The sequence below is a fragment of the Sapajus apella genome, unplaced genomic scaffold (assembly GCF_009761245.1).
Source record: "Sapajus apella isolate SASKATOON/1434 unplaced genomic scaffold, GSC_monkey_1.0 scaffold114, whole genome shotgun sequence".
NCBI classification, from domain to species: Eukaryota; Metazoa; Chordata; class Mammalia; order Primates; family Cebidae; genus Sapajus; species Sapajus apella.
In genome coordinates, this window is record NW_022437054.1 from 5415077 (window position 1) to 5471263 (window position 56187).

The 56187-nt window shown below is 45.2% G+C and overlaps 2 protein-coding genes and 1 long non-coding RNA gene across 7 annotated transcripts in view; 2 read left to right on the plus strand and 1 right to left on the minus strand.

Moving 5' to 3' along the window:
* Window positions 1-2730, plus strand: part of GJB6 (gap junction protein beta 6) — a 9997-nt gene extending 7267 nt beyond the window's left edge. For all 4 annotated transcript variants that reach the window (XM_032260137.1, XM_032260136.1, XM_032260138.1 and 1 more), the window contains one exon: window positions 1202-2730. In XM_032260137.1, coding sequence (XP_032116028.1) covers window positions 1217-2002 — 786 coding nt within the window. In that variant the 5' untranslated portion in view covers window positions 1202-1216 and the 3' untranslated portion in view covers window positions 2003-2730. The remainder of the gene's footprint in view (window positions 1-1201) is intronic.
* A 1546-nt stretch (window positions 2731-4276) lies between these two features.
* LOC116537913 lies at window positions 4277-18021 on the minus strand. The gene is made up of 3 exons (XR_004263415.1): window positions 17350-18021; window positions 14033-14042; window positions 4277-4287 (listed from the first exon to the last, which is right to left on the minus strand). It is a non-coding gene; the product is annotated as an uncharacterized LOC116537913 (long non-coding RNA).
* Window positions 18022-24775: 6754 nt separating this feature from the next.
* On the plus strand, window positions 24776-32369 carry GJB2 (gap junction protein beta 2). Of its 2 annotated transcripts, none has more exons than XM_032260140.1 (2): window positions 24776-24866; window positions 30238-32369. In XM_032260140.1, exon 2 carries the CDS (start codon window positions 30260-30262, stop codon window positions 30938-30940), a length of 681 nt encoding a protein of 226 aa, XP_032116031.1. In that variant the 5' UTR covers window positions 24776-24866; window positions 30238-30259; the 3' UTR covers window positions 30941-32369. The 2 variants fall into 2 exon arrangements, with proteins under 2 accessions (XP_032116031.1, XP_032116032.1); XM_032260141.1 differs by lacking the exon at window positions 24776-24866 and adding an exon at window positions 26816-27016.
* Window positions 32370-56187: the final 23818 nt, after the last annotated feature.

Consider the following 56187-nt stretch of genomic DNA (forward strand, 5'->3'; position numbering starts at 1 on the left):
TCTGTAGTCTTCTGTGGTGGTGCAGGCTGAGAAGCCAGCTGTTTGGGTTATAGCAAAAGTGTCCGTAGCTCTAAAGAAGTCCTTTTTCTCTCGGGCAGTAGAATCTGTGCATTAACAGGGAGGGAGGCCCTGGGTGGCAGGGGCAGCGGATCGCCTCCTCGGCCTCCCCCAGCGCAAACAGGACCCGCTGGGGAGGCAGAGCCAACATGGGCCTGCTCATACCGGAGATACACTGGAGAACAATGGAGCAATTTTTATAAAAGCTTGTGATTCTCTTTTGGAAGACGCTTTCTCAGTAGCTGACAATATTAGATGTCCTAAGAACACATGATTATGGCAGATGATGCTATTCAAGCTAGAATTAGGTATAAATATATTGTATAAAGTAAGATAATAAGTATTTTGCTTGTTTTTCCCCTTCTTAGTCTGTTGAGTAGACCAGATTATGTCATTCCAATGAATGCTTTTTTCCCCTCTGAATAAACTATTTCATGGATAAAATCTACTGTGGAAGCTCGGTGAGACCTTGGATAAAGTCAATTTGGTGGAATAGATCAGACAGTGATTAAATGGAAGCTTGGAAACAAATTCGTTTACCTGTATTTCTGGATTAATGCAAATAGCAATATAATAGATGATCTGAATTCAGTTGAATCAAGATGATCTTAATTCCTCCTCCAAAAAGTTATTTCTGACCAAAAACAGAATATGTTTGGGGGGCTGGGCGCGATGGTTCAGCCTGTAATCCCAGCACTTTGGGAGGCTGAGGCGGGTGGATCACGAGGTCAAGAGATCGAGGCCATCCTGGCCAACATGGTAAAACCCCATCTCTACTAAAAATACAAAAATTAGCTGGGCGTGGTGGCGTGTGCCTGTAGTCCCAGCTACTCAGGAGGCTGAGGCAGGAGAATTGCCTTGAACCTGGGAGGCAGAGGTTGCAGTGAGCCGAGATCGCACCACTGCACTCCAGCCTGGTGCCTGGCAACAGATGGAGACTCCGTCCCAAAAAAAAAAAAAAAAAGAATATGTTTGGAGTGGGCATTTCTTTTCAGAAATCCTTGGACTAGCATAGCAGGGAGTTGAAGTTGTAAAATATCACAGCCTACTTTAATAGAAAGTTACTTCAGTCTGTAATATCACGTGCCACTTTTTCCCAAGCCCTCTTCCACTAATAAACCTTTGCCCATGTTTGTCTGTTTAGGGATAAACCAGCACAATGGATTGGGGGGCCCTGCATGCTGTCATCGGGGGTGTCAACAAACACTCCACCAGCATCGGGAAGGTGTGGATCACCGTCATCTTTATCTTCCGAGTCATGATCCTCGTGGTGGCTGCCCACGAAGTGTGGGGTGACGAGCAGGAGGACTTCGTCTGCAACACACTGCAACCGGGTTGCAAAAACGTGTGCTATGACCACTTCTTCCCGGTGTCCCACATCCGGCTGTGGGCCCTCCAGCTGATCTTCGTCTCCACCCCGGCGCTGCTGGTGGCCATGCACGTGGCCTACTACAGGCACGAAACTGCCCGCAAGTTCAGGCGAGGAGAGAAGAGGAATGAATTCAAAGACATAGAGGACATTAAAAAGCAGAAGGTTCGGATAGAGGGGTCGCTGTGGTGGACGTACACCAGCAGCATCTTTTTCCGAATCATCTTCGAAGCGGCCTTTATGTATGTGTTTTACTTCCTTTACAGCGGGTACCACCTGCCCTGGGTGTTGAAATGTGGGATTGACCCCTGCCCCAACCTTGTCGACTGCTTTATTTCTAGGCCAACGGAGAAGACCGTGTTTACCATTTTTATGATTTCTGCCTCTGTGATTTGCATGCTGCTCAATGTGGCGGAGTTGTGCTACCTGCTACTCAAAGTGTGTTTTAGGAGGTCAAAGAGGGCACAGGCGCAAAGCAGTCACCCCAACCACACCCTAAAGGAGAATAAGCAGAATGAAATGAACGAGCTGATTTCAGACAGTGGTCAAAATGCAATCACAGGTTTCCCAAGTTAAACATTTCAAGGTAAAATGTAGCTGGGTCATAAGGAGACTTGTCTTCTCCAGAAGGCAATGCCAACCTGAAAGTTCCTTCTCTAGCCTGAAGTTTGTCTTTATAAATGACTGTCATAGTAAATAGACACCCGGGTTACCTTTTTGTAGGATACTTGTGCCATTCTTACGCAACGTAATCAAGTATGTGGTCCGTCTCTGAAAACAAGGGACTGCTTGAGAGAGGAGTGTTGCTGTCACTTTGACAGCTTCCTTTTAAGTGGACCTCTGACAAAGTGGGTACTTTCTCAAAATTTATGTAACCGTTGTTGATAAATGACATTTATCTAGAAATTGATACTTTCATTAGGAAAAGATATTTTTATAGGCTTGGATGTTTTTAGTTCTGACTTGGAATGTATATAAAGTATTTTTATAATGACGGGTCCTCCTTACCTGGAAAAACATGCCACGTTAGTTTTAGAATTACACCACAAGTATCTAAATTTGGAACTTACAAAGGGTCTATCTTATAAATATTGTTTTGCATTGTCCGTTGGCAAATTTGTGAACTATCATGAGATGCTTAAGGTGGAAAGTGTTCATTGCACAATATATTTTTACTGCTTTCTGAATGCAGACGGAACACTATGGAAGCAAAAGGCTTTTTAACTCACCTATTTGCCAATCATTGTGAACTGCAGCATAAATGTGATTGCCTCAATAAAGCTTGGCCCCATTGCTTAAGTCTTCACGTGTCTTATGGTTTCTGTTGCATCTGGGCACCTGCTGCCATCCCTCATGGTATGATGAGTGAGTTGGGTGCTTTTGCTGGGAAGGCCACCAGTTACTGTGGGTGAGGGGCCCAGGACTTCAACAGGTATTCTTGCATCCTAATTGCAAATGAGCAGAGGCTACGTTTAGCAGCCTACGGGGCACTCAGCATGGAAGCGGCCGTTTACAGGACACTGGGATAATGTCCTCCAGGTCAGTTCATCCTGGATAGAGAGGAGGTCAGGGAGGTCTTAAGCCTTCATCCCACATGCAAGCAAGACCAGTGCTTGAGGGCTCTCATGCGCTGCTGGTAGGAACATAGAAGGGTGCAGCATTATAGAAAGCAGGATGGAGACTCCTTAAAATATTAAAAGTAAAATGGCCACATGATCCAGGAATTGCACTGTTGGATATATGGCCAAAAGAATTAAAACCAGGATCTCAGAGAAATATTTGCACACCTGTGTTCATTGCAGCATGACTCACAATGGACAAGATACAGAAACAACCCTCCTCTCTCTTTCACTTCCAACCTCTTCCTCTTTAGTTTCTTTCTGCTCTTTAATCTCTCTAAACGTCCCTTCCCTCTCGAGCTCCAGCCTGGTCTCTCCACACGCTGCCATCAAGATTCTCAGAATGGCAGACATTTACATTCTTTTTCCCCACCGGTTTCTTGGCACTGAATCTGGGACCACCTTCACTACAGAAGTGAAGCCATTGTCAGCACCAATGACTTTCTGAATGCCACATCTGATGGCTTCTTCTCAGGTGTCTTCTTCCAACAATTCTTTTACAAATCTTTTACAGGTATTGATCAACTTACCACCTATGCAACTTACTACCATTCGACTTTACAACCACGATTGCTAGCCACGACTGCTCCGCGTCTGGCAGCGCAAACGTTGCCCAGCTGGGCGTACGACAGTGCAGACCAGCTTCCGGCAGCACTACCATCTCCGCGTGCATATAGCCTACTCAACTTACGACCAAATCGTGTTACGACTGGTCCGCGGTCCCGACCGTGGTGTAAGTTGAGCGCTAGCTGTACTGACTAGGTAGGGCGGTTTGTGCCTGTAATCCCAACACTTCATGAGGCCAAGGCAGGAGGATCATTTAAGGCCAGGAGTTTGAGAACAGCCTGGGCTCTTTTGTACAGCAAGACCCAATGTCTACAAAAAACAAAAACAAAAACAAAAACCTTGTAATCCCAGCGTGGGAGGATCACTTGAGACAAGGAGGCTGAGGCTGCAGTGATCTATGATCACGCCACTGCACTCCAGCCTGGATGATAGAAGGAGACCTTGTCTCAAAAAAAAAATTAAAGATTAAATAAAAATAATAATTTACTGGATTTTCATATACTGCCCAACCCAACCATGATTCTCCTGCCCCACCTCCACCTGCCCATCTATCTCCTGCACTGGCTTCTGTTTCTCTCTTCATCCTCAGGTAAACTGACCCCAAGAACCTTTTATTACTCACCCTACACTCTTCCTCAGCAATCTCATTCATCTGTACAATTACCCTATGAGATACTGGCCCCATTTTACAGATAAGGACACTGAGGCTCAGAAAGGTTAAACAGATGCCAGGCGCAGTGGTTCATGCCGGTAATCCCAGCACTTTGAAAGGCCCAAGCAGACAGATCATTTGAGGCCAGGAGTTCAAGACCAGCCTGGCCAACATAGTGAAGCCCCATCTCTACTAAGAATACAAAAATTAGCTGAATGTGGTGGCAGGTGCCTGTAATCCCAGCTACTCGGGAGGCTGAGGCAGGAGAATTGCTTGAACCTGAGAGGCAGAGGTTGCAGTGAGCTGAGATTGTTCCACTGGACTCCAACCTGGATGACAGAGAGAGACTCAGTCTCAAAAAAAAAAAACCCAAAGAAATAAAGGCTGAGTAGCTTGAGCAAGGTCACATAACTAATAAGCAGCAGAACCAAGACTCACAGCAGGTCTGACGGTCTCTAAAGCCAATGGCCTCCCCGCCGCATTGCCCTGCCTCCCCCTTCCCAAGGCACTAGAACCACGTGTAGTATCTAATGTAAATACACCACATCGCACCAGCCAGCTCCACAATGCCCTACGCACAGCCACTCACTCTTCTGGTGGACGCTGCCTGCTTCTCCCTCTCTCTGGATCATTCTGAAGTAAATACCAGACATAGAATTTCATCTGAAATGTTTCGGTATGGATCTTTTAAGAATACAGACTAATCTTTCAAAACAGCTCAATGCCATCATCACACTAAAAACTATAGCCAGTGTTCACTGACTGTCCTATAAGTGTTTCTTTTTTTTTTTTAATTAAGCTTATTACTTGGAGATAACTATAGATTCACATGCAGGTATAAGAAATAATACAGAGATTGCCATGTGGTCCTTGCAGTTTCCCTGGTGGTAATTCTTGCAAAACTGTAGTGCAAGATCCCAACCAGAAAACTGACATTGACACTGTCAAGATATGGAACATTTCCATCGCCATAAGGACCCCTCAGGCTGCTGCCTTTTATACCCACACCTAACTCCTTCCTGCCCCACCTACCAGCTCCTTCGGAACTCCTGCTCATTATAAAGAATTTTATACATAAGGAATCATGCCGTATGTAACCTTTAGGGATTGGTTACATGTTGACTGTTTCTGGTTTTTTACTTATATAAATAATATGAACGTTCGTGTATAGATTTTTCTGTGAATGAAAGTTTTCATTCTGTGATAAATGCCCAAGCATCCAATTGTTAGGCCATATGGCAGCTGCATTGTTCGTTTTTAAGGAAACTTCCAAACCGTTCTCCAGAGTAGCTGCCCCATTTTACAATCCCACCAGTAATGGAAGAGCAATCTAGTTTTTCCTCATTCTCGCCAGCATTTGGTACTGTCGCTATTTTTTATTTTATTTATGCTGACTGGTATGCTTAGCTCACATTTCTCTGGTTGCATTAGCTGACGATGAACATCTTTTCACGTGCTTATTTGCCATCTCTGTATCATCTTCCTGTCTTTTGTCCATGTTCTATATTGATTGTCTTTCTACTGTTGAGTTTTGATAGTTCTTTATGTATTCTAGGCACTGGTTTGGACAGATATGTGGTTTGCAAATATTTCTTCACTTCATGGCTTTAATACAAATTAAACACATCTCTGTAGCTTTTATTTCCATCTTATTAACAAGGTCTTTGAAGAACAAGTTTTTCACTTTAACGAAGCACAATTTATCACTTTCTCTTTTATGGATTGCATTTTGGGTGTCAAGTCTCGGAACTCTGCCTAGCCCCTGATCCTGAAGACTTTCTCTCATGTGTTTCTCAAAGTTTTATAGTTTTACATTTTATTTTTAAGTCTGTGGCCCATTTCGAGTTAAATTTTAGATAAAGTCTGAGACTTAAGTTGGGGTTCGTTTTTTTGCATGTAGATGTTCAGTAGCTCCAGCACCATTTGATAAGAAGGCAATCTCTTGCCGTTTGAATTTCTTTTGCATCTTCATCAAAAGCCAGTTGGGCATGTTTGCATGGGTCTAGTTCTGGATTCTCTGTTCTGATCCTTTGACCATTGGATCTATCCCTCTGCAAATATCAAGCAGTCTTAATTATTGTAGCTACATAATAAATCTTGAAATCTGCTAGAGTAACTCCTCCCACTTTATTCTTCTTTGTCAAATTGTTATAGCTATTCTAGTTCCTTTGCCTTTCTATTATATGAATGGATCCATTATAAGAATTATTTTAGAATAATCTCATCTATGTATCCAAAAACTTTTGCTGGGATTTTGATAGAAATGGTGTTAAACCTGTATATCAATTTGGGGAGGATTTACATCTTTACATCATCCTATGAGCAAACACAGTTTATCTGTTTATTTGTATCTTCTTCAATATCTCTCATTGGTGTTACGTGGTTTTCAGCACACAAGTCATGTAAACGTACTGTTGGAGTTATATTTTATATATTCCACTTTCTTTGATTGATTGATTATAGTATTTTAATTTCAATGTTCCCATGCTCATTGCTATTATATAGAAATACATTTGGGTTCTGTTTCCTTATTTGTTTGAGTTCTCCAATCTAATTGAATTCACTTATTAGTTCTAGATTTTTGTAGATTTTTAAGAATTCTACATAGACAATCATATGTAGACAATCATATCACTTGCAAATATGAGGAAATTTTATTTCTTCTTTTCCTGTTCATATGTCTTTTAGTTTCTTTTCTTTGTCAAATTGTGCTGGCTAGACATTCCAGCACTAAACTGAATATGAATGGTAAAGGCAGAAATCCTTTCCTTGTTCCTGATTTTAAGGGGAGCTCAAGTCTTATAGCATTAAGGACTCAGTCTTTCACCATTAAGTATAATCCTAACTATAGATTTTTTTGTAGATGCTCTTTACCAAGTTCAGGAAGTTAATCTCTATTCTCATTCTTCTGAGAGTTGTTAAAATCATGAATCGGTTTTGAAATTTGGCCAAAAAATTTTTTTGCATTAATTGATTAATTATTTTTTTTCTTTTTTAGTCTGTTAATATGGTAGAATATATTGACTGTTACAGTTTTAATATTAAACCAGCCTTGTATCCCTGGAACAAACCTCACTTCATCATGGTGTGTAATCTTCTTTATATAGTACCGTACTCCATCTGTTACTGTTTTATTAAGAAGTTTTGCATCTATATTAATTGTGGATATTGGTCTGTCATTTTCTTTTTTGTATACTGTACTTGTCTGATTTTAGGATCAATATGACACTAGAGTCACAAAATGTCCTGGGAAGTGCTCCCTCTTTTTCTATTTTCTGGAAAAAAATCAAGTAGAATTGGTGGTGATCCTTTTTCAAACATTTGGTAGAATTCTCCAATGAAATTATCTGAGCCTTGGCTAATTCTTTTCTGAGAGATTTCTAATTATAAAAACAAATTCCTTAATAGTTACAGAGCTCATATCATCTACATTATATTGGTTGAATTATGGTAGTTTGTGGATTTTGAGGAAATGGTCCATTTTGTCTAAGTTGTAAAGTGTATGTGTAGAGTTGCTCACAAGATTCCCTTATTATTGCTTTGATGTCCACAGTGTCTGTATCGATATATCCTGTTTCATTCCTGACATTGGTAATTTATGTCTTTTCTCTTTTTCTTTGTCAGCCTTCCTAGAGGTTCGTCAATTTTGAATTTTGTTGATCTTTCCAAAGAACCATCTCTTTATTAATGTCCTCTTTCCTTTTTTTGTTTTCAGGTTAAACGATTTCTGCTCTTACCTTTATTGTTTTCTTCCTTCTTGCTTTCGGTTTATTTTGCTCTTCTTTTTCTAGGTTCTTGGAGTAGGAACTTAAAGCTCAGTCTTTTCCTCTTTCCTACGGCATGCATTCAGCGCTATACATTTCCCTATTAGCACTCCTTTAGCTATGCTAACAAATTTTGATATGCTGTATTTTTAAATTTCATTTAGTGCAATGTATTTGGAAGTGTGTTTTAGTTTCCAAGTGTTTGCAGATTTTCCTATTATCTTTCTGCTATTTATTTCTAGTTTGATTTTATTATGGCCAGAGAACACAACTATTATTTTATTCTTTGAAATGTACTGAGGCTTGTTTTATGGCTTATGTATTAAGATGTCATTTTACTCTTATGTTTTGACATCAGAATAATGTCTGTGGACTTACTAACCCTGGGGAGACTGTCCCTCCCATGGCCAGCTAATTCCTAGAGATGGCAAACAACTCCCTGTGAATGCATCAATCATGTGCAAACCAATCAATCCAACCTAGACCCTAACCACCCCCTTCACCAGTCGCTCACAGAGATTTCACATTCTAGGTCACTGTCTTCCTGCCCTGATCGTCCCAGGACCAAGTACCAAACCAATGGGGATAGCCCCTATGCCTCAGAGGCCCCTGAAATTTTCACACTAGCCAATCCCAAGTCTGTTAAGCCTGCGTATTCTGCCTGGCTTTTCCAGAGAAACCACACTAAAGGCTCTTGCCCACATTTTCCCCGACCCCGTCTGCCTCCTGGCTGACTCTGGTGCTTTTCCACGTGGCCCTGCATGGTGTGTTTGCTCCCTACTTCGAGAGCACTGTGAGTAAAAACCTTTTTCTTCATGGCAGTCATTCCCATGTCTGCATTTCTTATCACAGCTGATTAAAACAAATCCTTGGTACACATTCATTGCACTAGCAAAGAATATATGTTTCAGTGTTGTTGGGTGAAGTGCGCAGTAAATGCCAGTTAGAGCCTGTTGGTTGATGGGGTTGCTAAGTTCTTATATGTCCTCGCTGGTTTTCTGCCTAGTTTTTCTATCAGTTATTGAGAGGGGATATTCAAATGTTCATCTATATTTGTGGGTATGTCTATTTCTTCTTTCAGTTCCATCAGTTTTTGCATCACTTATTTTTCAGGTTTGTTATTTGGTGCATACACATTTAAGACTGCTATGTATTTTTAGTGAATTGGCACTTTTAGCATTATATGACGTCTGTCTCTGTCTTGTGATTTTCTTTGCTCTGAAGTCTACATGCTATGACTTTTTCTATTCTTTTACTTTTAACTTGCCTATGTCATTAAATTTGAAGTGACTTTCTTATAGACAGCACATAGTTTGGTAACGTGATTTAGTACACTTTGTTAATCTTTCAATGGATATATTTAGACCAATTATATTTAATGTAATTTTTGACGTTTTAAGGCTTAGATCTGCCATTTTATTTTTTCTTTTCTGTTTGTTATGTCTGCTTTTATTTCTGTTTTCCTCATGCTTTTCTGTGGTTTGCTTAAATGTTTTTTAGAATTCTATTTTTATGTATCTATTATTTTTGTATGTATCTTTCTGGAGCATTTTTAGTGGTTGTCCTAGGTATTGCATTGTATTTACATAACTTATCACTTTACCAGGTTGAGTGACATATAGAAACCTTACTTCCCATTATGTCCCTTAACCCTTCTCTATTTGTAATTGTCTTAGATGTTTCCTCTACATATATTTAGGACCACATCCGTCAGTGTTATAATTTTTCTCTCAACTGTTAAATATAATTTAGAAAACACAAGAGAAGAAGGAAAACTTATTGTATTTACCCATATTGTTGTTTACCATGTTCTTTCTTCCTTTCTGATGTTCTAAGACGCCTTCTTTTATCATTTTCTTTCTGAATATAGAACTTCTGCTGGTCCCCAGAACTCTGCTCATTTGTTTTCAGTCTCTATTCTGTTGTTTAGATTGAGTGGTTTCTATTGTTTTGGTCCACTAATTCCTTCTATTGTTAGTTTTTGTATTTTTATTTTAGTTATTGTATTTTTTGGTTCCAAAATTGCCATTTGTTTCTTCTCTATATCATCTATTTCTTTGCTGACATTTTCTATTTCTTTGCTGAGTCTTTCTATTTCTGTTGAAAACATGGGGACCTATATTACTATAACAAAAGCCTTGACATTTGTGCATCAGAATCCCAGAAATTGAGGAGAAAAAGGGCAGGACTGAAAAAAGCACTTGAAAAAATAAAGATGGAAAACCTTCCAAATTTTGCAAGAGATCCATATCCACAGATTCAAGAAGTGAACCCTAAATAAAATAAACCCAAATTCACTGGAAGTCTTTTAATCATGACTGCCTTAAGATCTTTGTCAGATTATTCTAACATCTCTGTCATCTTGGTATTAGCGTCCACTGATTGTTTTGTTTATTCAGGTTGAGGTCTTGGTTCTCAGTATGACAAGAGATTTTCAGTTAAAACCTGGACATTCTGACCAGGCACAGTGGCTCATACCTGTAATCCCACACTTTGGGAGGCAGAGGTGGGTGGATCTCCTGAGGTCAAGAGTGTGATACCAGCCTGGCCAACATGGTGAAACCCCATCTCTACTAAAAAAAAAAAAAAAAAGTTGGGCATGGTGGTGGGTGCCTGTAATCCCAGCTACTCAATAGGCTGAGGCAGGAGAATCACTTGAACCCAGGAGGAGAAGTTTGCAGTGAGATGAGATCATGCTACTGTGCTCCAGCCTGGGCAACAACTATCTAAAAAAAAAAATCTATCTAAAAAAAAAAAAAACTAGACACTCTGGGTGTTATGTCATAAGACTCTGGATCGCCCTTAAACTCTCTGTTTTTACTGGCTTTCTGTATCACCACTCCAGAGGGGAAGGGATGGGTGCCACCTCATGCTGTCAGATGGAGGTAGAAGTCCAGGTTTTCCTCTTGGCCTCCATTGACACCCAAGGTGAGGAGAGGCTCCTTGTCAGGCAGGGTTGACAGTTCCAGCTCTCAGTGTAATCTCCACCAACACCATGGTGGGGATGGCCCCTTTTCTAGTGGGCAGTGATGAAAGTCCTGACTCTCCACTAGACCTTCTTTGACACCACCTGGGGGAGAGACAGGGGTGCCTCCTTACTGCTAGATGGGATGGGGTCCAGACTCCCAACATGGCCACCACTAACATCATGTAGCAGGAGGGTCTTGTTGCCTGCTGGGACAAGAGTCCAAGCTCCCTACCAGGCTTTTGCTGACACTGTCCTCATGGGGATGTTGGGGCATCCTATTACAGCCTTGCTAGGGCAGAAATCTGGGCAACCTGTTTGGCCTTTGCTGGCATGGGTGGTAGCAGGGACAAAGTTTTTTCTGGGATATTTGGCTAAAGTAGAGTGGTTATTGTCTAAAATTTTTATGTCTTGCTAGGCTTCCCCTTTACTGGCTCTTTGATGGGAGACAGAAGGCTTTTCCTGGCTTGTCTGTGAGTTTGTTCTCTTTTTGTTGACACCATCTGTGTTTTCGGTCACTGGCCTCCCAACCCCTCCAACCCCACTCCAGCCTCAGTTTCCCAATTCATCTCTCAGTCTGTGAGAGAGTGATGGGGAGTCTCCATGCTCCCCATTTTCAACCTTCCCGAGGGCACTTGCTGTTTCTCAAAGATGATTTTCTTATCCCCACCTCTCAGCATTGCACAAGCTTTCTTCTACCTGGAACGGCCTGCCTGCCTGTCCCCTCCTCCAGCCTGCCCTTCTAGATGAGTTCAAAGTCTTCTTGAGGATTCTCCCGCCTTCCCCACTAGGCAGTGTCATCCCTCCTGACCCTCCTCCCCAGGGTGCTCTGAGGGTGTTTCCGCTTTCCTAAGTTCTCTCTGCTTCTCCACTCGGGCAGGGGCTCCTGTACAGAGAAGAGCTGACCTCATTCCCTTTGCTCCTGCCTCAACATGAGCCTTCACATACTGAGCACCAAATGGATGTTGAAATCATCGGCATCTGAAATACCAATCATTTTTCTCCTGACTTTGTGGTGTGGCTGTTGGGAAGGGAAGAAGGCTCATTGGCTTCCTTACTGTGGAGGACCTGCGGGTAGCTTTCTGAAGCCCTGTGAATAACCTCCCTAAGCGCCAGAACTGCTGTTGCCATGGTTTCTCCCACCCATGAGGAGTACTTAGGTGAATGCTGATGGAAGAACAGAGCAGGCTGGCCAAGGCCTTTTCAGGTCATTTTAACAGGGAAAAAGTTGGTGAAGTAACAGAAGGCCTTGAAATCATTCAGACGACAGAGTGCAGTGGGAAAAATCTCACCAAGATGAGAAATGAAATTAACTGTGAAACTACAGCCAAGAATCTCTTTAAAGATAACACTACAGACAGCAGAGACTCTATCATTAATCAGCCTCAGAAATGTGAAGTGCTTGTCAACCTAAATTATGTCTAGGTATGATTTATTAGACAGACACAAATTTATTTCTAGCTTTTTCCTAACCTAACTTTTAAGTTTATAGATTCAGGACTAATATGGTGTTTTAAATTGTGGTTAGCCGTAAGCTGTAAATAATTATTTCTTTGTATGCCATTTACTCTCATTCAACTTTTATTAACTTAGACATTCGTTTTCTATTTGAAATATATTAATACAACATGAGACAGTCTCTTCCGACTGGTAGCCAGTAGCTATTCAACTCTTCAATGTTCGCTAAAGAGAAGGCATAAATCCAGAGGGGGATTGACTGCTTCTGGCCCTAAGGGAGACCCATGAGTGGTCTTGTACACTGCTCATGAAGGGGTATGCCTGGTACTTGTCAAAAACTAATATTTAACTTCAGAATTAATATCAGAGAGAGGCTCTTGGCTGAAAGTGCTCCAGAGGCGCTAACCTCCTTAACAGAGGTATGGGATTTGAAATTTATCATGTTGTGTTTCCTCCCCATACACCACATTTCTACATGCTGAAGACAGACACCTTTCAGTTGGAGCTAATGTTAATGGGATCAAGATCTTAAGTTTCCCCAGCAGCACATTTGTCAAAATAGTGCTGTCCTAATTGGTTCAGGCCACTATAAGAGAATACCATAGACTGGGTGGCCTATAAACCACAGAAATTTATTTTTCACAGTTCTGGATGCTGGAAGTCCAAGTTCAGACATCAGGAGATTTGGTGTCTGCCTCCTGGTTCACAGACTGGGCCTTCTTACCGTACTGTCCAGTGGCTGAAGGGCAAGGGAGTGCTCCGGGATCTGTTTCTTAAGGACACTAATTCTGTTCCCCTTTAGCACCCCCACAAGACCCCACCTCCTAATTGGGGGTTAGGATTTCAACATAGGAATTTCAGGGGAGGATGCAAACATTCAATCCATAGCAAGTGCTAAGTCCGGCTATAAGATCACAAGAATCAAATCAATATAGACTACAGCCCATGGTTTCCCAAACCTACTGGATCGAACTTCTGGTCCCACAACCCAGAAATCTGTATTTTTAACAAACTTAGGAGCTGATTTTTTTTTTTGAGACCGAGTTTTGCTCTTGTTAACCAGGGTGGAGTGCAATGACTCAATCTCAGTTCACCACAACCTCCACCTCCTGGGTTCAAGCGATTCTCCTGCCTCAGCCTCCAGCGTAGCTAGGCTTACAGGAACCTGCCACCACATCCAGCTAATTTTTTGTGTTTTTAGTAGAGACAGGGTTTCACCATATTGGCCAGGCTGGTCTCGAACCCCTGACCTCTAGTGATCCACCCACTTTGGCCTCCCAAAGGGCTGGGATGACAGGCGTGAGCCACTGTGCGTGGCCAGGAGTTGATTTTTAATCAGCCAGCCTCATTCCAGGTTGCATGGAGCAGCAAAATGCTCCCATTTCAGCGCGCCTAAGAATCACCCAGTGGTGTTGTTTAAAATGTCCATCCCAGCGCCCACCTTCGGAAGGTTGAATTCAGTCAGCCTGGGGTGGGCTTGGGAATCTGCACTTTGATAAGTTCCTCAGGTCATCTTTATCTCATGCTGGTTTTCAGAAACGCTCCCAGACACATGCCATTTCAAGCGGCCAGTGGAAATACATGTGCTTCTCTGAAACAGTTCCACTCTGGACACGCAGCTGTGAAGTGTGTGCTGCATTCCGCCATTGGTGCGTAATCACTCTAGATAGACTCTTTCAGCCCTATGGACTCAAAACATGAGTTTGTCCTTTCAGCAAGCTGTTCCATGCTGGGATGGGGGTGGTGGGGTCAGGCAGTCCCCGCCCTGGGTGTGCCACCATGTCACCAGCTGCTGCCCACCCCCCGCCTGCCCTGCGTACCTCCCCACCAAGGACTTCCCCAGGCTCGATCTCTAGGCATTGGGTGGGCGGTTAGAGATGGAAAGAACGATAAGTCGTTCTTTCCAACACCCTGCAGTCAGCGAGGAACCACATGAAAGCCCTCGGGGAAATGCCTTTCGGGATCTACTTTTCGTCTGTATCCTACTTAGCCTATCAGTTTCTGCTTCCTGTGGGGCTACAGCCCTCGCTTCTTTTTCTGCCAACTCCTTTGCTCTGTTCTCCAGTGGCTATCTTCTTTCTCCTTTCTTTCAAGTGTTCTCCCTTATCTTCTCTGATACAGACAACAGGTCAGGAGCCACGCCCATCACACTGCTAGAACCCAGTGTCCTGATGCGCTCTGTGCCTCCCAGATTCGGATGGGGCTGCGAGGCGGGCTGGCCAGAGAGCAGTCATGTCAGCCAGGGTCATTATTCCCATCTTCTCTCTGAGGACAGAAGTAGGGAGACTTCCAGCCCCAGATGTTCCTTCTTCCAGCTATGGCTGCCTCCATCCTGCAGAGTGCGCCTTTAACTTGGAGATCCTAATGCCCTGGTCCTGTGCCAGGCACCGCACACGTTCCCCGTGGAGGACGGTTCACCCTCCCCTTGCAGAAGAGGAAGGACACGCAGAAGGCTGAGCGGTTCTGCCTAAGGCCACCGAGTTGCTAAGGAAAGAAGCGGGCTCCAATTCCTGCCTCACTGACTCTGGGATGTGAAATGGGAAAGGATGAGGCAGCAAGTCCAGCTGGCCTGGAGGGCTTTTCCCAGGTGCTCTCTTAGGTTCTCCCTCAAACACCCCTCCTGGTGCACTCAGGAGAGCGCACAGGGCAAGGCGGGAAGCCGCCTGTGACCTGGGTGAGACAGGGAGGACCCCAAAGGCCTCCTGCCTGGTATAGGTGCGTTTTCTCTCTCCCAGGTGGCTAGAATAAGAATCTGATCAGATTTCATCAAAAGTCAGGTTGGCCTGAGACTCAGCTGCAGTGTTCACTAAATTGAACACTGGTATCTAATGGAAACAAGGACATTTTACTTTGCTCCTCAGCCTAACCTCAATCTCCTATGTCACCACTGTATAATGGCTAATTTGTTTGGTTTTATTGGTGTTTGAGCTGGAAGCAGGTTGAGACAGATTTCATATCATTTGGCTTCTAGTAAAGCTCACAACTCAATAAATGAAAATTTATACCCATTCATGAATTAAAACTTAAAAATCTATCCTAAATAAGTTTCACATAATAGGTCATCTGAAATAATAAAAATATTATTTATAAGGGAAATTAAAAAGCATTAGTAAGTAAAATAAGATTTTTCAACATTATCTGCTATATAATTTTAAGTCATCGAGCAGGTTGCTTCTGGTTGAAGTAATGGTGAGCTACTTCATTGAAGACAAACGCTACTGCTGAGAACAGGAGAAGCTGAACAAGGCAGAGAAAACATCTGTTTGGAATCATCAGAGAGCTGCTGAAGTAGCAAGGGCTTGAAGGGCCGAGAGCCCAGAGAGAAAGACAAAACAAAGAGGTAAGACAGTTGCCAATCTGCAAAACAAAGAATAAATGAGCAAACAAAAACCGTAAGTAGATACCCCAGACTTTCAATTCAGACCTTGAAAGGGATTGCCGAGAGGACTCACCTGAAATCAGCTGATGCTCACCAAGACCAAAGCCAAGCTTTGAATTCGCTTAAACTTTGGCTGGATTATTGATACTTTTCCTACCCCAACTGCCTTCCAGAAGCAAAAATAAATCCTGCTGGGAGAAGTTAGCATTGGCCTGGGGCTCCACGTGCTGCATTCACATTCATCCTTCTACTGGTCACCCATAGAGACACCCGATACTCACAGTGCCAACCTCGAATTCTCTCTATTTCTGGCACTTCAGGACCTACTTTTCTTTATTTCTTTCGCTTAGTTATTTGTCAAGGTTTTCATGTGATATTCCTTGAGAATTATTATATTTAATGTGAGAAGAGAAACTTCTTGGACAGGTCCTACTGACCTGTTGCTGGAAGTCAAAGTCACCTGAATGAATCTTCTAACTTGGTTTCCAAATATCTTTAAATTAAAGACATACATATAGTCTTTAAAAGTATTTCCCAGCCAGGTGCGGTGGCTCACACCTGTAATCCCAGCACTTTGGGAGGCCATAGTGGGCAGATCACCTGGAGTCAGGAGTTCAAGACCAGCCTGACCAACATGGTGAAACCAAAAATACCAAAAATAATAATAATAATAAGCTGGGCATGGTGGCGCACACCTGTAATCCCAGCTACTCAGGAGGCTGAGGCATGAGAATCTCTTGAACCTGGGAGGCGGAGGTTGCAGTGAGCTGAGATTGCACCACTGGGCTCCCGCCGGGGCGACAGTGTGAGACTCTGTCTCAAAACAAAAAGTTTGTCCTGAGTATTGAAAAGATGGTTAGCAGGTACATCTTTGTCTCTCTTCTTTCCTTCTTCTCTATTACTATTTCTTAATATTCCTATAGGTGAAATACAACTCAAAACTACCAGCTTTTCTACTTGTTAGAAGGTTTCATAAAACATCTTCTGGAGAAAGAGCTTGGTACTGATCTCTAACACAGGGCTCAAGAAACTTCCCCCACATGCTTCTTTCCAAGGACCTCACACACCCACCCCAATATTCCACTTTAATTTAAATTTTTGCACCAGTAATTAACAAGAAAAAAACAAAACATATGAAGAAATAATAATAAGACACACATTTTCTGAAAATGAAAGCTCTATAATTGATCAGTGAGAAGAATCCTTCGTCACTCATTTCCCATCAACATGTTTAATAACTATCCGTGAACATTTTAAACGAGTTTAAATTTTTTAAACTAGTATAAATCTGCTGGCAAAGTTGTAGAAAAACAGGTGTTCTCATTGCTGACAGGGAATGTGAATTGGTTCAATACCCATGGAAGGCAATTTGGCTATATCTATCAAAATAATAAATGCACGTACATTTTGACCCATCAAATCTAGTTTGAGGACATTATTCTCCAGAAGTACTTGCATAAATATAGACTAACATATGTACATGACAAATAATTAGAGTACAGTTTGTATTATTTATTACTTAAGTGCTGGTACAATTCACCAGTGAAGCTATCTGGGCCTGGAGTTTTATTTGTCGGAAAGGTTTTTGTTACAAATTCAATTTTCTTAACGGATACATTTTTTAAAATTTCTTTTTGTGTCCATTTTGATAAGTTGTATTTTTCAAGGAATTTACATTTGTCCACTTCAATAAAGTTATTGAATGTACTGGAAGAAGATTGTTCCTACCATTTTATTATTAGCTTTTTTACTGTCTGTAGGATCTGTTGTGATTTGCCCTTTCATGCCTGATGACAATGATTTATGTTTTCTCTCTTTTTTTTTTTTTCTTAATTACTGTTACTTGGAATGCTATGGACAGAATCGTATCCCACCAACAATCATACATCAAAGCCCTACTCGGCAGTGTGGTGGTATTTGGAGAGCCTTTAGGAGATAACTAGGTTGAGATGAGGTTGTGAGGGTGTGGCCATCATGATGGGGTGAGTGCCCTTATAAAAAGAGATACCAGAGAGCTTGTGTCCCTCTCTCTCTTTGCCATGTGAGCACACAGCAAGAAGGCTACCATCTGCAAGCCAGGGAGAAAGTCCTCACCAGAATCCAACCATACTGGGATCCTGATCTTGGACTTCCAGTGTCTAGAACCAGGACAAAATAAGCTTCTGTTGTTTAATGCACCCAGTCTATAGTGTTTTGTTATGGCAGCCCAAGCTAAGACAAAGAGTTTATCAATTTTATTAATATTTTCAAACTATTAAACCTTGGCTTTGTTTGATTTTCTCTATTACTTGCCTTCTCCTTCATTGATTTTTTATATTTGTTATTTCCTTTCTGTACATACGAGTTTCATTTGTTCTTTTTTCAAACTTCTTTAAAAAGTTTGAAAAAAAGTTGGAAATATAATCAATTCTAAACTTTTCTTCTTTTTCTACTATTTATTTTTAATATTTAAAGCAAAAATTTCTCTGTTACCACTGTTTCAGGTACGTACCCCAAATTTCAATATTTGTGTTTTCATTTTCATTGATTTTAAACATTTTAAATGTATCATACTGTCTCCTTTTACTTGTGAATTATTTGCTGTTTTATTTCCAAACATTTGGTATTTTCTACATATTCAAATATCTAGTTTAATTCTGCAACAGTCAGAGAATATATTCTCTGAGATTTCCATTCTTTGGAAATTGGGACATTTCATAGCTCAGCATGTCTTTTCTCAACAAACATTTTACATGCACTTGAAAACAATGTGTATTATGCAGTTAGTAAACTTGGTGTTCTATAAATGCGAGTGAGCTCAAATTAGCTGATAGTATTCCTTAGATCTTCTTTATCCTTAGTGATTTTTATATACATGTTCTGTCAATTACTCAGTTATTCTAACTATAAATATGGATTTAGCACTTTTCCCTTTGGTGTTCTTAATTTTGCTTCATCTAGCTCTGTTATTTAGGGAATACACATTTAAGATTGAGGTCTTCTTGACAAAAAGACCCTTTTACCATTTGAAACGTCTTTTTAACTGATAATTTCCTTGTTTTGAAGTACATTTTATGCAGTAAAGCCACCCCAGCTTCCCTGTAATTTAAGTTTGCATTGTATATGTTCACTTTTCCATACTTTTACTGTCAATATGTAGAGGATCTACTTCTATTGACTGTTTTTTTTCCTCCTGATTATGGATCTCATTTTCCTGTTTCCTCACGTCTTGTGATTTTTTTACTGAATGTTACACATTGCATATAAGAGACACTCCAGGAGTGTTTTGTTTGTTTTTGTTTTTCTGGCGAGTGCAAGTCCTTTTCTCTCTCCCAGGTGGCTGGAATGAGAATCTGATCAGATTTCATCAAGAGTCAGGTTGACCTGAGACTGAGCTGCAGTGTTCAGTAAATTGAGTGCACCCCTGGTATCTAATGGAAACAAGGACATTTTACTTTGCTCCTCAGCCTAACCTCAATCTCCTATGTCACCACTGTATAATGGCTAGTTTGTTTGGTTTTATTGGTGTTTGAGCTGGAAGCAGGTTGAGACAGATTTCATATCATTTTCACTTACCTTACATCTAACGTGGCTCCAAAACTCAAGCACTATGAAATTGTTTAACTCTCTGTTTTCCAGCCCCGCCTCCACTGCCGCTTTTGAAGTAAAATCAGGGACAGGGGGTGACTGGTGAGCCCAACTATTTTTGCATTTGGTGGACTTCTAAATTCCAATCCATCTCCAAATCCTTTGGCAAATTTCTCCTCAAAGCTACAAAGTCTCTCATTGACAGAGGGCTGCTTCTCCACCTTCCCACACAGAAATCAGGTACTTTCCCTCAAGGATGAAAGAAGCTGTGGATTCTCTGCTCACCATCACTCCCGGTAATTCAGTTCATCAAAGCTTACCCTGTCCACTGTTATTTGATAATTGCTACCAAAAAAAGTATGATTTTCATTTTATCAGGGTTTTTGTTATTATTATCATATGAATAATGGTATTTTACGTTCTATATTTTAATTGGAAGCAGAAGCCATAGTGTTGTTTGTAATAGCAAATTATTGGAAAGAATCCAAATACCAATCAAAAAACGACTTTTAAATAAATGATTACACAATTATATAAAGGAATACTATGAAACTGTGTGAAAGAATAAAGAAACTCTTTGTTCACTTATATAGAAAGATCGCCACGATATTTTAAGAAAAGCAAAATGTAGAATAGTATGTAAACTATTCTACCTTATGTGCAAAAGGGAGAAGAAAAGTCATCAATATTCATGTAGATTCAATTCACCTATAGATTCCTATCACATTCATGTGTGTGTGTGTGTGTGTGTGTGTGTGTGTATATATGTATATATATAAAGTCTGAAAAGACACAAAAGAAATTAATAAAAGTTGCTACACCATTGTAGTTTGTAAAGTTTCTTGAGTCTTAAGACTCAGTTTCCACTTCTGTAGAATGGGATTAAAAATCCTTTCTTTATAGAGCTAAGTGATAAAATAAACCTAAGGCATGTGGCACACTTCAGGATAGCAATTTGTGGATTAATGATTGACACAGTCTCCTTTGCACCAGATTATACCCAGAGAGAGTCCTTCGTGGTTTTGTTTGTCAGTTACGAAATCTAAATCAGTCATTCAATTATGTTACAGCTGCAACACTCTATTTTTTTCTCTGGTACAGGCGTCTCCCTCTTATCTTCTTAACCACTTTTTGTGGCTCCAGTTACCCGTAGTCAACCACAGCTGGAAGATATGATAGTATTTTGAGAGACAGACCACATCCACAAAAGCTGTATTATAATACATTGTCACACATTACATTGTTACAGGTGTTCCACTGTATAATTATTTATTGTTAATCTCTTACTATTAAGCATTATGGTAGGTTTGTATGTACAGGAAACTACAGAGTATACAGAGTATACAGTGCTATCTGAGCTTTCAGGCATCAGCTGGGGGCCTTGGAATGTATCCCTCATGGATAACGGGGAATTACCATAAATTGTAAGCGGAGGCTGTGTCTTTCCAAAGCCCAGCAACCAAATTACCTACATGCAATGTCACGAAGCCTGTAAGAAAAAGTGAGTGTTTCCCATCAGATGGTGACTGAGGTAAGCAGTACCGTCTTCACCCGTGAAAGCTATGTGTACAAGAGCCCTATATCACTAAAGCAATGGCCTAAGACGCTAAATGCCCCGCCATCACTGATTCCGTTCAAAGCCAATAAAGAGACGCCATAAACCATTATGTTTATTGCCTCCTCTTTTCCAAGGCGTAATTCTTCAATGCATACACTTGGCATTAAAAGTCTCTATCAGGTTCTTTAAATACATAACCCATTAAAATGACTGATCCATGATTTCTGAGCATACTACATATAAATTATTATTCATATCCTTTTTTAGACAAATAATTATAAAGTTAGTAAAAGACCTAACTAGATGTTGCTATTGCTTCTCAGATCACAAAAAGGAGGCCTGGGGACGCCCTTTTCCAGACTGAAATGATGCTGCTAAGCAGTCCACCCACAAATAAATCTCACCAACCTAGGGTTTCTGGAATCAACAGACGGTGAACTTAAGGAACAGCAGAGCTGGGGCTGCTTTTTTTTTTTTTTTTTTTTTTTTTTTTTTTTTTTTTTTTTTTTTTTTGAGACGGAGTTTCGCTCTCGTTACCCAGGCTGGAGTGCAATGGCTCAATCTCGGCTCACCGCAACCTCCGCCTCCTGGGTTCAGGCAATTCTCCTGCCTCAGCCTCCTGAGTAGCTGGGATTACAGGCACGCACCACCATGCCCAGCTAATTTTTTGTATTTTTAGTAGAGACGGGGTTTCACCATGTTGACCAGGATGGTCTCGATCTCTTGACCTTGTGATCCACCCGCCTCGGCCTCCAAAAGTGCTGGGATTACAGGCTTGAGCCACCGCGCCCGGCCTGGGGCTGCTCTTAAGGCCCTGCTGTCCCTCCTCTTAGTAACAACGCCATTTCACATGAGGAAGACAGTGGTATCTTTTGTTCCCCTGGAAATGCAATGCAACAGTAGCTTTCCAACTTTTCTGCGGCAGAGACCTACAGCCAGCAGGACATTTTACACTGGACCCAGGACACACATCGGTCTGAAAGCACACACGTGAACCAAACATTTCCTAAAGCATCACTTACCCTTGCTCATAGCAGCACACTCTAATATTCTTTTATACTTCATTCCACTTCATTTAAAAAAGAAAAGGAAAGGAAAGAAATCTATTTCTCAGCCCATTAATAAGGTCAGCAACGCTAGACTAGAAAGAAGAAAAGCTTACCTGCCCGTTTTTTCCCACCGCCTGCGTGGGCACAGCTTTTCGCCAAGTCTTAGCGCCACCTACTGTGCGCTCTGGATGTTGCAATTGCTTTTTTTTTCTTTGGCGGGCACAGATTTTTTTTTTTTTTTTTTTTTTGCAATGAGATTAAATCAGAGGACACAAAGAATGTCTTCCCCTGCAGTGGAAATGGTTCTGAAAGGGTTTAAGGAATAGCTTAGATGAGTGGCTAACACATTATCCCAGTTCCCAATTCTGAATTCTAAGACCACAGGCTCCGTGTCCAGTCCCCAAAGAGAGGCTTTGCAAGCTACAGAATACGCCTCTGACTGGGACCTCAGGAGCGAAACCGACCACAAAATTGGCTTCTAGAAAGCGAAACATTTTAATTTGAGACATGAGAGGTGAGCATTTTGTGAAAAGCTACTGTCGTCCAACAAATACGACACGGCCAGGGATTCATCACTCTATTGCCCTGTCAATCCTGCTCTACAGTATTTTGACACAGCAGTTCGTAAGTGTTCACTCTATTCTAACTTGTTCCAGAAGCCCTTCAAGATGATAGATAGCACAATATTGCTGTAGCCAGAGGTCGAATGTAGAGCCCTCTTTTGCTTCTTTGTGAATGATCCAGAATTTCCATGTTGACAAGCCATCACAATTTACAGAATTTACTTTTTATATTCAATAGAAATTTAAAAAAAAAATTACCTAACTAGGGAGTTATAGCTCTGGGTTCATTTCTGACCAAAATGTGCTTTTGACACAAATACAGTTGTAAATACCTTTGTAATTTCTCCATAGTCTGCCTAGATAATCATAAAAGAGCTGCATGGATATATTTGTGAGTAAGAGCATGTGTCCATTCAGCAAAACCAAAGAGATCAACTTCATCTACCACTGCCTTAAAACGGAGACACAGCCAACAATTTGAATTTTCCCCAAAAGATTGTATGTGTGAAAATAAGAATAAAATGAGGAAAATTTAAAAGCTTATAACAATTTCAGCCACAACTTGGCAATTAGAATTTTTATGAGGTGTCTTTAATTTGAAAGCAAAGAAGAATTAAATTATTGAAGGCTGGAATCTTTTCTTTTTTTCTATTTGAATGAAACAATTGATTTTCCCCAAAAGATTTGACTTTAAGAATTTTCAGACAACATAAGTCAGGGTATGGTTCAGTGACACAGAGAGAAATTGTAGTGAAATTTCAATTAGTGTTCCCTGTAATAATTACCCACAAAGGATCACAGTGGGGCCACTCCTGCATTACAATTATAGTATGGAATGTAAATTATTATTAATTAATCAGAGGTGCCAGGGGCTTGTCAGTTTTCAACTGTTATTTTGAGGAAAGCTGAATTTTCTCTCTTTTTGCCAGCTATTAATATTATTAAATTTCAACAGTAAGGCAAAAAAAGGAAATATGGACCATTAACTAATGGCTCTTGAAGAGGCATTCAATGACTCCAACTTGCCCTAAAACTGCCAAGTGATAGGACAGTCTCTTCACATCTTGCATCATTTTCTGCCATCACCTACGTGTGATTCGTGAGTCGGAAATTCAACCGGGATGTGTTTAACGTATAGTAAGAGCACCCTTCCCAGGGGAATTCAATGGGCTGTTCCATCAGGCAGTTGGCAAGCAGTCACTTAAAACATTAAGAAATATTATTTGTAAGCCGGGCGCGGTGGCTCACGCCTGTAATCCTAGCACTTTGGGAGGCTGAGGTGGGTGGATCACCTGAGGTCAGGAGTTCAAGACCAGCTTGGCCATCATGGTGAAACCCCATCTTAAAAAAAAAAAAAAGAAAAGAAGTATTATTTGTCTCACACTGATTTATTGCACAATAGCAACTTTTTTCTTTTTGGTTCATTTTTAAAACAACTGTCAAATTAAAATGCCACATAGCTTTAAACATTAGCATTTTCACCTTATAACCTTACAAGTGCATCACTAAACATCTGCATAAAAGTTCAGCTCGATGATAATCACCTGGGAATTACCTGCATAGTACTAAGCATATATGTAAAAATGTTACTGATAGGTACCTCTGGCACTTTGAAGTGACAAAGTGTAGTCTTCACAGATACTTATCAGTTAATCATCAATAGTTACCTGATAAGTGCCCACCTGCTATCATTCAAGATCAACCAGCCAGACACCACAGTACATTTGCCATCAAAAAAACCTTCTCTATCTGGTCAGTCCCTGCAGGTCAATGAGACAAAGCTGTGTAATTCACGAAGCAGGACTGTCCTGAGCTCCCTGTGTTCTCACCACCAGGCTGAGTGGCGGGGGTGGAGGAACACGGGATCGGGTGTGAGCTTCTCTAGGGACTGAAACATTAAGGGAGAGATGAGGATATGAAAGGTGAGAAAATTATGGTTTATTTCCAATGTTTCCATTTATGTTAAAAGCAATGCTTTCAAAAGAAAAAAAAATGCAGCAATATAATTGTGTAATGTACAAAATAATTTCAGGATTTGTTTAATCATTAATTTGTGGTGTGATCTGTTCATTGGATCTATGTCTAAGCTCCTTTGTAAATAACTTCAAATATCCAAGCCTTCTCTCACCCTCTCCCCACCTCACCTCTCCTCCTTCTCCTCCCCTACTCTGGAGGACACTATGTACATACATATAATGTCCTGCCCTAGAGGAGAACTGAGCCTCCTTGGGAAGAAAACACCAACTCCCAGAAAAACAACAGAAATCATACAAAACAGAATAAAAGCAAGCACTGATTTGTAAGTGAAGACTTAAGTGCTGTAGGACTTCTAGTTACAAATCCTGAAAATGTGGGGTGGCTGTGATAACACGATTAGCCAACATCACACAGTGATTTTGCACATAAGGAGAACTAAGTCAAAGAGAACTAGGAAAAGAAAGTTGAGCCTATAATCGTGATATCATCGGCACTAAAATCTCAGGTGACATTTTTCACTGGGGAAAGTCAGTCAACGTCCAATTTCGAAACCATCTTTACTAGCGAGCTTCCCACAATGGTTCTAGGACTTTCCTTCATTCCAACCCAACCAAGACTCCAGCAGACTCATAAACAGCACAGCCCTTGAGAAATTAAAGGGAGAACCCACCAGCCGGCACCCTACTCCACCCCATCCCAAGTCACCTCTGGCTCAACCAAGATGAGCTCAGGCCAAGGAAGCTGCCCCACCCCGAGGGCTTTGCCTGTCATTTGTAACAAGCCGACTCAGCACATCTCTCAGATGGACCATGCAAGGATTTTGGCAGCTCTTGGGGCTTTGCCTCTTCATGAACAGACATTCCTCTTAGATTAAGACCTGGAGCTTGAGTATAGGTGGTAACCATGGTACAAAACTCACGTTCGTCCCTGCAGAAACTGCCTGGGTTGGCCCATGGCCACGGGGTGCCAGTTTTTCAAGGAAAAGTCAACACTAATGGTGGCAATCACGGGAAATCCATTCTGAGGCCAGATCTGACTTGTCAGGATCAATCACCATTTCCACTTAACTTCGAAATGACCTGGGTAAAAACGTGAGCACGGGGGGGCAGGCTGCACCTCTGACCTGGCTCCCTTCTGCAGGAATCCCCAAGCTGGTGCGGGGGGGGGGGGGGGGGGGGGGGGGGGAGGCGGGGGGCAACCGGCCTGCTCTGCACGTCTTAGTCCCTCATCGACTCGCGCTGTGCAAATCCGTCTTCTGTCATTTGTATCTCAAGACATCAAAATCCCCAACCAAATAGCTCATAATCCGAGATAAAGCTTCGAGGTCTCCAGAAAGCCCCTAGCCGTGCACGGGAGAGCCAGCCGCCCAGAGGTCTTCCGCAGAATCCCATCAGTTTCCCCTTTCATGGTGTACACCTGGCCAGAGAGGGGTTGGCAGATTTCACCCGCACTCTTTTCTTTCTGAAAAATCTGGGTCTCCCCACCCCAAAACAAGTTCCCCAAATGTGAAAAGAGGAAGCAGCTGGCTGGGCCGGAGGCCGCGGGGGTCGCCCTCCGCAGACTGCCGGACGCCATAGCAAAAGCGAGGCTTATCTCCCTCACCACCCCCAAACCTTAGTCCTTGGCACAGCGTTGAAAGTGATTGAATCAAACAGGAAATTCGAGGAGACGTTCGTTCGGGTTAGCTAGTGAGGTTTTGAGGGGAGAAAGAAGAGTACCAGCGGCACCCCCTCCTCACCCACCCTTAACCCCCATTCCAGAGGGCACTGCCCCGCGACCCAGCCTAGGTCACCCCGCGCAACCTCCACGACTTGACCAGATCTTCAGTCCTTGGATAAACGCCTGTTTCTCTAACAATAAAAAATTAAAGCAGCGCTCTAAATGCAAGTCCTCTCGCACTAGGCGGAATAGAGAGGACAACGGCCACAGCCATCCCTGAACGCGGCCCTCCGCCCAGCGCCAGAGCCAGGGCCTGGGGCGCCGCGTCCCGGAGGGTCCCGACGCTCAGCCCCCCCGGCTCCACCCGGCCGCCGAGGGACTGGGGGAGGAGGCGCTCGGGGTACCCGAGGAGGAGACTTGGGGCTCTGGGGGCACTTGGGGGACTCATGGGGGCTCAAAGGAACTCAGAGACTCGAGGCCTCAAAGTGAACTCAGGGGATTCGGGGCTCTCGGGGGTCTCGGAGGGCGCTCGGGGGTTCGCGGGCCAGGGACGCTCTGGGGACTGAGAGGCCGGGCGCGCCCCGCCCGCGGCGCCGCCCCCTCCGTAACTTTCCCAGTCTCCGGGCGAAGAGGCGGGGTGTGGGGTGCAGTTAAAAGGCGCCGCGGCGGGAGACAGGTGTCGCGGCCCCGCAGCGCCCGCGCGCTTGTCTCTCGGACTCCGAGCCTCTCGGCTGCGCCGGGCCCAGGACCCGCCCAGGAGCGCGGGAGCCCCAGCGCCGAGACCCCAGCCCCGGCCGCTGCCTCCCGACGCAGGTGAGCCCGCCGGCCCCGGACGGCAGGGCCTGGAGCCCGACGGGGACCGACCGCGAGACCTGGAGGGGGTTCCCGGCCGCGGGGGTCCCGAGGAACCGGGAGGCTGGACCATCGCACGTCCTTGGGGCTGGGGGCGAGGGCCGCCTTCCGGAGCGGGCGTTTCTGCTGAGCTCGGGAGCTGGAATCGGGCGGCCGGGCCGGACCCGCCGTGGCGCGCCGGGGAAGGGGACGCGGTGGCACCGCCCGGGGTGCGAGTGGGGCTGGGCGCGCGCGGGAGGGGAAGGGAGCGGGGACGAGCGGGCCGCGAGAGGTCCGTGGTGTCGCCGACGTCCCTGCGGGGTACTCTAGCGCAGCCGCCTGGCTACTTGACCCACTGACACCAAATGTTTTCAATTGACCGAAAGCTTAGCTTCGAAGCAAAGCTCCGTTTCTCCGGCGAAGCAGGAAGCCTCCGCTGCAGGAACTGACCTTTACCTCCTGGAGTGGCTCCTGCAGAGAAAGCGCTCGGGAAGAGGTCTGGGCGGAGTTTGCCTGGAACTCACGCGGAGCCGGCAGACCCTGGCCCGTCCTGGGGCCAAGATTTCGGGGGCTTCCCTTTTTCCTAAACAAACACTTCGAGAGGGTTTGTTTCGGGGTGGGGGGGTGTTCTCCGACTGGAAGGAAAATGTTTAAGATCCATGTTCGCAAAGAAGTGGTGTGCGGCTGGGAACCGCGTCCTCAGGACCGTTGCCTGAGCGCCTCGATCCTGCCCCGCTGGAGAACGAAGGCAGCCCGAACGGCGCTCACCTAACAGTTGCTGAGAGCTGGGCTCTGTGGCCATGCATCTGGGACTGCCCTGAGAAGCGTGAGACGGCCGTGTCCCCATGTGACCTTTGAGTTCCTTTCAAAACTGCTGTACAAAGTCGGTCACAGTTCAGACACTGGCGAGAAGGGTGGAGGAGCCCTCTGGGGCAGCCAGGCAAGGTGGACCACCCATCACCTAAGGGTGGAGAAGTTAAGGGGTGAAGAGTCCCTTTTGCCTTTTCTGGAACCTGTTGATCCACCCAATGTCTTCCCCAAGGAACTGAACCAGCTCCTCCGCAGGCTCTGGCGACACTCCAGGCAGTGCAGGGTGTCGTCAGCCCAGTAGGAAGCTGCCTGTGACCGCCCAGGGTCAGTAGGCCAGGAGGGCAGAGCCTCCCTGACTTGAATGTTGAAAACAACTTCATCCTTGCTACTGAGGCCCTCTTAACCCAGGACCCCTAGCCCACTGGGGAGTCAAATTTTAATGTACTCGTCTTCTTGAAAAAGGATCTTTAAAACAGGTAGCTTCAGCTCAGGCTTTGCAAAAACAATATGGGGTTTCTTGGAACTGTAGTCTTCTCAGCCGATAGTAACTGGACGGGTCTGTAGAAGGCTATATAGGACCTGTGTCTGGCAGGTGGAAGAGGGCAAAGGAGAAACCCCTCCTACTGCAGCCCGGTGTTCTCAGCCAGGTAGATTGCTGTAATAAACCAGGAGAGAGTTACTCCAGGGAGTGTCCTCTTTTCCACTCAGTGAGGGCCAGTGAAGAATGTACAGTTCCATAAGATGCTTTTGTTAAAATCCGAATGTTGCTGCCCTCCGTGGTTCTGCTGTTGGGACGGGACTGGCCTGAGCTGTGGGCACTTTAACAGGATAATCAGCTCACCTGAGGGCCTCCCAGACAGTCTGGATTTCAATGGGTCAGTGCTGAGCCTGGGCTAAAATATTTTTTCCAATGATGTTTCTTTCCCAAGCTCAGTGGGGCTACATGTTTCACGGGCCTATGTCAATCTGATGTAGCTTTAGTGCCCACCTCTCTCCTGTCACCTCTGACCAAGGTGGCACTGGATGGTTTGCACCTGACCTTGGTGCCCCATGGCAGTGACTGTGGGTCATTGGCGACATTCACTCTGAGCCTGCCTCCGGAGTCCATCAGAAAACAGGATGCAACTTGCTAAAATGAGGAGAGGAGGATGCTTTTAAGTAAAAGAAGGAGGATTCAGTACCAACTCTAAAAGGGTGGAAAGGAGATGATTCATCTGGATTGTGGAGAGGATGGAATCTTGTTTAGGAGAGTGTTGGTTGTGACAGGCAGGGTGTAACTATGAATCAGTGAAGACAGTTCACATCTGGGATGAAAAGAAGGCCACTGGCTTACAGCAGATTATCCACGGGCTTTTTCCCACATCCACTCGCAGTAAGGAGTGTGGGACCCCCGCAAGCTTCAGCACTGAACTGCAATGCAGTGATGTCGCTTAGCTGGGCCAGTAACTGGGGGAGCAGAATCTTCTGTCACTTTTAAATAATACGTCTTTTAAGAAACACCTTGAAATTAAAATTACAGCCCACAATTATAAGGCACTGTTGCAGTACTTATCAAAACAGATATCTCTGAGTGCTAACCGATCCCTCAGCGCCAGCCTGACAGTGAGGCCACCAAGCTATCCACAAAACCTACACGGAAGTCTATGCTCACAGTGGCTTTTCTCCCTGAAGAGGCCGTTCCTAACCTCTTCCTTACATGTAGAAGGAAGCAAGGGCCTTTGTAAAATTTTAACTTGGGGCACTTCAAATGTAAACTTAACCACTGGTAACAGTTTCACTGCTACATGCAAAGTCTGTGATAATTAATTCAAAGACAAAGTGGCTCAGCAGAGAGTCTAGATTGGGGAGTTGTAAGTTACATCTTAACCCCGTGGTTCTCCTGTACTTGGCCACTCAGCCTTTGGGCGAGGTTGGGCCAAGCTAGTATCAGCCCCAATGGTACACAGCCACAACTTGAGACTGCAAATGGATCCAGCTGTTGAACGCTGAGTAACTTGTGCAGAGTCAGGAAGACCCACAGAGGATCTGCAGAGGGTGCAGCGGTCCGGTCAGAACTCATGAGTGCCTTTCCCCTAACAAGCACTTTGTTTGTGAGACTGCCCGACACAGCAAATTTTTATGATGTGATTAAAGACTGGGTGAATTACTCAGGTGAACAAGCTACTCTTTATTAGAGCACTCCCAAAAACATGTTCAAGATTGTTTGGGAACTATACATTTAATCCGATGACAAACTAAGTTGGTTCTGTCTTCATCTGCTTTGGTGACGTTACGTAAGAGTTGGTGTTTGCCCAGGAGGAAATTTAAGCATGCTTGCTTACCCACACCCAGAGAAGTCTCCCTGTTCTGTCCTAACTAGCGATTCCTGTGTTGTATGCATTTGTCTTTTCCAGAGCAAACCGCCCAGAGGAGAAGATGGATTGGAACACGCTGCAGACGATCCTGGGGGGTGTGAACAAACACTCTACCAGCATTGGAAAGATCTGGCTGACCGTCCTCTTCATTTTTCGTATTATGATCCTCGTTGTGGCTGCGAAGGAGGTGTGGGGAGATGAGCAGGCCGACTTTACCTGCAACACCCTGCAGCCCGGCTGCAAGAATGTGTGCTACGACCACTACTTCCCCATCTCCCACATCCGGCTGTGGGCCCTGCAGCTGATCTTCGTGTCCACGCCGGCCCTCCTGGTGGCCATGCACGTGGCCTACCGGAGACACGAGAAGAAGAGGAAGTTCATCAAGGGGGAAATAAAGAGTGAATTTAAGGACATCGAGGAGATCAAAAGCCAGAAGGTCCGCATCGAAGGCTCGCTGTGGTGGACGTACACCAGCAGCATCTTCTTCCGGGTCGTCTTCGAAGCCGTCTTCATGTATGTCTTCTACATCATGTACGACGGCTTCGCCATGCAGCGGCTGGTGAAGTGCAACGCCTGGCCTTGTCCCAACACTGTGGACTGCTTTGTGTCCCGGCCGACGGAGAAGACTGTCTTCACAGTGTTCATGATTGCAGTGTCTGGAATTTGTATCCTGCTGAATGTCACTGAATTGTGTTATTTGCTAATTAGATATTGTTCTGGGAAGTCAAAAAAGCCAGTTTAATGCATGGCCCAGTTGTTAGATTAAAAAATAGACAGCATGAGAGGGATGAGGCAACCTGTGCTCAGCTGTCAAGGCTCAGTCGCCAGCATTTCCCAACACAAAGATTCTGATCTTAAATGAAACCCCTGTAGGCCTCACGTGAAACTCCAGATACCACAATGGAGCTCTACTCTCCTAAAGCCTCAAAACAAAGGCCTAATTCTATGCCTGTCTTAATTTTCACTTAAGTTAGTTCCAATGAGACCCCCAGCTGGTAGGGGTTATTGGTGTAAGGTACTTTCATATTCTAAACAAAGGATATTGGCATTTGTTTCTCTTTCTCTGAGGACAAGAGAAAGGCCAGGTTCCATAGAGGACTCGGAGAAGGTCTGGGTGTCCTCCTGGGGTTCTTTTTGCCAATTCCCCCCACATTAAAGATGAACATAGAGAATCTTGGTACTTTTATTCACTTTGGACGTTTTAATCTCTAACGGTGGACAAAGTTACCAGTGCCTTAAACTCTGTTACATTTTTTGTAAGTGAAAACTTTATAGTACGATAGGTTATTTTAAGGTAAAGATGTTCTGGATATCATTATATGCACCCCTGTTTCAGAGGCTCAGACTGTGATATGTAAATGGGATGTCATTAGCTACTATGGTTTCATTTGAAATACGGCCTTTTGGTTGTGACTACTTTGCAGTGCAGCTGAAAGGCTGTCCGTTGCATTCATTGTGGTCACAGCACCTGACAACACTGCAGCCTCAATCGAGTGAGACAGACTAGAAGTTCCTAGTGACGGCTTAAGATAGCAAATGGCCTCATGTCGAATATTTAGATGTAATCTTGTGTAAGAAACCCAGACTGGATGTACTGCCAGCTACGACCTGTAACGACGGGCCTGCTCAACATGGCTCCCTCTCCCATGACTGTGGGACATGGCAACCAGCATCAGAAGGAGCGCTGATTTAAAGAGGTCGCTTGGGAATTTTACTGACACAGTACCATTTAATGGGGAGGACAAAATGCGGCAGGGGAGGGAGGCGTTTCTGTTGTTAACAAACAGATTTGGAAAGACTGGATTCTACATTCTCTTGATTAAAGATGAGCTTTGTCTACTTCAAACGTTTGTGTGCTTCCGCCTTCAACCTCCAACTTTTTAAGTGAAAATAGAGCTAATAACACTTGAGAAGAATAGAAGCTAAGGTTTAGATAAATATTGAGCAGATCTATAGGAAGATTGAACCTGAATATTGCCATTATGCTTGACACGGTTTCCCCAAAAATGGTACTCCACATACTTCAGTGAGGGCCAGGATTTTCCTGCCGTCAAGAATGGCATGGAAAAGCATTTTGTGGTAATAAATAATAGCTTTAATGATATGCTTGAAACTAAAATAATTTTGTAATGTGTCAAATACATTTAAAATATTAAAATATCTATAATAATTCAAAATCGAATATAGTTTCAATAGAACAGCAAATATTAATTTCATCTGTCACTGTTTTTATATAAGTGCATTCATATTTTATATTTCATAACACCAATGGGTAAGTTACCAGGGTGCCTGCCCCCATTCTGCCCCAGTTATAGAAAAGCCTGTCACCAGGAAGATTGGTGGGGAAGGAAGGGAGGAGGATGATTTCTGCCCAACCCCGTGCCCCCCTCTACCGAGTTTTTGAGGCACATCGATCTATGGACAATGTGGCGTGTGGACTAGAAACATAGCTTGGGAAATGCTAGGCCGGGTGGACATGACCAGTTTAGCTCCTGGATGAATCACAGAAGTGGGCCTTCAAAATGTCACTCATGGCATGACCTCGGCTCACTGCAAACTCTGCGTCCCAGGCTCAAGTGATCCTCCCACCTCAGCCTCCCAAGTAGCTGGGACAACAAGAGTGTGCCACCATGCTCCACTAATTTTTTCATTTTTTGTAGAACAACGTCTCATTATATTGCCCAGTCTAGTCTCGAACTCCTGGGCTCAAGGGATCCACCTGCCTCAGTCTCCCAAAGTGCAAGGATTACAGGTGTGAGCCACTGTGCCCAGCCTGAAACTGCTTTTTATTCCTGAATGCCCACTTCCATGGGAAATAAGCCCACCCGATCAGCCTGTCCCCATGGGAGTGACTGCCTGCTGCCCCACAGTCTTGCCCGGCCCTCAGGAGGCTCTCCCCGAGGTGCCACCAACAGTTCTGTTCCTTCACGATACAAGCTTTCCATCCAAGAATTGCAAAGCATTTCATATATCAATAATTAGAAGCATTTTTATAGAGGACCATACACTTCTTAAATGGATTTCAAAGAACAAAAAACAATCACCTTTCACCCAGGTAACAGAAAATGGGAAATAGTTTCCACCTGACTTCCAAGGTGCTCCACACACAGACTGTGAATATAACAGGATTTTTAAAGCTGGGTGCAGAGGCTTACACCTACAATCCCAACACTTTGGGAGGCTGAGATGAGAGGATCACTTGAGTTCAGGAGTCCAAAATCAGACTGGGCAACATAGAGAGACACCATTTCTACAAAAAATAAAAATGTTAGCCAGGCAGCTGTGGTGACATGCACCTGTAGTCTCAATTACTCAGGAGGCTGAGGTAGGAGGATTGCTTGAGTCTGGGAGGTCGAGGCTGCAGTGAGCCATGATTGTGCCACTGCACTCCAGCCTGGACAACAGCAAGATCCTGTCTCAAGCAACATCAAAAAACACAGAACTTTTAAAATAAGTACATTCACTCCTACAAGCTTTGTAGAGTATTACTCTCAAGCTATTAAAAGACCAAGCCAAAATAATTACAGGCTCCTCTCCACCACTTGTAGGAATGCACAGAGAGGTCTGGTCTCATGCCTGGAAATTAGAGCTTGAGCTCTGAGAATGATAATCCTAATTGTATATGTCAAAGTATCAGTTTGCACTTTGTTCAGAGCAAGAGAAAGCCTTATGGAGGTAGCCTGCCACCCAGCCAAGCCCTCGGCGTGGACAAGCTCTTTTTATGAGCAGTGGGTGCAGCTCAGCTGCTTCCTTGGCCTGTGTGAGGCTCATGAACAAACTGGGAAACGTGGTCTCAAACAACCCTCCGGAAGGGGAGCCCATCAAAAGACAGGCACAGCTGGGTGAGCGGGCGGGCCCACTGGGAGGCCCACTGACAACTAGGGAACAGCTGAGAGGTGGGTAAGAGCTCACTCGATTACCCCTACCTCAGTGTCTTCATCTTAAGATGGGTATCCTGAATCTTCCCTAGGCTTAATGGCAATGAACAAAGATAAGGTATGTAAATGCTGTCCACATAGCAAAACACTAAGTAATGACTGTCATCTGTTTTCCACTAGGCGGATCCCAAGTTGGGAGGGTGACAGATGGTATTTCAGATACAAGTGACTCAAGCAAAGCTTGATAAACCGAGGGCTGGAAAAAATGCACATTTACACAAAGCCTGGAGTAACTGTAGCATGGGCAGGCGGGACTAGCCACATAATCGAGGGGAGGGATGGCTGGGGGCAAATAGAGCAGCAAAAAAGTGGTGACAGCTATGCGACTTTGCAATTAAAGAAAGGTCAACAGAGTAACAGAGGCCATCGGCTCATCCGGCCAGGGTCTCTACACCTTCCACACATCTCACCAAATGCTTTTCCCATATTACCTCATTTGCACCTTGCAGCAGCGCTCTGAAGTACTAGGCTGTCAGAGAGTGTTATTCCCGCTGAAGGCAACAGGAAGGCGCCGCGCAGAGAGGTCACAAATCAGAGGCCAGGGCAGCCGGTCCTACCACACAGAGGATGCGGACTGCACTTCTGCAATTCTCTGGTGCATTTAATTCCTGAATCCAGTCACCAGCACAGCAGGAACACCCCAACTGCCCCAGTGTTGACAGGGTCCTGGGGAAACCCCAACTTGGTAAGGCACTGTTCCATTTCATCTCATGGCTAACGGTTCATTTTCCCAGCCAATATTTACTGAGTGCCACAAACTGTTAGGGGCTGGGGCCGTAGCTATCAACAAAACAAAACCTCAGGCGTCGCATTGAAGGAGGCTGGCTCTCAACAGATCCCTGTAGGTGGTACCTGCTGCAGGTAATTTAAATGGAGGAAAATAAGACGTCATGAGGGAAACGGGAAATTGCAATGTAACTAACAGGAGTGGTCAGGGAGGGCCACCACTAAGAGATCTGGAGGGCCACCACTAAGAGATCTGGAGGATACAGGGCCGCAAGTCACACGGGTCTCTTAGGGAAGCATCCCGGTGAGATGGAAAGGCCAGGATGCCAGAGAGTCAGGGTGAGAAGCTGGGAGATGAGGCCAAGGAGGGCGAGGCTGGGACAGATGGCGCTGGCCACGCAGGCCACTGGGAGGACTCACTGTTTTAAGACTGAATTCTAGTATCTGCTCTCCAGCACTTGTTGTGCCCTCTGCTGGACCCAAAGTCAGTCTATTCTCCACTTGAGAACAGCACATCGAAGTTCAACCCAGACTTTATTGTCCTGCTCCACAGCCCCACATTCCCCAGCTGATCATTCCTTCACACATTCAACATTAAGCAACTACCACATACCACCGTACTAGGTACAGGCTGCCTTCAGCTTCCCTAAGAAAACGCACGCTCTGACAGTCAAGCAGTGGTAACTGTGCCAGGAGCCTCCTCCTCAAGGCAGGAGCAATACTCCGGTCCACAGTGTCCTCCGAGAAGGCAGATGGCCTCCTGTCCTCAGCGCAGCCCCGACATGGCCAAGCCACAGGACCACTGTTCTGGACACCACATTATGTATTGCTCACGTGACTCAGCCTTTTAACAGCCCTATCACTTTTGCTGGTTTCAAAATGAAAAGGTAGCCAATGTGATTTTTGTAATTATAGGATCTTTAAAAACATTTTTACTTAAATAATATAGAAGTATACGAAGTCAAAAGTGAAAGTCTCATTTCACTCTCATGCTTGGAAGTTTCAGTATTAACATCTGGATTACATTTGTCCAGTTCTTCCCCCATGCAATTGAATATACTAATGCTTATACACATAGACACACAACACACATGACCAGGTTGACTTGCATTTCTTAAATCACTTTTTCTACGATAGTTTCCCAATTAGTAATATGCCTTGGAAGTCCTTCCAGGTCTGGCCAGGCGTGGTGGCTCATGCCTGCAATCCTAGCATTTTGGGAGACCGAGGCAGGTGGATCACCTGAGGTCAGGAGTTCGAGACCAGCCTGGCTAACGTGGTAAAACCTCATCTCTACTAAAAAAACATACAAAAATTAGCTGGACGTGGTGGCACATGCCTGTGGTCCCAGCTGCTTGGGAGGCTGAGGCAGGAGAATCACTTGAACCCGGGAGGTGGAGGTTGCAGTGAGCCAAGACTGCACCACTGCACTCCAGCCTGGGCAACAGAAGGATACGCTGTCTGAAAAAAACAAAACAAACAAACAAACAAAACCCCACAAACAACAACAAAAAAGAAAGGCTTTAATGTCTGCATGTATAGAAATGTGTTCTTTTAACAATGTACAACACCTCATTGAAAGTTACTGGACCATCTCCTTGTTAAGAGAGAGCATCATTGTCTCCCATTCTTCACAAAGTCTACCCCCCCGCCAGACCCCTATTTTTCTAACCTAAATTCAGGGCTTTACATTTTCCCTGTTACATTTCATGTTTCTGGTTTAGGCTCATCCTTCTGGTCCATCCAGATCTTTTTGAATCCTGTCTTCAGTTTACTAGAATTCATTCCAACTTTATGTCATCTGTCAGTTTAATGAGCGTGCTTTCTCTATGGTCACTTAAGCCAATAAAAATGTTGAATAAGGAATGCCACCAACAACTTCCTTCTAGCTTAACATCAGTTCATTTACCAACATGATTCAAGTTTGGAGTTTTAAGGATACATGTACTTAGCCAAATCTCATCTACAAGTTTCCATTTCATAGTAGGGATATTATGGAAGGCTAAGCGTTTTTGCAAAAAAGCTAAGTGTATCCACCATTTGATTAGCTATTTCAAAAACACATTTATGGAGATCCTCATTTGTGTAGAGCATTATTCAAGGCCTCTGAAGAACACAAAGATGATTTCGAAAGAAGGTCACAGTGCAGACAGCGGGTGTGTATATAAGATGGTTACTTCACAAAACAGGATGTGGGAAGCTGGACGTGACAGGCACATCAAAGCCTCCAGAGTTCAGGGCACGAAATTGTTTCTTTTGGGGGTCTTCAGGAACAATTTCATGAAGGCTAAATCATGAAAGGTGGCAGACTTTTGCCAGGAAATAAAAACGGAGACTAGTAGTTAGTTTGGCCTTTTCGGTTTCTTTAAGAAGCGAAATAACTTATCAAGGACTTGATGTTGGCTGATGGGTCTCTCGGGAACCCGGTGTGCGGACTAGCGCCTGCGGGGATGTGCAAAGCCTCTCTCTGCTGCCATCTGCCGTCTTACGAGCAGTAACTGCAAGAGACTGAATCCCACAAAGCCCTGGGGATTCCCACTGCAGCGCAGAGGGACCAGCCTGCGTCATAAGAAACCTGAACAGCCTGGCCGGGCGCGGTGGCTCACGCCTGTAATCCCAGCACTTTGAGAGGCCGAGGCGGGTGGATCACGAGGTCAAGAGATCAAGACCATCCTGGTCAACATGGTGAAACCCCATCTCTACTAAAAATACAAAAAATTAGCTGGGTATGGTGGCGCGTGCCTGTAATCCCAGCTACTCAGGAGGCTGAGGCAGGAGAATTGCCTGAACCCAGGAGGCGGAGGTTGCCGTGAGCCGAGATCGCGCCATTGCACTCCAGCCTGGGTAACAAGAGCGAAACTCCGTCTCATAAAAAAAAAAAAAAAAAGAAACCTGAGCAGCCATTTGTACCCAAGTCCACAAAAGTGTCACTGTTTCCACTGCGCTGGAGTTTGTACTCCCAATTTGTAGGCTTTGTTAAGGCACTCTTAAAAATGAAAAATAAAAATTCACACAAATATACACTACTTTCATAAACAACACAATAAGCAAGCTGAGGACATCAGCAAACGTCTGTAATCTTGTGGTTGTAGTTAGCAGCCTTTTACAGGTCCTTATTTAGGTTTTTCTCGGGTTTCCCTAACTATTCTGTCCCTTGGATTTTGAAATTTTACTATCTAGGACTGTAAATGCTATGAGGTCGGATTATTTCTTACTTGACACTCATCCACGAGAGGAAAATCTCTTATTTAGAAAAATGTTTAAATCAACATCTAATATAAACATAGAAGCTCTCTAACAATTCAGCCTCATTTGAATATAAAATTCTTTTATATTCTTACGAAGGGAAATCACCTAACACATTTCACTCAATTAATTGTGACATCTATTTTTCAAAAATTAGAAGTAGGTTTGGGAAATTCTGAAGCACACTAAATCAGGGAAGCATGATCGTTCTTTATACTTGCCCTTTCTTTTCCAAAGGAGAGAGATCTCATTTTGAACAGATATTTGTACATCCATGTTCATTGAAGCCCTATTCACAACAGCCAAGAGGTAGCAGCACCCCAAGTGCCCATGAGCCAATGGACAGAGAAGCAACATGTGGTCTATCTGTGCAATGGAATGTTATTCAGCCTTAAAAAGGAAGGAAATTCTGACACATGCTACAACATGGATGAACCTTGAGGACATCATGCTAAGTTAAATAAGCCAGACACAAAAGAACAAATATGTACAATTGCACTTATGTGAGATACTCACAGCAGTCAAATTCCTAGAGACGGAGAATGGAGTGGTGGCCAGGGGCTGGGGGGAGAGGGGATTGGGAGTTGTTTAATGAGTACAGCATCTCTGTTTGGGAAGATGGACAACTTCTGGAGATGCGTGGTGGTGATGGCTGCACAGCAGTGTGAATGTACTTGATGCCACTGAACAGTACACCTGAAAATAGTTAAGATGGTAAATTTTATGTTATGTGTATATATGTGCATGTGTGTATTTACTATCATTTTTAATGAAAAAAGTGAAAAACGATATTTTTTCTAACACAAGAGACCATGGGTGGGCTGCACGGAAAGACATTGATTGTGATCATAAGCATGTTGTGTTCTGAACTCAGAAACACATCAAACCCTGTTAACGTCTCCATCCTATTTTATTAATGCCATAATGCACTGAAATAAACTCCTAAGCCCATGCACATTAACCACAAACATTAAAGCAAGAGGACAGGTCTGAGCACACAGCTGGGCCTTGCCCTCCCCTGTGAAAACAATCACATTCAAGTCCCGTCAAGTTATTTAGGGAAGAAGGACCAGAAATTTATTCTGCCTCAAATTCAAGTGGCATGCTGGAACTGACCTTTCCTAATCTCAGAAAAATGTATAGTACTCTCTATAACCCATACTAGGTAGAATATTATGCATAAAAATTATTCTCCAGCAAAACTAGCTGGGTATGGTGGCACACACTTGTAGTCCTAACTACTCAGGAGACTGAGTTGGGAGGATCACCGGAGCCGGGGAAGGTTGAGGCTGCAGTGAACGGTGATCGTGCCGCTGCACTCCAGCCTTTTGAGGTAGAGTAAGGCTCTGTCTCAAAAAACAAAGTATCCTCAGGAACGGTGATACAAAGAGGAGGCTCCCATGTCAAGCTTTGAAAAGCTCATATTTCTCTAAATCTAAATCTCTGTGTGGCTAAGCCCCTGGGCAACTTATTCCCCAAAGCTGGTATGAATCAGAATTCATTTAATCATCTTGTCTAGGAGTTTTTGTTCGTATCCCAAACAGAAGCAGAAGTTTTAATAATACTCATCATCTATGTCCAGAAGCACATAAGAACTTGGAAGAATTTGCTCTCACCAGCCAGCAAACCTTTAGTTGTATAAACGGTAGGCAAAATTCAAAGTCACAAAGAGAATATTTTCATAGGATTTTCATCCTCCAGAGCCTTTGGCAATTTTGGGTTCCCAAAAACACGCTCCCATGTAGTAGGAAGCGGCAAACAAAATCAGTTCTTACGGGAAACACGCTGTTGCTGTTGTTGTTTCCATGATTTCTTATCAGCTTACTCTGCTCATTCTGACTGGGAAAATAACTATGTTTATGGGCCTGGGAGAGTGAAGATGTGGTCACAAAGGAGAAGGACAGGATAGAAGGGACAAATTTGACTTCATGTGTTACTTACATGTGTTCAGAGTTTTGTAAAATGACTTAATTTTGTTCATTTAGAGAACAGCACAGGAAAGGCCAGAAGGTTTATGAGAAAACTCAGGTGGATTCAAGGATGACCTAACTGAAGAACAGCAAATAATTCCACACTCACAAACTCAGTGCAGCGAGGCTCCAGGGGACTTATAAAGTCCTCTAGAGCTCGGTTCCGGGCTCTCAGACCTTGCAGAAGAGAACATCAAAGGAAGGTAAGACAGCTCACATTCACGAGAGTCGGCCAAGGGCACACTCTTGAAGGGGAGAGAAGTCTATCTTGCTGGGGGTGGAGCAGGGAAGGCCCCTAAACAGAAAGAGAGAGGATGGAGTTTGCTTGCTGGACAGTGGGAAGCCCTGGAATGTTTCACAGCTGGAAACTCACACAGTGAGCGCGGGGCTCCAGAAACATAACCCTGAGGCAGACAGTAGTATGTGGCCAAATAAATTTGGTGGCAGAAATGGAAAAGTACATATTAAATATCTTAATAATCATCACGGACTTTGTAGCTGCCAGTGCTCCAGGATCCCCTGCCACCAGGTCAACATTGCCATGTTTTATGACATTGCTGAGCCTTCAAGCCACATCTCTTTCAAGCTAGCTGCAGATAAAGTTCCAAAGACAGCAGGAAATATTCATGCTGTGGGCACTAGAGAAAAAGGATTTGCCTATAAGGGTTCCTGTTTTCACAATTATTCCAGGGTTTCTGTGCCAGGATGGTGACATCACATGCCATCATGACACTGGTGGGAAGTCCATCTATGGGCAGAAATTTGATGAGGAGAACATCATCCTGAAGCACTCAGGTCCTGGCATCTTGTTCATGGCAAATGCTGGACCCGATACAAACGATTCCCCAGTTTTCATCTGCACTGCCAAGGCTGAGTGGTGGGCCGGCAGGAAGGTGCTCTTTGCAAGGTGCAAAGAGGCATGAATATCATAGAAGCCATGGAGTGCTTTGGGTCCAGGAAGAGCATGACCAGCAAGATCACCATCGCTGACTGTGGACAACTTTAATAAATTTGGCTTGTGTTTCTCTTAATCACCAGACCATTCCTTCTGTGGCTCAGGAGAGCACCCCTCCACCCATTTGTTCATAATATCCTGTAATTTTTATGTTCTTGCTACAGTTTTTGGTGCTTCATATTTTTCTTTTTCTTTTCTTTTTTTTTTTTTCACTCTTCTTGCCCAGGCTGGAGTGCAGTGGTGCGATCTTGGTTCACTGCAACCTCCACCTCCTGGGTTCAAGCAATTCTCCTGCCTCGGCCTCCTGAGTAGCTGGGATTACAGGAATATGCCACCACGCCTGGCTAATTTTTGTATTTTTAGTATAGGTGGGGTTTCTTTATGTTGGTCAGGCTGGTTTCAAACTCCTGACCTCAGGTGACCCGCCCACCTCGGCCTCCCAAGGTGCTGGGATTACAGGGGTGAACCACCACACCAGGCCCGTAATGTTTTAATTCTCCTCCACTTCTAGTCATATTGCAGAGTTAAGTTTATGGTTATGAAATAAAAACTAAATTAAAAAATTCATGAATTGTCAATAGATCATTTATAAAGGGTGAGAGAGAGAGGAAAGACTCCAAGATGACTACATTTCATAACTGCACAGTGGGAAATGAAAAGAAGTAAGTTCCCAGGCCCAGCACCATGGCTCATGCCTGTAATCCCAGCACTTTGGGAGGCTGAGGTAGGAGATCACTTGAGTCTAGGAGTTTGAGACCAGCCTGGGCAACATAGTGAAACCTTAGCTCTACGAAACTGGGCCTAGAAATAGCCAGGCATGCTGTGTTATGCCTGTAGTCCCAGATACTCAGGAGACTGAAATGGGAGGATCACCTGAGCTCAGGGAGGTTGAGGATGCAGTGAGCCATGATTGCACACCACTGCACTCCAGCCTGGGTGGCAGACTGAACCCTTCTTTAAAAAATAAAAAATATTGGGAGGCCGAGGCGGGAGGATCACAAGGTCAGGAGATCGAGACCATCCTGGCCAACATGGTGAAACCCCGTCTCTACTAAAAATACAAAAAAAATTAGCTGGGCATGGTGGTGCGCACCTGTAATCCCAGCTACTCAGGAGGCTGAGGAAGGAGAATTGTTTGAACCCAGGAGGCGGAGGTTGCAGTGAGCCGAGATCACGCCATTGCACTCCAGTCTGGTGCCTGGCGATGGAGCGAGACTCTGTCTCAAAAAATAAATAAATAAAAATAAAAATAAATAAATAAATAAAAGCCCAGGGCAATGCATCTGTGTCATGAGGGGTGACTAGTCTGATTTAAAACATGATGAGTAGGAGGCACTTGCAAGGTGGGAAAATGAAGCAGGCTAGAAAGGCTTGACTAAAACTCATGCCAAACGCAGGCTAGAAATATTCGTGTGGGCTGTGTCCTTGCATCCGATAGCTGAGGTCACCAGAGGAGACAAAGTCCTCCAGAGAAGGAGCAAGGAGAGAGCCTGCATGGAAGACGGTCCAGGGTGCCAGGGCCGAGGAGCAGGCAGGGCCTCAAAGGAGCAGAGACGGGGGTTAGCCCATGAGGAGTCAGTGAAAGGCGGCCGGGTTTGCGGGGATGCAGACCTGGGCAGAACGCATGCCTGTGTGCTAGTAACTTGCTGGAAGATGCGGTGAGCACTGGCAGGGAGCAGGGACGATCCAGGCGAGGGAGGTCTCGGATAAGGGGGCCTCATTAAGCCAGCTACAGCGGACGACGGCGGCTCCATCCTGCGGGAAGCTCGAGGGGGCTTATGTGCCCGGGTAATGACTCATGTGCCCATCCTAGCTGGGGCGCAGGGCGCTGCCGGGTCGTCAGACCTGGGCTGGCATGGCCGACCCGGCTCAATGGCGCAGCCCCACAGAGGGGCAGGCGCTGCTGGGCAGCGTGGCCTGGGCACGGTCACGGGGCCCTCGGGTGTTTCACGCAGAGCTCAGCAGCTTCTCCGGGCAAGGGATGAAGTCAAAGGTGCAGCTGAGGAGGCACAGCCGCCCCGTTAGGACGGGGGACCACGGGTAGAGTCGGGGCGCGGGTGAGGGAGGCGGCACAGGGGCCGCAGGGCGAAAAGAAAGCGGGCGCACCAGGACAGAGGGAGGCCGGGGCGGGGCGGCGCGCGGGCAGCAGGCGGCGGTCCCTCCGCACCGCCCGGCAGCGCTGGGCGCTTGGGTCCCGTGTGCGCCCCCGCGGAAGGCAGCGCGGCGCCGGCTGTTCTCCCCGCCCGGCCCCGGCTCTTCCCGCCGCTGCCCGCGCCCGAGCCAGGGACATCGCCGCTGGCACCTCCCTCCACCGCTCCACGATGGGTCCCTGCTTCCGGCACGTGCCTAAGCGACGGGGCCACATTGCTGCGTGTCTCCAGAGAGGGGGGTCTCCGAGGGGAGGGCGGGGACCAGGTGGAACGTAAGACGGAGGCTCCCCAGGCCCAGATTTCAGCCAGGTTTCCCAGTGGGGCGCGTGCCCGCCCGCCCAGCGTCTTTCCTGAGCCGTGAGCAGCAGTTTCTCAAAGGACTCGAAACATGGCAAGACCCCAGACCCCTGACAGGTGCCTGAACCAGACAAAAGTCGTGTAACTGAACAATGGTCCCGCCTTGTGGCCTGAAAACAGCTGCTCTGAGAGCAGCCGCTGTCTACCCCAGAGCGCATCAGCCATGGAGTGATTGCTTTGGGCCAGGGTCTCTCGCTCAGTCTCCATCAGAGTTCAGATCGCTTGACGGCATCTTCAGCTTTGACTGTGCCAGCAAAAGCATAGTAGTTATTGTGCCTACACACATCTCTGTGTGGCCAAACACCATAGTATTCTCTGTCACATTTAGCCTGGACCAACTTGGTGCAACCTCAGCTTATCCAACAGACAGGGCCAGAGGAAGGGGACCTAGGGGCCAGGATGAAGCCAGGCCTTTGCAACAACACACGGTGCTCCTCGGGGTCCTTCCCGAAGACAGTGATGACCCCAGCAGCTGGAAAAGAGGAAGCTTCTCTTCTCAGTTCAGTTGTTCCGTGAGTGAGGCCCTCGAACTGGGGCGGATGGGGCTGGCTTTTCCTGCACATCCAAGGAGTGGACGAGGTGAAGCAGTATCACTCCAGGACTTCCTGTCCAGAATGTCACTTGCATGAGTTCTTTCTCCTCCTCCTCCTCCTCCTCCAAATGCACTTCTCTTCCTGGCTAGGAAACCTCTCTGTGTGCCAGGTCTCAGGTAGGCTGAGGCTATTCACAGTCTCCTGAGCTGACTTCACGTCAGAGAAACTATTCACAGCAGAATGAAGTCACTTGAACAGTGGCTACCTCAGTTTCTTTCACAGTGATTACGATTCTTAAGATAAAAGATCCCAAAGCATGTTTTGTCTTAAAACAAACAAACAAAAACCATAGAAAATCCTTGTGCCTATTTCTGCAGACAGAGCTCCACCTCCAGAGGATGGGAGGCAGCCCCAGGGAACTTGCTAACTGTGTGGGTTTGGGCTCCAGCCCTTTTTCAAATTGATACTGTGTTCTAATCAGAGGGGGTGTTTAAAGTCTAGAGTGGATAAAATGAGACACAGATATCCTGGCACACTGTCATTAGCTGCTGCTGCCCAGATTGGAAAGGTAGACCCCTTCAGGGAGGCTGTACAGCTCATTGGCAAGCAGTGATTCAAAAACCGCATCATCGCCATCCCTCATAATATCTAAGATCTGTAAGCTGTTTTAAAGCTTTCACCTGATACCTGTACCTCTGTAGTTAATTCTGACAGCCACCCTTGGAGTTTGATGGTGTTCTTTCAGGTTCACAGATAAAGAAACTGAGTTCAAAGAGATTAATTAACTGACTTCCCCCAAGATAATACAACCTAGATTACTAAACCACATTTGCATAACTTTTTAAGTATTCAGACTAATTTTAGAAGATCCCAAGATGAGAAAGCACTTGGTGGAGTGAGTCACTGGCATATGGGAGGCTCCGTAGATTTAGCTGGCCCTTGGTTTTGAAATGTTTTCATCTGCCGAACACTATTAAAACAGAAGGGCCCCTACCCAGGGCGAGCAAAGTACGCTTCAGAGGACCAGACAGCTTGTCGACGGTCAGAGAGCTAACAGGGGTTGGGTCAGAACCTGAAAGCCCTTAGCTTTGTGTGACCTTCAATTTTTATCATTCAATTAGAATATGTGCCCCAGAAAACCTTTATGTAATTCCCTACTATATCAATAACCAGCACGTGACATTTGAGAAGCACATTCTCTATTTTTAGAACAGTGTTTGGCTGGTGACTTTCACGACAGCTCACGTGAGAGGGTTAGCAGTCGGACTGAAGTAGAATCCAAAAACGCCACCATGGCAGGGTCAAGAGTGTGTGTGTTTGAATTCTGGAAGATGTAAGCCAAGGCAAACAGAAGGAAATGATCTTCCACTAATCCCTGCATTTACTTCCTCCTCTCTGGAGGAGACAGCCATGTACGGAAAGCCCCGTGCTCTGAGTTGGCATGAAGGGGACACAGCTGGGCTCACTCCGAGTCACCTCGCCCCTGGGGTGTGCCCTAACTTCAGATCTCCAGGCTGGAGTGATTCACATGCGGCAGGGAGGCCGTCATTAATGAAAATGCGAGGGCGTCGGGAGTGTTGATGGCTCAGCAGGCCTTTCTACTTCTCTGTGAGTCAGTGCCCATCACAGCCAAGCCTGGGGCAGGACAGGTTTTCTTAAAAGAGCATGGGGGCCTTAACCAATTAGGAAGCAGAAAAGTCCTCAGTGAGGAAGGAATAATGACATGTTGGAGCCAGGATGATGGTGCTGAAGCCCAAGAGGCCCAGGTGACTTCCAGAGGCCAGGCCCACAGGGACGAGGTGCAGCACTCCAGCTGAGGCCGGGGGGCAGCGGGGGTACCTAGTACAGGGTGGACCAGACCACCAGGGCCAGGCCACGTGGAGCTTGAAGCCAGAAACAGCTCAATTCCATGAGGAATTCCCTGCAGTAGGAGGAAAGCGCCCCACCGTGCGGGTGCCAGGGTGGGGGACTGCGTTCCATTCCAGCCTCGCCTAAGCAGTCAGTGTGTGAAATCCAGGAGTCACCAAACCTAAGCTTTGGAAAGAGGTGTCCTGTTCCCTTCCATTCCACTTAAGCAAACGACACCTCCTAAGAACTTTCCAAACCCCTCTAAAATGTCAGAGCACAAAAGCGAATATGGCAACTTTTGCTGCTGGCAAAAGTGTACATTCAGATAAAAAAGAGAGAGAAAGGCAGCCACCATGCAATGGAAGGCGTGCCCCAGGGGGTCCCACCCCTGCTCTCGTATTTCCATGAGGGTGCCCTAGTCAAATACCACCTCGGTCTCTCTCTCTCTCTCTCTCTCTCCATCATTTCCTCCTTTCTAGGGGAAAAGAGACATGTAACTCGTCCATGAGTCTGGGGGATAGAATTGTCCCCTTTGAGGCCTGATGCCCTCTGCCCTCCTCTCCAGTGTGTCACTGCCTGCAGGCCTGGGGGCAGGTGTCCGGGTCCACCCGTGGCTCTAGCTGAAGCTGCCTGGGGCAGGCTATGCCCCCAAGAAAGAGGCCAGCAGGTAGTTCATTCTATCCAGTTTAGAAAGGGGTATCAAGTCACTTTATCCTGAAGCTGACATTTTAATTTTTATCTGCCTGTCCTGTCTTATTTCTTGTTTCATTCTGAACTGTGGAGGGAGCTCCATGCACACACAGGACATCTCCTTCCCGTCCGTCAGTGCCAAGTGTCTGTTGAATCTGCATCCGCAGAAGCAAGAAACACGTGGTTTCCTCTGCCTCTGGTGGTGGGGGAAAGCTGCTAGTGGAGAGGACATTTGAAGGAAGCCTAGAGGGACACTGGGTGAGGATGAGTAGAATTCGCTGAGCAGGAGACAGGGCCAGCCAAGAGTTGGGTGGGAGCAAGGGTGTGAGCAAATGGTGAGACGCCCAGCAGCAGTTCCCAGCCCACCATCCACACACAAGGGCCGCAAAATTAACTCATATTCCCAGAGAGTGCTAGGACCATAGAGTATTCCACAGCAGCTACACCATCTTACATTTCTACTGGCAGGACACGAGGGTTGCAGTTCTCCACATCCTCACCAGCACTTGTTATTTTTGGTTTATTTGATAGTAGCCATCCTGATGGGTGTGACATGGACTGTCATCGCAGTTCTGATTTGCATTTCCCTAAGGATCAGTGATACTGAGCATCTCTTCATGTGCCTGTGAGCCATTTGTCTATCTTTGGAGAACTGTCTACTCAAATCTTTTGCCCACTTTTGAATCAGCTTGTTTTCTGTTGATACTGTTATTGTTCCGTTTTAGGAGCTCTCCCTATATTCCAGATATTAATTCCTTATCAGATGTGATTTGCAAATATTCTCTCCCATTCTGTGGGTTGCTTTCTCACTGTCTTGATAGTGTCCTTTGAGGCATGAAAGTTTTTGATTTTCATAAAGTCCAATTTGTCTATTTTTTCTTTTATTGCCTGTGGCTTTGGTGTCATAATCAAGAAATCATTGCCAAATCCAGTGCTGTGAAGTTTCACCCTTTGTTTTCTTCTACCGGTTGTATTGTTTTAGGTCTAAGATTGAGGTCTTTAATCCATTTTAATTTTTATATGTGGTGAAAGATTAGGGTCCAATTTGATTCCTTTGCATGTGGATATACAGCTTTCCCCATTATTTGCTAAAAAGACTGTCCTTTCCTCATTGAATCGTGTTGGCACCCTTGTGGAAGATGACCACATATGTGGGGGTTTATTTCTGGCCTCTGTGCCATTGGTCTATATGTCTGTCTTTATGCCAATACCATACTGTGTTGATTACTGTCACTTTGTAGTAAGTTTTGAAATCGGGAAGTGTGAGTCTTCCAGTTTTGTTCCTTCTTTTCAAGAGTGCTTTGGCTATTTGGAGTCTCCTGAGATTACGCGTGAATTATAAGATGGATTTTTCACCCACTATCTTTTGCTCTTGGTCTTAGCTAGTGCTATGTCCCCTGTTTTGGCCTTCCTTTTCCACCCCAAATCATTCAAAATCCAGCTCAATTCCTGCCTCCAGTGTTTCCCTGACTATCCCCACCACATCGATCTCCCTCCCCTGAACCCTGTTCACCTATCTGTGGCGACAGCCTCCCACCAACTCTTCTCCCCTGTCCTCACCCTTCCAGCCTCAGCTGAAATGTCACTCATGCTAATGCAGGGATTTCTGTTGATCTTTCTTGTAACACCTTTTCTTTAAAGCACTCACCATGATTAGTAGTTAACTCATTAATAAGTTAATTCTTACACACACAGATTCTAAGACACACAATTCTTTCCCATTTTAGCACCTCTGAAACAGAGAGCTGTGTCTTACAATTGGTGACATCTGACAACCACAGTCGGGCTTCTATTCGGTGGTATATACATGGTGATATGTCTCACAATCAATGGTACTTTAGATTCAGTGAAACACAGTACATGTTTTCTTGTGCATTTGCCTGTTTAATGCTTGTCTTGTTCATTGTAAGCTGCAAGAGAACAGACCCCTGACTCAGCTCACCAACACACACCAGGGCCTTTGGCATAGCTGATGTGCTCGTCAGCCATTTGATGGGTTGATGAATTATAAGTTCATCAATCATATTAATGAACTTATCAACATCAACTCATATTGATGGATTATCAATAATATCAAATTAAACTATCAAATGCACCACGCTTTCCCAGGAGCCCCATAATTCCTAGAACAATGCTACCTGCACTTAGATGCCTGCCCAGTGCATATTTAAGCTAGATAACATCTAGCACTTGCTTGCTCTGTGCTCTCTGGGAGAAATAAAAGGATTAAAGATGTCTCATTCTTTTAGAGAAAGAAAGCAAAGTAAGTACTGTCAAGAGAGCCCAGCTGGCCTTCCTGCTTTCTTTTCCTTGGCAAACAATAGGCCTGGCCTTTGTAAACTGAAATCTACACACTTGAAATATCTTATTTTGCCTTTGTGGCATCACACAGTGCCTTGGGGCCATTACACAGGGACCATATTAGAAAGGGATGTCAACTTTCTTTTCAAGACGGTCGATGATCTTATCTGTTAAGAAAATGACACATTTCTACATTCTTAATAGCTGCTAACCACTTATAAACACACTGTCCCTACATATCAAATAAAACAAATCTTGGATAAGCAGGAAATTAAATTTGTTCCCTTGTGAGGGGACACAGAGTTCCTGGTCTGGGCTTGTCGAGAATGAAAACACAGAGGAGGAGCTTGGGCCAGACGAACACAAGTTCTTCAGTACTGCGCTGCACCGACAGTGGGGCCCGCGGAGAGGCAAAAAGCAGCTAGAAAAGGCTTCACAGGAGCCATGTTATTTCATTTCTGTTTATTCTCTCCCCAAACTCAAAAGAGGAAGCCCGTTTTGCAAGTGATTCTTGTACCATTTGAGAAATTCACTCATTATGCAAATAAATGTCTCTATTCATAGTAAGTAGCTTTTTCGGAGAAGGGGAAATAATGACATTAGTCGTGAAAGAATTTTCCCTAATCTCTTGAAGATCAATACCTATGTAAATTACAATATAAATGTCACAGCAATGGCAAATTGCTATTCAAGTTTCTAAGTCATAATAATGGGTGCCATTTTTTGAACACCAACTATGCACCCCATCACTGGTTTAGGCTCCTTCACATACTGGGTCATGTCAATTCACTGTCACAGCAATCCTACATAATCTCCATGTTGTAGCTCATGATACGGGGGTCATTGTGGGCAAGCCACTTGCCCTGAGGCAGAGAGCTAATAAGGGCAGACCTGTGATGGAAACTCAGACTTTCTCTCAATTGTCCTGAAGAATACATAGGTGTATTCTACTTACCTGGCAACTGCTGCTGGTGGAAGGGAGTCTACGGATAGGAAGTGGCTGGTCCTGCACAATCTCTGCTCATTCCTCCCATCACAAGGGGCAGCGGTGGGGAAGAGGGAAAAGGACCCTGCAGTAGAGGGGGCTGGTTACTGACAGAGAAGAGCCATCAGTGATCGGGACTTGGGGGAGGGAAAGCAGAAATGATACCTAGTCACTTGATTAACAACGAGGGTACGTTCTGAGAACTGTGTCATCAGCCAATTTTGTCACCGTGAGAACATGATAGGGTGTACCCACACAAACCGATGGGCGAGCCTACCGCACACCTAAGCTGTGTGGTGTGGCCGATCGTTCCGAGGCCACAAGCCCGCACAGCATGTGACTCTACTCATTTCTGAGGGCAACTGTAACATAATAGAAAGAATTAGCATATGCAAATATACCAAAGGTACGGTAAAAATATGGCATAATAATTTAATGGTACCACCATTGGCTATGCAGTTCACCGTTGACAGAAATGTCTTTATGACTGTATTAGGCAAAAGTGAAATAAAAAGGAGAGGATAGGAAAGACAAGTGAAAAGAAAATGTAGCCAGTAGAAACCAAGAACGAAAAGAGCAAAGAAGGAATCAAAAAGGTAATCCGTGGCCAGGCATGGCGCCTCACGCCTGTAATCTCAGCATTTAGGGAGGCCAAGGCAGGAGGATCACTTGAGGCCAGGAGTTCAAGACCACCCTGGCCAACATGCCCATTTCTACGAAAAATTTAAAATCAGAAAGGCATAGTGGTGCAAGCCTGTGGTCACAGCTACTCAGGAGGCTGGGGCAGGAGGATCACTTGAGCCTGGGAGGCTGGGACTGAGACTGCAGTGAGCTGTGTTGGTGCCATTGCACTCCGGCCTGCATGGAAAAAAAAAAAGTAATTCATGAACAAACCCTGTTCAATCAACACCAAAAGTAGCAGAGCCTCCTAGGCTCAGTTCCTGGGTTCTGTGGCCCCATCTCTCCGTCTGCCCTCCCGGTAGGGCACAGGTATTTTAAGGAGCTGGAGAAGGGAGCCCAGGGCACATCTGTTCCTCCTCAGCCTTCTTCAGTCCCAGCCCCCCAAGAGCTGGCAGGGCGAGTCGCCTCACAATGGCTCCCACCAGTGACTCCAAGACGCACGCTTCACTGCTGCACTTTACACAGATGGCTCACTTGACAAATTTCCAACATCCAGCGGGTCCTCCAACAGGTTTCATCTAACATCCAGCCTTAATTCATCTGAACTCTTCCCTCCCTACCAGGAAGTCATTTCCCATCACCTCACAGATGCGTTTCCTGGCCACCTTCTCATAGACACACCTGTGAAGACCGCCACATCCTGAAGCCACTTCCTGACAACTCTGGTTGGGTATATGTAATGGATTGAGGCAAAAGCTATTCTCCAGGAACTTTTCCCATAGGTCACAGCTGTCCTTTTGGTGGACATACAAAGCAAGCCTAAACTTTTGACACACACAAATATGTATACACACATACCTACACGTATGACTGTGTTTACACGCACACACACACACACACAGAGCTGATTAAGAGCAAGGGTTTTGGAGCACAGATTCATATTAATATCCTGACCCTGCCCCATTCTAGCTGTGTGGCCTTGGGCACATTAATTAACCTTCCTGAGCCTCTGTTTCTTCACTGGAAAGCTGGGAACCCTATGACCCTCACTGGGCTGCTGTGAGGATTAAGTGAGCTGATATATGTGTCTTGGCCCAGTGCCTGGCATGTAACCAGTACTCATGAAATGGACTAGGGGTCTTCTCTGAGTCCTTTCTCTTAGGGAAATATTCCGAGTCCCTTCAACCTTTCTTTATACTTTGTGGTTTTTCAGGCCTCTCTGTACCCTTTGACATGGGCCAGTCACCTTTTAAATGGGTGGTGTTCCATTGTTTAAATAGATTGGATTTTTTACTGGACTCTGTCCAAAAGAAAACACACTCCTAGAAACGTGGCAGTGGAGAGCCGCCGCCTCACTGTGGACACAGCTGTCAGCAGTAAACCCACTTCTCCGGCAAGAGCGTTTCCCTCAATACTGTCCTGTCCACACAGGAACCAGGGCTGCTGGATTCCTCTTCAGTGACCCTGAGCTTTTATATAACATCAAAGAGGGATTTGTGCTCATACTTCTTAAAAGGCATGTTTCTGTGGTTTGACCGTCGTCCTAGCCCGACAGAGTCTGAGCCTCCTCAGGCGGCCGCAGGGGTTGGGATAGCGTGGAGGATTCAAGCCAGAATGCCAACCTGGCGGACCCACAGGCCTGGGGAAGGGAGTGGCTGCCCTTTCTTGAGACAGCCGAAAACTGTGTCCCCAGGGTTGCTGGTTACATAGAAGCAAGTAGCTGGGAGGGCCACCTTTATAGGGGATCGCAGAACACTTGGGTGGGGGCTCGCTGTGGGTGTCATCAGGGAAGTGGGGGACAGCAGGGGGGATGTAGACCCGTACGCAGATGGACACAGGTCATCATCTGCTGGGCCACACGTGGCAGGGATATGGGCAGAGTGAGCTTGGCAGCCCCAAGCTCCGAAGTTGCTCAGCCCCCACTGAAGGTGAGGCCTCAGCTGGTGGGAACGTCACCTTCCAGGTGACTGGCTGGCCCCAAAGGCCTTTGCATGATTTCCAGGAGTTTGGAGGGGACCAGCCACGTTCCAAATCCAGCTTGAAAAGTGCTCTGTATCAGCCTCAGCGCTGAGGGAGCCGGAGCCTGGGAGGAACGACGCACAGGTTGGGTGGCAGCCCTGCCTTGGCAGCCGTGCCTGCCAGGTCCCGAGAGACAGCCCATCTCACACACACTTGAAAACACATGCCAGGAAGCACACGGCTGAACAAATTGCACTAAATGCCAGGAAGGGCAGAGGGCCTGGAATGCAAAACAACCCCCTAAAAAATAATCTCAGCTGGGGCACATTTTGAGGTTTTTGTCTTATTTGTGCAGTCTGTCCTCCTGTTCTAACTTTACAATTTCAGTCTGAGACAGTTGACCGCCTTCCACCAAAGCCAACCATGCTCTTGAATAAGTCACATATCCTTTCTCGGCTTGGTTTCTTTAGATTTACTTATTTATTTATTTTTGAGACAGGGTCTCACTCTGGGCTAGAGTGCAGTGGCAGGATCATAGCTCACTGCAGCCTCAAAATCCTGGGCTCACCCTTCCTCCCACCTCAGCACCCCCAGCAGCTGGGGCTATAGCACACTTTACTGGACTCAGCTAACTTTTTTTAAATTATTTGTAGAGACAGGGTCTTGCTTGGTTGCCCAGGCTGGTCTCAAACTCCTGGCCTCAAGCAAGCCTCCTGCCTCCACCTCTCAAAGGGCTGGGATTACAGGCATGCGCCATCACACTCTGCCTGTTTTTTAAATTTTTTAAAATGAGGTTGATAATGTTAACACCTCCCCAGAAAATTACTTCCCCAGAAGAAATAATAAAATGCCCCTTTTTCCTCCCAATTTTCATGAAAATATACACCAGCAAATTCAAATTCCATTGCTCAAGATCCTCAGGGAAGGCAAATTCTCAGACTCTATGAGGCTCACCAGGCACTGAGGAGCTGTTCTTGTGCCTAGGGGTGGTGGGGAGTGGGTCATCTTGCCCAGCCAGGCTGGGCGTGGGCATGGTGGTACCCCAGGACTGTGACCCATGCCCTCAGAACCACAGGCGGACGACCTCACATCACTGATGTTAGCCCTTTCTAGATGTTACCACAACTTTGACTGATTTCTGGATGGCTGAGTTCTCTTCCTAGTCAACCTCAGAAGTCTCACAGTGCTCCCCAGAAAAACTAGGTTGATACCTGCAAGGTTGGGGCCCGAACTCCCATAAGCTATTCAACAGCAGTGACAAACGTCTACAAACCATTTCACTTCCGCATCTCTCAGTTTTTCCCTCTGTGAAATGGGAAAGGATCCCTGCCCTGACATGTTTGTTTTCAGGCTCAAATAAGATCAAGCACTTTGAAAACGTTAAAACACCAAGCAGTGGTGGAGGGTGATATTATCATTAGCAGACACAAGTCTGTTCTCAGCCAAGGCTGTCTTTATTTCTGAAGGGCATGAAATCCCATACAAGGCTGGTTCTACCTGACGGTAACTGACAGTAACTGAGCGGACCAGGGCTCCGACACTCTTGCTTGCCTACGGTTTATCAGTGGTTTTCCTACCTGTTTTAGGAATCACACTGACCCTCTTCCACATGAGGAGATCTACTTCTCTAATTCGGCTGCTGCCCAAGTGTTTTTTTTTTTTTTTTTTTTTTCTTTTCTGAGAAGGTCTGGCTCTGGCTGGAGTACAGTAGCATGATCTCACTGCAACCTCCACCTCCCAGGCTCAAGTGATCCTCTCACCTCAGCCTCCTGTGTAGCTGGAACTACGGGCATGCACCATGCCCAGCTAATTTTTGTATTTTTTGTAGACACAAGGTTTTTCCATGTTTCCCAGGCTGGTCTTCAACTCCTGAGCTCAAGCGATTTCCCAAATTGCTGGGATTACAGGCGTGAGCCACCACACCCAGCCCCAAGTGCTCTTTCTCTCCCACCACCCTGCTGTCACCGTTCACATTGGTGCACAATTCCTGAGCCCTGGAACTACAGCTACTCTTTCTCCACAGCACTCTGCTCCTCCTGCCTTCTCTGGGCAGTTTTTCCAGCTTGGTTTTCCCAGCCCTTCTGACTAGCCAAGCAAGGATTTATGGATACTTAGAAAACATCCATCAAAAGAAAGGAAGAACAGCATCCAAGGGGCTTTCCAGCAGACTGAATTGAAATGTCTGCATACAACATGTAACTTTCACCAAAGAGGGTTTAGTTAATATGCTCTAAATGCTTCTATCAGTTGGATATAATCATTTGTGCAAGAATAATGCAATTCTTAAAGTATTCAGGAAATTTTATGCTGCCATAACAAGATTAATCAAGTCTGATTTATTTACCTTACAGTCATTACGTTTTCAAAGCAAATTCCCACAGGAGATGGAATCTCAAATTATTGGACCTAACTCTGTGCAAGAAAGAGAAAAGATTATTCAAAATGCATCCCACATTGCTAAATAAATGTTCTCATCCTAGCGTTCTGGTTTGAAATTTTTGCAACTTAAAATTTCTATGAAAATCATATCTCAGTGTAATCCTCTATTCAACCTAGTAGTTCTAGAAAGTCTGTACTTCTGACTACTTACACTGATATCTCTGCCACCCTCCATTCTACCACCCAATTTTCTGGAATTAAATAAAGTATTCGACAAGAGTTGGATACAGGTTGTATTAACTGCACAGCCCAGGGCATTTCCACAGGGCACATTCCCAAGGCCTGCAGAGCCCATATGAGATATGCAACTCTCATTTCTCCACATGCAAGATAAGAAAGCAACACTGCTTGTTTATATTTTCTCCCAATTGCAATCACTTCATAGAAATTATCCCATGGGTTTTGTTTTATTTTGTTTTGTTTTTTTCTTTTTTCTTGAGACCAGGCCTTGCTCTGTCACTCAGGCTGCAGTGCAGTGTCATGGCTCACTGCAGCCTCGACCTCCCAGGCCCAAGCAATCCTTCCACTTCAGCCTCCCAAGTAACTGGGACTACAGGCACAAGCTACCTTGCCAGGCTAATTTTTTTATATTTTTGTGGAGACTGGGCAGGGGGTTGGGGTAGGGGAGCATCTCACTGCAGGCTGGTCTCAAACTCCTGGGCTCAAGCGATCCTCCTGCCTCAGCCTCTAAAAGTGCTGGAATTACAGGCATGATCCACCACACCCAGCTAAGTGTTTGTTAATTAACAATTTGTAATTCAGAAACAACAGACTGTAAAATCCTCCTGTGGACAAAAACTGGCACAGAGCTGGGTGCAATGAATTATTTGAGTAGAGAAAGTGGAACCTTCCCATCCTCCAACATCCAGCCCAAGGCCTTGTATGAGAAGTTCAATACATAAAAAGTGGGATTTTTTTTTAATTGAAACGGAGTTTTCCTCTTGTTGCCCATACTGAAGTGCAGTGGCACGATCTCAGCTCACTGCAACCTCTGTCTCCCAGGTTCAAGCGATTCTCCTGCCTCAGCCTCCCAAGTAGCTGGGATTACAGGCGGGTGCCACCACACCTAGCTAATTTTCATGTTTTTAGTATCCATGGGGTTTCACCACATTGGCCAGGCTGGTCTTGAACTCCTGACCTCAGGTGATTCACCCATCTCAGCCTCCCAAAGTGCTGGGATTACAGGCATGAGCCACTGTGCCAGCTTATACACGTAATTGTAGACGAAAAGGAAAAAATGGAGACAGTTTTTTCATGCATCTTCAGCTTCC

What these genes read in the sequence shown, in the direction of transcription:
- GJB2 (XM_032260140.1), top strand. Translation starts at nt 30,260, where the DNA reads ATGGATTGGAACACGCTGCAGACGATCCTGGGGGGTGTGAACAAACAC.